We start from the raw sequence: 72,089 nt of genomic DNA on the forward strand, positions 1-72,089 counted from the left end.
GGACGCGCTCGCCGCCGCTAGTGGCGTGCATGTCGCTCCGGAGTTTGATGTGTAGGGTGCCTATAGCCTAATTCTAATATTGCGAAAACGATAGTGATTTTCAAATGTACTCTGGGCCACTCCCAATTGGTTCGGAATTGTTGAAGAGCGTCATTTTGTTTTGTAAATATTTGTTTTCGTACTTCTGTTTTTGATAACAAATGCAGAAAATTTCCGTTGCTGCTGCTTTTCACACCGCCCTATCTGTAAACTGTTGCATGATCGAGTTGCAGCTGTTGCATCAGCTTCTACTACCGCTGCGCCACAGTCGCCTGCAGCGCCGTATTTGTGTCGGCCCAAGCCGCCTTAGCGCTCTCCGTTGCTACTTCCCATTCGCCAGTGCACTTTTATTTCCTTGATAGAAGAAGATGGAGGAAAGAAAAAGTCTTTGAAGACACTAAGGCGAATGCGTAGCCGGTAAATGCATTTGTATATTAAAATAAAGAATTTTTATTTCGATGCTCCTTTGGGTCTTGCGCATGTCGGAATTGGAGCTCTGTATTTTTTCTCTTTGTTTTGTTGCCGCGCACGAGGAGAGGAGCACTTCGCGTACGTTCACACTCAGTGTCAGTAGTTTTCGTTCTAGGCCGCTTCGGATAATGATACGCGACAGACCTCACATTTTCGTTGCCTTTTTAATGTGTCTGTCTGGCCTCAAGCCATTGGAAGTCTCAGCGTATAACACCTGAGGCTAATTAATCCAGCCTATTTCGAGTCAAAATGCCCTTAATATTATCAACATCAGTTGTGGTTGGGTGATGATAATGATGATGATGATTTAATGAGTAGAAAACTTTGAGAGCACTGCAGCGCCGCTACTAGAGAAGCACGAATGCCTGCAGTCACAAGTGTAACAAAGCAGGTGCTTGTAGCTTTTTTATGACAACTTTATTTAATCATATCAACAATCTATGGCGCAGTACGTATTTATGATTGCATTCCTGCAGTGGGGTAGTTTAAGCATAGCAGGTCATCGAGAGTGAATGTCTCTACAATTTTCCTTTACGTTCTTGCTTTTCTGTGGGAGCTTGGTTCGAAGCGAACGATTTTATTGAAGCAAAATCGTTTTTCTCCGCATTATAAGCTTGTGGAAGGAAAAGTTAACCGGAAGTTAACATTATTGCAAAGGCGTAAATGATCCCGGATTGAGTAGCAAAAGACAACAAAGCATCCTGTTTTTTTTGGCCCTTAATCTCGTTGTTACCTTTCGCACTGTTTCAATAATGTTTTATCTCCTTATCCTGACTGCGAGGTTTCCAATTAGGTTCAACGTTTTTGCTAGTGTTATCGAGAAACTTCAATAGAAAACTACCGTCTCGGCTAGCACGTGCAGTTCCTCCTACTCATGAGCACTTTCAACCGGCGCTTTCATGGCTTGTATAGATGACCACGCTTGTGATGCGGACGCGAGTGAGTCAGAGCCGGTGGAACACAATGTACGGTCCATCATCCTTTGGCGCTGACACCATGGCGTAGTATGTCATGTTCATTCCATTCTGAAAGAAGTGAAAATGTGTAAAAACAACAAGAGAAAGAAACTGGAGGACGCTTAAGTTTCGCCTTTAGGATTTCAACGCGACTGCGTTTTCGGGCCCCGTTTGATGTCCTTAAGCCCCAATCATTTGAACACGATGGATGGATGTATAAGGCTTTGAATCGGGAGGCAGCTCGCGCCATCTGTTTCGGCAGCGTCGTAGGATCGAAAGATTTTTCCATTGAGCGCCGCATTGCAAGCAGGCAGAACGGAAATGTTCGTTGCTATTCGCTTATCTATTACTTTCGTAATTAGTGTCTTTTTAATGACACATCTTCATATTAGCTGAAGGCAATGCATACATTACGTCTATCTTTGTTCGTTGAGAAGAAATGTGGTTCTGTGGCGGAGTGGTTGTGTGTTCGTTTGTCTCAACCGTGTGTAACTCCGAGGAATTGCGCGAAAGTTATTCTTTCTTTCCTTGCTTCTGATTTTCGCGTTACGACCACCACACCGACACCAGCTTTTCTGCGTCGCCAGGTCCCTAACGCTACCGCGTTAATTTCCGCCATATACCTAAGAGGCCTCTCTTCTATAATATGTTGGTCCTGAAGTCGGTAGAGCTGTTACTGTCAGTGCCTTATAGTTCTTGGCTTGGTTTGATTTATAGGTTTTACCGCCCCAAAGCAACTCGGGCTATGAGAGACGCTGTAGTGGAGGACTCTCTAAATTTCGATCACCTTGGGTCCTTCAACGTACGTTGATATCGTACAGCCCACGGACGCCCAGCTTTTCGCCGCCACGCGAAAAGCGGCCGCCGAGGCCGGGATTCAATCCCGTACCCTGGAACACAGTAGTAGAGCCCTCTAAACCCTGCGCCACCCCTTCAGGGCATTTATAGATCTTGTCTAGCATGATTAATTCAATTCCTTTTTACTGTACGAAATGCACTGATATAGTTATTGTTTTTGTTTTGTAAAACTCAGTGCGGCAGGTCTTCGTTATGCAATGTTCACAATTCAGCCCCCGAAACTTATTTTTTCTGATTTTGCCGATAAAGCTTCGAAATAAGCGAGCATCTAATAGTGACATCTGGCAGCCCACAGTGAGAGAGAGGCAAAATTCCTAGTGCTCAGCGTTCCGCTGAAATAGTGAGAAGAGAATCCATTTGCAAATGCATGAGTGTGAAGCAGTTAAATGTGGTGACACCAAAAATGTAACAATGCGAACATAAATATGAAAACGGTTGAGGTCGGAATGCAGGGCGTTTTCGATGACTCCTTTCTTCCCCCCGGGTTGACTATTGAACAACAGCGAGAATGTTTTTTTCATAACTTGTCCGCTACTCCAAGCTGGTTGCAACACTTATTTTTTAACCTTATTTCTATGCTTCAAAACTCAGAAAATTGGTCTTCAGCTAAAGAGAACATTATATTGTCGTTTATTGCGTTTTAACACTTTTCCAATGAGGTGTACACAGATGCCATGAAAAGATGAAAATAACTCCCACGAAGGTAACTTAATGATATGAAGGCTTTAATGATATGACGCGACATTGGTAGTGGCTTTCATCTGCGGAACCACAATAATTTTATATGATTATCCTAGCCTAGATGACTTCCACCTTTTTCGGGCAGTGAAGTCGTGTCTTCTGAACGTTAATTTTCTACCCAGGGTGGCCGACTGTCCAGAGCGACCACCTGAAGTTACGCATTGTTCCCTAGTGAAAAAAACCGTATGAGTCACAATAACTTCATAGATATCTCATACTAAACTCATACAAATCTCATTAATTCTCATATATTTCTCATGATGAGGTTATTATGAGATTATATGAGATATGTATGAGATTAGTATGAGTTTAGTATGAGAATTTGTATAAGGTTATTGTGACTCATAGGGTTTTTTCACTAGGGTTACGCATCGTATGTTCCAGTTTTTGTAGGCGCGAGAACCAAAGCCATGAAATATTTCTAAGCGTCTAAACATGCTAACAAATGTTATACAAATGAACTTTTTAGCAATTTAGTGCAACCTCTAAAACAAATGAAGGATGGAAAGAATGCGCGCACAATTGTATGCAGACAATCCGATGTGTTCAGCCCCGCCATGAACAATGAGGACCCACAGCGGTATATATTCTGGAACCCCATCCAGGCTAGCACTATTTTTCGCAACAACTGGCTGCATTTATGTTGCATCAGCAGGCATTCTTAACAAAACTGCCGAACATGCGGACACGCGCGTTTCAAACACTCCAAGGCTCACGTGGGATCTAAATTGGTTTTGTGCGGGAAACCGCAATCGGGCTGGGTGTTGTTTCTGCACCAAGAGCTCACTTACTATTGCACGTGCCTTCAAATTCTGCACAAGGGACTGTTTTTGGTAGCCCGCCTTCCAGCCAGTTATGGCCGATGTGGGACCTAAAGCGGTTTAGCTAGGGCGACCTCATTTGGGCTTCACGAGGGGTTGCAAAAGTTGAACTCTCATTCATATTCCACCTTTCCTTAAGTAACCTACAAGAGAGCAAGTGAGGCAGCATGTGGGCATGCCCGTTTTTGCCTCACTACTGCTAATGTAGGCCCTACAGAGTTTTAATGTGGCCTCCTTTCTAATCTTTGCGGGCTTTCCCACGAAGAGTCCACGAAGAGGATCTTCCTTCAAATATCTGACAAGGGACCATTTCGAACGGGAGGGTGTTGCTGACCAAAGGTGAGATTATTCTTGTGGGTTATGCCGGCAGTTTCTCAGCCGTAGCGCCACTTAAGTAATAAACATTGTTCACAAGTCGGTCACACCTAATAGATTAATAGAAGCGTTGGCTCGACCTGCGAACTGAGGCGTACCCCATTTAGCCTTGTTCAGTGCTCCTTCATACCTATCATAACAGTAATGTCAAGTGTCGATAGTGGCTTCATCCCAAAATCGCTGACACTAACTAACGCTTGAAAATCCCGGCCACGTACCTGGCAGGCTTTAGTTAGCTGGTGTCATATGAGGCCAGAATCTCATTGTGCACCGGGTAGTTTGATGACAAGAAGCCGCACTATAAGACCTGTTTCGCCTGTAGAGCCAACTCGGGTAGCCCGTTAGAGCAGGGAGGGCGACATGGGAATCAAATTCAGACACTTTGGATCCCTACTCAGACGCGCTGCACACAATATAAGTTAAAGGCGCCAAAAAACAACACGCACACACACAAGAATAGAAGAATGGGACAGAGCGCCACTCACAACTGATTTATTGTGCAGGAAAAAGTACATATATAAGTACGATGGCCAGAGAGCTAATTGAAGCATTTCATATCGGAAAGAAAAGTAATTTGTGTGTCAATGACACGTCGATCAATCTGTACAATGCAGAGAAAGCGTTTCTTGAACATAGCTTATCTTATATGACATGATGCTGAATGTGTTCCTTGCGCATGTGCCGGCAGTGATATATATGTACTTTTTCCTGCACAATAAATCAGTTGTGAGTGACGCTCTGTCCAGTTCTTCTTTTCTTGAGCGTGTGCTTGTTGTTTTTTGGCGCCTTTAACTTATAATGAATAGACACCAACTAGCCCAACAAGAAGTTCTCTTGCGCTGCACACAGGCCACGCAGCCACATTTGCTTCGGCAATCGGAGCAAAATTGAATAAAAATACTGATGGCTTGACTATTTAATAAGAGCGTTAAAAGCTACTTTAACGGGGAGCCTCTCGTCAGCATGGGAGTCGGCGTGTGAGATAAAAATACATGGCATATCTCTGGCAGGTGACAGTAGGCACTGATTGGTAGGCGGGCTGTGGGGCGTCAAGAGACCATATGGCATGATTAACCTTTTATATTTTGACCTGGAATGAGAACCTTTAACGGCTGTTTGAGTGTCTAAGCGAAAAAGAAAGCGCAATTTTCTGGTGCCTACCTGTTGAGATTCCCCCAACGTGAGCTTGAATTTCTCCACCATCCTTGCACCGGTGTAGACGATTTCTAGGAGTGCCAGATGCTCGCCGATGCAGTTCCTCGGACCATCACCGAAAGGTTGGTATGCCATACTCGGTCTAGCCGCTACGTTGTCTGGCAAAAATCTGGGAGGATGAGGAAATTATGTAGTGCTCAGAGGCCTCGAACGTTTAGTTTCGAAAAACCATACCTCTTCTATCAGCAAAGAAGTTCAAAGTGAGGTTAAAGAATCGATGGTTGTCAAAGCGTAAGTACTCTGTGTCTGAAACGGTGCTTTGCCTCTTTAAACGCAAAAAGATATCAAAGTCAGACAGGAAGAGCAGGCAGGAGTTGAGGGGTGTTCAGCAAATAACTGTAGAATTTCTCTACTTAACACATATAGAAGACTGAAGCGTTAAATTCTGCGTAAGCAACCACAACAACGTGCACAAGGTACAGCGAATTGAGCTGATTACGAGTACCAAAAACCATTCCGTATGAAAATATGTTTATGGCAACTAACCCATTTAGGTGGTTTAAGAAAGGAATATCAAAGACGAAAATGACACCACCAAAAAGAGAAGCAATCTTTTTTAACCCGAGGCATAAACAACAAAGTCTACTCTAAATGTGCATAACGAATACAAATCGCTTCGGACCTTGGAGTGTTTGCTGCATTCTCAAAATGAGCAATAGGTTTCTGTTCTTCTGCGCCTAAAAAAGTTACGCCTTCCTGTATATTTGCATCCAGTTTGTAGTTACAAAACTCGTCTTCCATTTCAACTGTGGCTATTAAAGGTCAACTGAGCTGTCGCTGCCACTACACACGAAGGGACTGGATGTCAGAAACCCAAGTTCCTTCCTACTCTCATCGTTCATCTCATCCAAATGCTTGTTCTTGTAAACAATCATACTCTCGGCCAGTAGGCTTACAGCGGCATAACTTTGGATGCTCTAAAGCATGCACACTCACTGAATCTAATATGAAAGGGTACCGCTCCCTTATGTAGAGTGTTTCAGTGCGCCACCAATTGTGCCTCCGATCACCTATTTCGGCGATGTACGAGAGTCTGCCTGAACACATTGGACATCTTTTTTGAGATGGGAATCCACCAGGACACTTGCATCGCGGGTCACGCACGCTGATTTTAGCTCGTGTAGGCACGCTCGTTTGACATGGCTACAACGGCGCTCAATATGTACATCGGTTGGTGTTCCACATATTGTGGTAGGCTACAGCGTCCAGCGAATGAATCTGTGCAGCCAAAAACGAAATGCTGCAGCATTCGCATTTTGCCTAACGACGCTAAATGTGATGTCAGTTTTTTTATTTCAGCGTCAGGCAAAGTTCTCCTCGATATTAATACTTGGGACCTGACGCCATACAGGTCGTTTTCTAGACAAGCCTTGGACTTCGGTTAGCTTGAACATCAAAAAGAGCATTGCTAGTATACAAGCACCATTCAGATGAATATCTGCCGCTACAACCAGCAATTTTCGTAGTTGTAAAGGATACCAGTCCTAGATCAGGATGTTTTGACACTATATGAAACAAAAACGTTGAATGAATCATTTGTACCAAGATACCATTAGGTAGACTTACCCATGACTTTAAAAGAAAGCCCTATACGACTTCATAGTTTATTTAGTTTTGATTTTACATACCCTCAATCACCGAGGCTGAGTGTATTTAGTATATATATATATATATATATATATATATATATATATATATATATATATATATATATATGAAGGAAAGAAGCCAACAGTCGGCGAGGCCAAGGAAAGCATTGGGGATAATGTTTTTATGTCTTTTTATTATTATTTTTTTAAATTTTTACTTGGATAATCACAGAAATGAGTAATGCAATCACTTAGGGGAAAGATAATTAAACACAAAGTAGAAGAAAAAACAACGTGCCGATGGTGGGGACCGAACCCACGACCTCCGAATATCGCGTCCGGTGCTCTTCCAACTGAGCTACATCGGCCGCTGTCCCCCCTGCTACTTGTTTGGGTATTTATGTTGTCTGTATACGAACCTTGAGATGAAGCCATAGGTAGCGTAAGAGGGTTCTAGCACAGCTTTCGCCCTCGCTCTTGATCACGTTCTACGTGACGCTGGCGGTAACACAGGACGTTCCACGTCCGCCGCTATAGTTGAGGGCGGCGCTGGTGAACACTCTCAAGGTTCGTATACAGACAACATAAATACCCAAACAAGTAGCAGGGGGGACAGCGGCCGATGTAGCTCAGTTGGAAGAGCACCGGACGCGATATTCGGAGGTCGTGGGTTCGGTACCCACCATCGGCACGTTGTTTTTTCTTCTACTTTGTGTTTAATTATCTTTCCCCTAAGTGATTGCATTACTCATTTCTGTGATTATCCAAGTAAAAATTAAAAAAATAATAATAAAAAGACATAAAAACATAATCCCCAATGCTTTCCTTGGCCTCGCCGACTGTTGGCTTCTTTCCTTCATGTATTATAACGAGCACCCTCATTTCCCCTTCATTTATCTGCTTGTAGCTTACGGGGGTCTCGGTTCTGGCAGTCTTGAAGCCATAGGTAGCGTAAGAGGGTTCTAGCACAGCTTTCGCCCTCGCTCTTGATCACGTTCTACGTGACGCTGGCGGTAACACAGGACGTTCCACGTCCGCCGCTATAGTTGAGGGCGGCGCTGGTGAACACTCTCAAGGTTCGTATACAGACAACATAAATACCCAAACAAGTAGCAGGGGGGACAGCGGCCGATGTAGCTCAGTTGGAAGAGCACCGGACGCGATATTCGGAGGTCGTGGGTTCGGTCCCCACCATCGGCACGTTGTTTTTTCTTCTACTTTGTGTTTAATTATCTTTCCCCTAAGTGATTGCATTACTCATTTCTGTGATTATCCAAGTAAAAATTAAAAAAATAATAATAAAAAGACATAAAAACATAATCCCCAATGCTTTCCTTGGCCTCGCCGACTGTTGGCTTCTTTCCTTCATGTATTATAACGAGCACCCTCATTTCCCCTTCATTTATCTGCTTGTAGCTTACGGGGGTCTCGGTTCTGGCAGTCTTGAAGCCATAGGTAGCGTAAGAGGGTTCTAGCACAGCTTTCGCCCTCGCTCTTGATCACGTTCTACGTGACGCTGGCGGTAACACAGGACGTTCCACGTCCGCCGCTATAGTTGAGGGCGGCGCTGGTGAACACTCTCAAGGTTCGTATACAGACAACATAAATACCCAAACAAGTAGCAGGGGGGACAGCGGCCGATGTAGCTCTGTTGGAAGAGCACTGGACGCGATATTCGGAGGTCGTGGGTTCGGTCCCCACCATCGGCACGTTGTTTTTTCTTCTACTTTGTGTTTAATTATCTTTCCCCTAAGTGATTGCATTACTCATTTCTGTGATTATCCAAGTAAAAATTTAAAAAAATAATAATAAAAAGACATAAAAACATAATCCCCAATGCTTTCCTTGGCCTCGCCGACTGTTGGCTTCTTTCCTTCATGTATTATAACGAGCACCCTCATTTCCCCTTCATTTATCTGCTTGTAGCTTACGGGGGTCTCGGTTCTGGCAGTCTTGAAGCCATAGGTAGCGTAAGAGGGTTCTAGCACAGCTTTCGCCCTCGCTCTTGATCACGTTCTACGTGACGCTGGCGGTAACACAGGACGTTCCACGTCCGCCGCTATAGTTGAGGGCGGCGCTGGTGAACACTCTCAAGGTTCGTATACAGACAACATAAATACCCAAACAAGTAGCAGGGGGGACAGCGGCCGATGTAGCTCAGTTGGAAGAGCACCGGACGCGATATTCGGAGGTCGTGGGTTCGGTCCCCACCATCGGCACGTTGTTTTTTCTTCTACTTTGTGTTAATTATCTTTCCCCTAAGTGATTGCATTACTCATTTCTGTGATTATCCAAGTAAAAATTTAAAAAAATAATAATAAAAAGACATAAAAACATAATCCCCAATGCTTTCCTTGGCTTCGCCGACTGTTGGCTTCTTTCCTTCATGTATTATAACGAGCACCCTCATTTCCCCTTCATTTATCTGCTTGTAGCTTACGGGGGTCTCGGTTCTGGCAGTCTTGAAGCCATAGGTAGCGTAAGAGGGTTCTAGCACAGCTTTCGCCCTCGCTCTTGATCACGTTCTACGTGACGCTGGCGGTAACACAGGACGTTCCACGTCCGCCGCTATAGTTGAGGGCGGCGCTGGTGAACACTCTCAAGGTTCGTATACAGACAACATAAATACCCAAACAAGTAGCAGGGGGGACAGCGGCCGATGTAGCTCAGTTGGAAGAGCACCGGACGCGATATTCGGAGGTCGTGGGTTCGGTCCCCACCATCGGCACGTTGTTTTTTCTTCTACTTTGTGTTTAATTATCTTTCCCCTAAGTGATTGCATTACTCATTTCTGTGATTATCCAAGTAAAAATTTAAAAAAATAATAATAAAAAGACATAAAAACATAATCCCCAATGCTTTCCTTGGCCTCGCCGACTGTTGGCTTCTTTCCTTCATGTATTATAACGAGCACCCTCATTTCCCCTTCATTTATCTGCTTGTAGCTTACGGGGGTCTCGGTTCTGGCAGTCTTGAAGCCATAGGTAGCGTAAGAGGGTTCTAGCACAGCTTTCGCCCTCGCTCTTGATCACGTTCTACGTGACGCTGGCGGTAACACAGGACGTTCCACGTCCGCCGCTATAGTTGAGGGCGGCGCTGGTGAACACTCTCAAGGTTCGTATACAGACAACATAAATACCCAAACAAGTAGCAGGGGGGACAGCGGCCGATGTAGCTCAGTTGGAAGAGCACCGGACGCGATATTCGGAGGTCGTGGGTTCGGTCCCCACCATCGGCACGTTGTTTTTTCTTCTACTTTATGTTTAATTATCTTTCCCCTAAGTGATTGCATTACTCATTTCTGTGATTATCCAAGTAAAAATTTAAAAAAATAATAATAAAAAGACATAAAAACATAATCCCCAATGCTTTCCTTGGCCTCGCCGACTGTTGGCTTCTTTCCTTCATGTATTATAACGAGCACCCTCATTTCCCCTTCATATATATATATATATATATATATATATATATATATATATATATATATATATATATATATATATATATATATATATATATATATATATATATATATGTACGTACGTGCGTGTGCGTGCGTGGCACTTATAATGTTTGTTTGGTTTGGTTTGTGGGGTTTAACATCCCAAAGCGACTCAGGCTATGAGAGAAGCCGTAGTGGAGTACTCCGGAAATTTCGACCACCTGGGGATCTTTGACGTGCACTGACATCGCACAGCACACGGGCGCTTTGATTTGCGCCTCCAGCAAAAAGCGGCCGCCGAGGTCGGGATTCGATCCCGCGCCCTTTGGGAACAGCAGTCGAGCGCCGTAACCACTGCGCCACTCCGGCGGGGTATATATGTCTATGTCTGTGTGTCTGTCCATGTCTGTGTGTCTGTCTGTGTGTGTGTGCGCGTGCGCGTGCGTGCGTGTGTGCGTGCGTGCGTGCGTGTGTGCGTGTGCGTGTGTGTGTGTGTGTGTGTGTGTTTGCGGCACTTATAATTTTTGCCAGACTCATAGTCTTCCGTATATCATATTATCAAAATCGCAGCTAAAACAGCAACAACGTTGTGATTTCAAGAGTATTGCAAGGCGTGGGAAGGCACGTTTCTCAATCGAAGTCGGAAGAGCTCGGTGTTTTGCCGAAACTGTGTGGAGTATAATTTAAATTTTCTTGGCATGCACTAAGGAACTCGGGGAGTATAATCGGCGTAATCCTCGAGTAGCTTCCCTACCCATGGGGAGATAAAATAAGTTCTAAAAGAGGATAATTCAGAAGTAAACAAACGTTCGGTATCTCTTCTTCTATCCCTGGGACGTTGCTACAAACACGTCTGTCGTAAATAAACACATTTCCTTTTGCAAGGTTTGCTTATGTGTGAAAATTTCGGCCTGATAATTTTTAAGAGCAGTTACCAGTCTGGATCGAATCTTTCAGGCTCAGGCCAGATGCGAGGGTCCATGTGGATCTGGGTGGTGGGGGCCATTATCGTCATTCCGGCCTTGTACTTGATGCCGCCGTACTCAAAGTCATTGGCCGCACTCCGGGTTGTGAACCTTTGCGGACAAACACAGGAGATTAGAAAAAATATATGCCAGCATTTCCTCCTTCCGTATGATAAAGCGTAGATGCGAGTTTGATTGAAACTCACGTGACTGCGGGCGGGAACATGCGCAGTGTTTCATTGACGACTCTGCCAAGATACTTCAAACCTTGGGTCACAGCCGTGTAGTCAAGTACGCCCTGAAATTTCCAATCCAGAATCACTAAGCCGTTTAGATGAAACGTCGAGGAGTAGTCAGCCTTACATTTACAGTGAAAATGAGTCAGTCTGAATTGTCTTACGTAATAAGAAGAGGGCTTTATTATAAAAAGAAATTCTCAATTTAACTCCTCTAATCGTCCTGTGTTGCAGAAAATCTTCGTTTTCGACCGTGAGCGAAAAATACGTTGAAGAAACAAAATTAAGGCATAGGTCGAAATTGTCCAGATTGAGACAAATTTCTTAGTAAGATTATCGTAACAAAACGAAAGGAAGTGTCCTGAAAAAAAAAATTTGGTAATTAGGGCAAGGGGGAAGACCCGAACCCAAAATCTTGAATATGCGGGACGGGCAAGCCGTCCACTCTCTGCTTCAAGCTGAATAAAAGTATAAGTACTTGGTGAACGCCATGCACGAACGGGACCCATTGCTACAATAGCGTTGCACCCTAAAGGCGAAGCGAAAACATTCCCAATGTGTTGTGTTATATTCCCCAGGAGTTACCCTAGTGAAGAACACCATATGAGTCACAATAACCTCATACAGATTTCTCATAATAAACTCATACAAATCTCATTATTCTCATATATTTCTCATACTAAACTCATACAAATCTCATTATTCTCATATGTTTCTCATATTATGAATGAGTTTATTATGAGATTATATGAGATTGGTATGAGATTAGTATGAGTTTTGTATGAGAATTTGTATGAGGTTATTGTGACTCAAAGGGTTTTTTCACTAGGGTAGAGACACATACACTCAGATTTTCGTGTTATCCAGATGACAAAAAGTTTTTATATAAGTTGACGAGATTTGTTTCAGTTCAGTGGGCTCAAAGGAATGGGCTCAAAGCCTTTCTTGTTGCCGCATGCAAGTTCCTTGCAGCCTTTCTATGCTTACAGCTCTCTTCTCCCCTTTCCTTTGTACCACCTCTCGATCCCTTTTCTTCAGTGCTGTGCACGTGTGACTGACTCCTTCTCCTGGTTAACATCCCCTTCATTTCTTCTGTAAGGAGAGTCGCTCAGTGTAGAGTAAAATGTATTCTTTTATCCGCGTTCGCTTCCGTACAATTACTTTGGAAAAATCTAGCTTTTCTGTTAAAGTTAAATGTTTTTTTTGCTGGGGAGGGGGGGGGAGAACCATTCCTGCTCCAGAAGGCATACTGACCATTCTCGAGCAGCTGCCCTTGTAGCGTAGTCCAGTTAGAAGGGTTACAAATACTTTTATTTTTTTTTATGTCGGCTCAATACCACAGCCAAAAAGAAAATCATAACAGACATTCTAAAAGCAACAATCACCCTTAAAAAAGCCTGCTATTACATTACTAAAACACTTGAGAGTAGCCAACTCGTATAACACAGAACTCCATAATGGTGGCTGAAAGCTTCACGAACGTATATTGATGCCAGTGGGAAAAAGACAATGAAGAGAAGCAGGTCTCACGCTCGGACCGGACGTCCCTGGACTACGCTAACACCGGCTCTCTGTGTTACAACTAAAAACTGCGTAACTAAAAAGGATGTTTACCCTCTGCCCAGAATCGACGACGCTTTAGATCGCCTATGCAACACCAAGTATTTTTCTTCCTTGGACCTCAAATCTGGGTATGTACTGGCAAATCGAGGAAGACGAGATGGGCCGCGAGAAGACTTTATTTATCACTCCAGACGGGTTGTACGAGTTTCAGGTCATGCCGTTCGGCCTTTGCTCCGCGCCATCAATCTTTCAAAAGCTTATGGACACCGTCCTTGATGAACTGAAATGGCAGACGTGTCTCGTATACCTGGGTGATGTGATCGTCTTCGCCCCAAGTTTTGCAGAACACATTAGTCGCCTCGAGGTGGTACGGCAAGCTATAAATACTTCCGGCCTTACTTATGTATTTATTTATGGCGCTGAGTTTGCCACACGGCATAAAAGGTGGTGGTAGAGTCACAGAAATGTGTAGAGTGCAGCCATGTACAAGAAGTCACATAAACGGCGTGCATAAATGTTGTTTGTTATCCATAAGTGGAAATGAGAGTCATTACTCGGTGAAAGTCCAGCTTTTTGTAAAAGAATCTTTCGTATATGCGAAGTTCCTGGACATGTCCATATTAGATGCCGGACAGTGGTGTTGCAAGCGGGTTCTTCGCAGTGTGGGCATTTGTCGGGGACTGGAATAGTAGTACTTGGCCACTGGTGTCGAACGGCGGGCGTAAGGGCCACTCCGACTATCAGCTGTCTGAGAGATACCTCCATCACTCTTGTTAGATTGGGGGAAGGGAGCACGTACACGGGGGAATTAGAGCACGTGTACGCTGCCTGAGGGATGCTGATGATGTCAAATGGGTCAGGAGTGGATCCGGTGGCAAGGAATCATGAATAGGTTGCGACACATCGGCTGCATGAGGAAGCACGTCTGCTGTTATGGTATTCAAATTTTCGTTGTCTTCAACCCAGTGAATGGACTTTCCTTAAATGTTTTACGGCTTCTTTAGAGTGAGTCATTATGCGTACTTGTTTAAACGTAGGGTCGGCAGGTAACGCTTCTATGGCGTTTAAGATAGCTTGCAGTTCGAAGGCAAGAGTTGATTTGGCGTCGGTAAGGTAACTTCGATTGGTGTTCAGGTGAGGGTGGGTTGAGCTTATAAAAGCAACTGAACCACCTGTTAGGGTTACTGCTGCATCTGTGTGAATAATACAATCATCATGTGTTGCGCAAGACGTTATTGGAAATGAGGATGAGAGCTGCGATTTCTTGGTGAGTAGAGGCTTATTAGAAGTAAGGTGGTAGTAGTCCCATGGAAGTGGCTGGTTCTCTAATTCAAGACGAAAGGAAGCTTTTCTAGCTCTGTTTGTCTGTCTTTGGGCAGTTAATTCTGGCAACGTGTTAAGGTGGGCGTACTCCTGGAGTAGACGGATAGGAGTTGAACGAGGCAGTCCCGTAATGACTCGCATGGCCTCGTGATTGAGTGCCTCGAGTGTGGACCATTGCCGTTTTGTCATTTTCTGAAACTCCGCCTGGCATAGAAGCCGCGGCTGAAAGACAGCACGAACAAGTCGGCGAGCGGTATCTGATCGGGCACCACCAGAACTATTTGCTATTCTTCGAATTAGTCCCAGTGTGTTCATGGCACTTTTGCGTACATCTGATAGCCAAACTGAGCCTTTTCCTGAAGAATGTACATGGAGGCCCAACATCTTGGTATGTTCCACTTCAAGGAGGGGTGTATTGTCAGTTGTCAACGCGAATGGATTAGCTCTGAAACTTCTGCGGCCGGCCTTATTGCCCACATGGACATAGCATGTTTTGGTGAGGTTGAGGGATAGGCCTGTGTTGTGGGGAAATTTTTGAAGGATATTTATGGCATTTTGCAGATAGTCTTGCGGCACCTGCACTGAGCGATTTGTAGACCACATAGTAATGTCATCTCTGTAGGCTAGCACTTTAATATTAGGAATTGAGGCAAGTTCATGTATGAGAGAAATAAATACAATAATAAACAAAGTTGGACTAAAACTGAGCCCTGCGGTACTCCACGATTAGAAATGAAATGTCCTGTTGGTTTTCCATTTACACGGACAGCAAACGTTCGGTGGGAGAGGAACGCGTCAATTGCACGAAAAGCTGTAAGGGCATTCCAAGTGATGGCATAGTATTGATGATCGCTGTGTGGAGGATGTTGTCGTAGGCTTTCGTGATATCTGTTGTCACGACTATGCGGAAGAGACGACTGTGAGATGAACAATATATTACTTCATTTGCAAAAAGTTGAAGGCCATCTTCAGATTCGTAACCAGGCCGAAAGCCGATCTGTGAAGACGAATATTTCTGATGATGGTCAAGCCACCAGGATATTCGAATGGCAAGTAGCTTTTCGTACAGTTTACAGATAGTTGGGGTAAGAGAAATCGGGCGTAGAGCACCAAGGGTTTCCGGGCTTTGGTATGGGAACTACTACAGAATGTTTCCAATCTGGTGGAATTTCACTGGAAATCGAGATTTCATTGAAAATTCTCAGAAGTGAGGTCAATGATTCACCTTCTAGATTGCGGAATAGTGTATAAGGCACACCATCATGACCGGGTGTGGTGTTTGGGCGGATGTCTTCAATCGCAGCGATCAGCTCAGCCATGGTGAAAGGGTTTGTGATCTTATCTTCTAGGAGATGGTTGGTGAGACTGAGTGGAACCGGTGCAGGTTGGCAGTCGATTATAATTGGGGAAGAACTGAAGAGCCGCTTGCTTGGCAAATTCTTGCGGTGAAAGACGCAGGGCTGTTCGAATACTCTCGGCGTAGTCTTTAACTAAGGATTTTCGTTCCATTGCATGAAACACACGCCATAGGTGGCGGTTTCCGATCGGAGTACTTATGTGAGAACACCAGTCTGTCCAACGTTTGTGTAGAAGGTGCTTAGAATACCGACGGGCTATAGCAGTTAGTTTATGAAGTTCTGCTATGGCAATATTATTGGACGGATGCTGACTGACGTATACGCCATTTGCTTGCGCCGTGCCCAGAGGTTAAGGAGGTGAAGGGCAGGGTTTGGTTGGTATTCATTGATGGTTGAAGACACGGTGTGCTGATTTAGAACGTGCATGAAAGTAGAAAGTGCCGAATCAGGAGTTATAGAGATGAGGCGAGCATCTGTACGTAGAGTATCCCAAGAAGTAACGTGAATTTTGCGGCGAATTTTACGTAGTGTGCTTGAGGTAAAATCGATTAGAATGGGGGAGTGGTCGCTGCCCCAGGTGTCTGGTTCGCAATTCCAGTGAGGATTAACAGGGCCCAGCCACTACGTAAGGTCCGGAGTCGACGCCGGTGCACACGGGCGGGTACATTTTGACAAACTGTTGAGAAGTGTAAACGACTGGTCAAAAAATGTGTCGTAAATTTGACGTCCACGCTTATAGTCTTGTATATATCCCCAGGCTGTGAGCGGTCCATTGAAATCTCCTCCAACAAGTTTGGATACACCTGTGTATGGGTATGAAAACGACGATGAAGATGAAATTGGGCCGTCGCCCTGTCTCTACCGATTGGTAATTTTTGTTCTTTTTGAGCTGTGTTCACTTCTCCGCCTATAATGTCAGCTGTTAACGCTGCCCGAAGATCCCAGGAGCTTCAGAACGCCTCAAGGCGACCCCTCCAGCGCACCCATCACAAAGCCAACGTTCACTTCGTGAGGCGCGCAGGCCTATCTCAACTTGGCCAATAGACATGAACAATAACCATGACATGGAAAGATCGCATGCAGTTTTCACCACCTCTACTGCCTCGCCTAACCTTCCACCTCAAAGATGTCCCTTAAGCAACTCAGAACCTACTTCATCACTACTAATGTCGCTGCGTCCAGCTTCAGGGGATCAACTGACTTCAGCTTCCGACAGCTTGCCTACTCCTGTGACCATTCCTATGCGGTATCTTTCCGATTCAACAGAACTAGCTAGCTGCAAAGAAGGTAAAACCCTCTTCAGACGATCATAATACGTCAAGAACCCCATCGAAATATGGGCTCCCTGACGCAGACTGCTCCTTCCGAGTACATATTAAGCCTACATTTCAATATGACATAACGTCAATTTCTTCAAGGTCAGTGCAACAGCTTATTGACCGCGCACTGGGTACAACAGGCTACTGATGATTTATTCACCACCGTCCCTCTAATTCAATCACAGTGCAAGTAGCCTCCCTTGGCGATGCTGAGAAATCCTGTCATATTGATAAAATATATATCAGTGACTCTCAATATGTACCTGTGCACGCATACCTAGCACCTGGACCCGGCTTGCAAAGATGTGTCATTTATAACCTGGATCCTAAAGCACCTCCAGATGAGGTTATGGGGGATCTTTTATCAGACACGCACTCTGTGCTAAATGCCCGCCAACTAGGTAACCGAGGCACATTTCTTCCACTTTTGAAGGGTCCTTTAGAACTCCCTACCCATTTGTTCACAACGGGCTGGTCGTTCATCCGAAGCCTTTCCGCCCTGCCCCAGTGTTTTGCTACCGATGCCTACGACAAGGCCACATCAAAAAAGTATGCCCTGCATCCGAGGACAATTTACCAAAACAATCAGCGAACGGCCTCCCCTCCTTCAAGTGTCCGTTTTGGAAAACAAACGATCACGACATTACGTATCCCAAGTGCCCTCGCAAGAAACGTCGTGTAGTACATAAGCCTACTTATGATGCAGTCAAGATTTCAAACCGTTTTGCTGCTCTATGAAACCACACAGAGGAGGATGCTACCGACCTGACGCCAACATATTTACCTCCGCCCTCTCAAATCCGCCCATCTTATGCATCTGTTTCGAAGCATAGTTCCAGTACTCTTCGTCAAACAGAAGATGAATTTCCACCAATTAGTTCCCTTACTATGACTAACGATATTTCTGTCATAGATGAAGAGATTGCCAAAGTTCGCCAACAACTTGATCCCCTTTGCAAACGTCGGTTAATCTTAGTGCAACGTTCGCATCAATCGCCTGTTGAGCCTACACGTCAAGTACATCATTGCTCTAATGAGTACAGTCATTTTGAGTCAAAATATGCCCAACCTCAAAAATCTGCAGCTACAACTAAAATGACATCACTGATTACACGGCTGCAGCAACTGCCTGAAATGATAGCATCTGTTCTGCCAACTAATGGCCACTAACCGTTAATCCTTTGTAATGCAATGGAACTGTAGGGGTCTCACTAACAAACTAACTGAATTGAAGCTCCGTATTCAAGAAGGAAAACTTAATGCCTGGGCTTTCCTTTTACAAGAGCATAACACTATTCCACCTCTATCTGGTTACTGCATATATCACTGCCCCTCAATACCCGACCGCCGCAGTGGTCTTGCTCCCGGTAAAGCGGCAATATATGTTCATTCATCCACTCCTCATTCTCCAATAGACCTATCCCGTTGGTGCAATACCCATGAAGAAGTGACAGCCATTATTACTAAGCCTCAACGTACTCCAGTTATATTAGCATCATTTTACGCACGACCGATATTTACTGTGCTCAACTTTGGATGGCTCACTTTCCGGCCTTACTTTAAAGCCGACAAAGGTCACGTCACGTACGAAGAATTGAAGTTTTTAGACCACGTCATCAACAAGGGCTCCCTCCCGATCCGGAGAAAACTTGCCATCGCGAATTTCCCGCGCTCCACGAGACCAGAAGGAACTTCAGCGCTTCCTCGGGTTATGTGCATACTACCGCCGCTTTGTGCCAAACTTCTCCAAAACTGTCGCGTGCCGTACGTATCTCACCAAGGCAGACGCATACAGTTCCAATGGGAAACACCACAGCAACTGGCATTTCAGGATCTTCAACGCCGAATTCAGTCAACACCCGTTCTGGGACACTTTAATGAATTCGCTGATACGGAGGCGCCCACCGATGCGAGTAATTTTGGTTTGGGTGCTATCCTATGTTCAGGTCCAAAAGGGTCAACAACGTGTACTTGCCTATGCAAGTTGTTCATTGTCAAAGATTGAGAGCAACTATTCAGCCACTGAAAAAGAGTGCTTCACCATCGTGTGGGCTATTATGAAGGTCAGGCCATAACGTTACGAGAGACCTTTGAAAAAGTAGTGACGGATGATCACGCACTTTGCTGGTTAGCCTGTATCAAGGATCCATCAGGGTGCCTTGCACGACGGAGTCTGCGCCTACAAGAATATAGCATCACAGTGACCTACACATCCGGTCGTACACAGTTGGACGCAGATTCTTTCCTAGGCTCCCGTAGAGCCTGCCCCAACTGACACAGGCAGGCCCCAACTGACGCAAGCGAAGAGGACGCCGTCGTCAACGCAGTAAGCTGTACAGACTTCGGCGCGCAACAGCGCACCGATCCTGGTCTTCAGGCAGTAATTAATTATCTGCAAAGTGCTAGCGGTAGCGTTACAGCAGTCTACCGGAGGGCATTATCCGGTCTCTGCCTACGCGACGGCGTGCTTTTTAACAATTTTGCCCCCAACAGTAGCCATTACTTGCTTGTTGTGCCTATTAATCTACGCAACGAAAATTTGCATGCCTGTCACGACCAGCCAGCTTCCGGCCACCTTGCGATCACTAGAACGCAAGCCGGAACTCGAGAAAAATGCTACTGGCCTCGCCTGGGACATGGCGTTATGAATTACGTTCACACTTGCCGTGACTGTCAGCGCCGAAGGATTCCTCCTGTCAAGCCAGCCGGCTTCTTAAAACCTATAGAGCCCCCTTATAAGCCGGTCCAACAAATTGGGATTTATTTGCTCGGACCATTCCCCACCTCAAGCTCCGGACAAAAGAGGATAATAGTCGCCACCGATTACCTGACACGTTACGCGGAGAGAGCGGCTGTTCCGAGTGAAACCTCTATTGAAGTTCAAAAAGTATTTGTACTGCAAATGGTCCTTCGCCACTGTGTTCCTCGGGCTGTGATCACGGACCGAGGTGCTGCCTTTTCTGCTGAGATTATGCAGCATATTCTCGACTTAATTCACACAGGTCACACCAAACAAACCCTCTCCAAACGAACGGATTAAGCGAACGTTTAAACATAACGCTTGCCGACATGATTTCAATGTATGTGGACGTTCGACACAAAACATGGGACGCGGTCCTACCTTACTTAACGTTCGCTTATAATACAGCTATTAAAGAAACGATCAATATGATGCCGTTTAGGGTAGTTTATGATCGCCAAGTCACCACAAAACGTGACGCCATGATGCCCCATGTCGACGACCATACCAATGACGACGTTGCGTACTGCAACGTGCCAAAAAAGCCCGCCAGCTCGCTAAGCGGCGCAGCCGTGACCAGCAGGGGGAGGATGCGTGACACAGAAGCCCGCGGCACCGCAAGGTTGAATATCAGACGGCTGATCTTGTCTGGGTTTGGTCTGCGATTCGACGACGCGGACTTGGCGAAAAGCTTTTGCACCGAGTTCTGCACCGAGTTGGCGCTCTTAACTGCGAAGTTGTTGCTCACGAGGCCCCCAATCAAGTCGTGCCGCACTCCTAAGATGGTCCACGTTGTTCGTCCCACGCCTTTTCACGCGAGGACGACCTCCCTGTGAGTTCGTGAATTTCCTCGAGCGTCGTGTCGATGCTTCCTTTCCGGGGGAGCTAATGACGTGCGAAGAGGACAATAAAGTAAAGCAGAAGACGATGAAGTTCCCGTATTGTGCTCGAACCGGACGTCCGTGGACGTTCCGAACACCGACTCTGTGTTACCGGCTCTGTGGCCTTCACACGTCCTTTTGCGAACGTTATAATATGACTGACTCAATTAAATCTTGCGTATCGCTGTGCAGCCATTGATGTTGACATTTGATCTGTAGGTGTTACAAATACTGTGCCTTTCCTTTACGGTATATAATAATAATAATAATAATAATAATAATAATAATAATAATAATAATAATAATAATAATAATAATAATAATAATATATTTCGTTCACAGGAAAGGAAAGGTGCAGTATCTGTCATATTTGTTTGTGCCCACCTGAACCGCTCCGCAAACGAGGGAGGAAGGTAGGAGTAAAAGCGGCGAGAGAGAGAGCGAGAGAGGGGCGCCGTGATGGAGGGTTCCGGAGTAATATCGACCACCTAGGGATCTTTAACGTGCAATGACAACGCAGAGCGCATGGACGCATCTTCGTTTCGCCTTCTTCAAAACGCAGCCGCCGGCAGACGGACCAGTGGCGAACGGCGGCGGCTATGCGTTTCGGCTAAAGCGTGCGAGAGAATTGGCGCCAGGAGCGAGCGCAGCTAGAACAACACGTTGCCTGCGGATCTGGTTACGAGGGACAACGGCGACGCCGACGGCGATGACGCCAAATGCATGGGCGCCAATGTGGAAAGAGAGAAAGAGGAATTATAGTTGAGGGCTACAGAGTAATTTCGACCACCTGGGGATCTTTGACGTGCGCTGACATCGCACAGCACACGGACGCCACTTCGTTTCGCCTCCATCGAAACGCAGCCGCCGTGGTCGGGCTCGCTATTTGAAACACTATTTTTGAGGATATTCTTTTCGTATTCTTGGCATTCGTTCTAGCCCGCTCGAAACAGCCTGTACTACACATTGCGTTGGAACTTACATATCGTTCCTTGACAGACTTCACTTCCTCCCGCACCTTCTCTTGAACATCCTGATGCTTGGCAAGGATGTAGGTGAGGTAACTGAGTCCCGAAGCTGTAGTTGCAAACCTGGAATGTAACATGCATGTACAGTATGAAAACGTACACATTTTTGTTGCTCAAGGGGAAGATTAACTGCTAAGAGAATGGCGATATATATCTACTGCTTCATGTGCTTTGCGATGTTACTTTGTGCCCATAACAAGCAAAGCAAAGCACAAATGCTAGATTTGATGCTTCTTTTCTATGCACTGAACGCATTGTATTTCTATGCACAGAATTTAGAGTTAGGATGAAATGGTGTCCTATCGTTTTGGCTTTCTTGTTTGCGGCTATTGAAAGGGCTAAAGTATTTTAGTGAATTTATTGAGTGTCCACTCAAGCGCAGCCATGCATACTGCTAACGAGAACAGCTCTCGGGTTGGAACCTTGGACTAGGGTCAATTTTACAAACTATTTGTCTATTTGAAAGCTGTATAGTTTTTTTTTAGACGCGTGACTACGTTTGGGTGGACGCTAATGAAATATTGCTCGTTTGTTACAAATTTACCTAGCAGAGAAGTTTTCTTTCGGATAGAACCTATCTATAAATTCCTATCTTGAAAATCGGCTAGGGTTTCAGGTTAATGTGCGTCGAAAGGTACAGCTAGTTAAATGCGCAACCTACTGTGGATAAAATACCGTCGAAAGCTTACCCGCCAATAAAGAGGGTGGTCGTATTTACGCCGATTTCCGTAGGACTCATTCTCTTGCAAGGCTTCGCGTAGTCTGTGCAGAAAATGAGACAAATTGCTATAATGCGCCGATCTCATGCCATTCGTGCGATGCTTGTATAACAAACCGTGAGTTCCGAGGCAGACAATTTTTGATAGTTGCCTTCATCAAGAGCGCGGTAGAGAAGCGAACAGTGCAGTGAATTACTGGCGATTCCAATGTAAGCCTTCGCACTAAGCATTAAATATTGTTACGTATATTTTTGATGGAAATCTGAGGCAGGAAGCCTCCGGAAATGACGGCATACCTTACTCGACAATGAAATCAATTTAGTCTGAAAATCTTTAAGCAATAACGCAGTGCTGGATACGCTGAGGTCGGTGAAATCATGGATATTCCTGAGCTTCGGAGACGCTTTCAAAGGAATGAACTAATGGTATCAAGACAAGAAATCTATTCATCTCTTTTTAATTTCATTCAGATGTGGGCTCCACGACAGATTTCTGTCGATGACATCTTCTAGGAAGCGATTGCTTTGTATAGGGGATGACTTTTCTGTTTATATATATGGTATATTGTGACATTTATTTTCGTGTGAAGGCCACAAGAGAGCATTTCTCACTTGAAATGTTAAGGCCCTGAAAATGTAGGTAACGCGTCACGACTCATGCTGCCCTTTGAAGTCTCGCACGGACTTGGGGACGAGTCACACTTGACGCCCAAGTGCAGATGTCATCGGCATAGATGGACAACTGAGCAGATTGTGGCGGCAAATCGATCAGGCCGATGAGAGCGAGGTTGAACAGGGTTGGGCTCAACACCCCACCCTATGGGACTCCGCTTGAGCACCGGTGTAAAGAGGTTGATCTGTACTGAGCCTGGATAAATAGCGACTTCTCTGATAAATAATCGCGTATCCAGCAGAACATACGGCCTCCAGTTTCAGCGGTTTGCAATGCTTCCATAATAGTCTGGTGTATTACGTTGTCGTAGGCGTCCTTAGTGTCCAAAAACAACGCCGCACTCAATCTTTTTAATTTTTTTTTGCACCTGTACGGATGTAACCAGGTCAACCACGTTGTCGTAGACGAACGGCCACGTCGAAAACCGGACACAAATCCTGGATAAACTTGGTATCTCTCCAAGTACCACTCAATGCGCGTGAGCAGCATTCGTTCCATAACTTTGCCGACACAGCTGGCAAGTGCTATCGGACGATATGATGAAAGCTCGAGGGGTGATTTCTCGGGTTTCAGCAGTGGAATGCACCTGCTGATCTTCCAGTCATTGGGAACTGTGCCATCGCATCATGACTTGTTGTAAAGGTCCAAAAGAGCCCGCCGAACCTCCTGGCCGAGGTTGGTAAGCATGGCGTTCGTCACATCGTCGGGCCCAGCAATGACGACCGCATGCAACAAGCTAGCGGGGTGTCCAGTTCTTCTAAAAAAAAATAACAGATTCATATGGGAATTCCTCGGCGGGGGAACATCACAACAGTACTCCGCTGCTGGTGGGTTTGGGAGGCCAGTCATCTTAGCATAGAAGTCTTCAGATACATCAATCTCGCTGCGTCGCATGGGGCAGCGCGAGGGATTTGAACTGGTAGCACTGTTGAGGACATGTTCGGAGGCCGCGAATCACATTCGAAACTTGTGACAAGGACTTCCGTGGGTCCAGTGTTGCGAAAGTAGTCCGCCAGATTTGTGTCTCAAGTGTTTGAATTCTGCGCTGGATCTTCTTTTGTATGCGTCTGGCATACCGAAGGTCTAGGTGCGACTTCGTTCGACGGTATCTACGCTCTGCTCGACGCCGTAGAGATCGCAGTCGCTGTAATTCAGTATAAAAATAGATGTAGTTTGCCACAGTGTTGAAGAAGCTGGTTGCTCTTTCCTTAACCTCCTTATATTTTCCTTCGATACCCGTGTGAAATCCTTCAACGGGAGCATCTTCCATAATTTCCTTGAAAACTTTCCAGTCAATGTAGCGCATACGTGGTGCTGAGGAAGATGTAACATTGCCAGTAATGGTAAGGTAGGTCGGGATGTGGTCGCTGCCATGGGTTTCAATTGAGTAGAATGTGGGGCATGAGCAAAGCATGCTCTACAGTCTCGGCTTCAACCCATTCTGAGCAGGGAAAAAAGGCCTCCGTGACCAAGAAAGGTAATCCAAGGGCAGGGAATTAATGCTCTTGAATGCGAGCGCCAGTTAAGGCGCGGGTGTAAGCACAAGCTGCTTCACGACGCGGCGAGCGGCTCGGAGCAGGGAGCACCGCACATACACGTCTGCTGTCCGTTAAGGATGAGGAGTGACTGTTGCAAGGGGAGGGATGCCGAAGTTCAGGACGCGCGAGCGACACATGACTGCTCAGTTCGGAGTAACACACGCTTCGAAAACGCTGCCCGGTGACGACTGCGACGTCTGCAACTTTGACACGCCCCCCTCTCTTGATGTGGGCGTCGCCACCTTCTCTTTCTCCTCAGCAAGTTAACGAGAAGAGGAACAGAGAGAGAGAGGCTCCTGCTGCAGCTGTGCGGCCGCACCGCCTCCTCGACGCTGAGCCGGGTGACGCGCCCGTCACAAACTTCTCTTCCACTTCAAGTTCACGAAGACAGAGAGAGAGGGAGCGAGTGAGCGGCTTCGGACAGACATGGGCATAATCCGTGATTGCGGCTAGTAGGGCTACGCACTAAAAAGAAACATCAGCGCTGTTTTGTCGTTTCTTTCTTTATCCATCTCTCAAGAGTGCGCTGTTTCTTCCTCAAGACTTTACAGCCAGTTTGCAGCGGCTTCGGTTTGGTGCCTCAAGAAAACTAGGACCTGCTTCACTGCATGGCACGAGAAAAAGAAGGTTGTTTCCACCTTTAGTTTTTTGGTGTAGCTGAAGAACGGCGCTGTATAGATATATTTTTTTTTTACATAGCGTTCCCGGGTCATTGATCGTCAAAATCTATAATCTAAATTTTCTTTGTTAGAAATGCATCTGTAGATATCGCATCTTTTCTATCTGATTTTGGTGATCTCGCCATAAAAATGACAATTTTTGATTCTTTTGTGAGATCATTACTTAAGTATTTCCTCTGTAGCTTAAGTTTTTGGTAAGAGCATCCAATTATGTGCAATGTCTTGTGCTGCAACGTGTGCTGCAGTACTATTTGTAATGGCAAAATATTTTCCGAGACCTAAAAGGCCATTTTCTCACGGTAACGAAAGAGTTAAAATAGAAAAAAAGGACGCAAGACGGGTAACAGTGGTTCACTGAATCGAGCTCGTGCGAAGTGCGCAAGGGCGACAGAGCACCAAAACCGGACCTGGAAGCACAGTTAGCGGCGAACCCAAATTCAGTGCTTAATGTTTGTTTGATATGCACATACGTTCCACCAGTGACGAAGGACGAGGTCAAGAAAGCACTAGAAACTATGAAAAGGGGGAAATCACCTGGAGAGGATCAGATAACTACAGATTTGCTGTAGGACGGGGGGGATATCGTGCTAGAAAAACTGGCCACCCTGTATACGCAGTGCCTGGTGTCATCGACGGTACCGGAACCATGGAAGAACGCAAACGTTATCCTCATTCATAAGAAAGGGGACTCTAAGAACCTTAAAAATTACAGACCAATCAGCTTACTGTCTGTTACGTATAGGGTATTTACTAAGGTAATCGCTAATAGAATCAGGACAACCTTAGACTGCAATCAAGCAAAGGATCAAGCAGGGTTTCGGAAACGGTACTCTACTATCGATCATAGCCATATCATCAATCAGGTGATAGAAAAATACTCGGAATATAACCAGCCCTTGTACATAGCATTCATTGATTACGAAAAAGCATTCGACTCAGTTGAAACCTCGGCGGTGATGCAGGCATTGCGAAATCAGGGGGTAGACGAGCCGTACGTGAAAGTGCTGGAAGATATATATAGTGGCTGCACAGCAACCATAGTTCTGCATAAAGAAAGTAACAAAATTCCCATAAAGAAAGGTGTTAGGCAAGGAGAGACAATCTCCCCAGTACTATTCACAGCTTGTTTAGAGGAAGTATTCAGAGACTTGGAATGGGAGCAGTTAGGGATAAGGGTAGATGGAGAATACCTCAGTAATCTGCGATTTGCTGATGACATTGCCTTGCTAAGCAACTCGGGGGATGAACTGCAAATAATGGTTGATGACCTAGACAGAAAAAGTAGAAAGGTAGGCTTGAAAATCAATATGCAGAAGACTAAGGTAATGTTCAACAGCCTCGGGAAGGAACAGCAGTTTACATTAGGTAGCGAAATACTGGAAGTAGTAGGCGAATATGTCTACTTAGGACAGGTAGTAACCGCAGATCCGGACCATGAAAAGGAAATAACAAGAAGAATAAGATTGGGATGGAGCGCATTTGGCAAGCACTCGCAGATTATGACTAGCAGGTTACCGGTATCGCTCAAGAGGAAAGTATACAACAGTTGCATCTTGCCTGACTCACCTATGGGGCTGAAACGTGGAGGCTAACCAAGAGAGTTCTACTTAAGTTGAGGACAACCCAGAGGGCTATGGAACGAAAAATGGTAGGGCAGAAAGTTAGGTGGGCGGATGAGATTAAGAAGTTCGCAGGGGTCAAGTGGATGCAGCTAGCACAGTACCGGGTTAAATGGAGAAATATGGGAGAGGCCTTCGCCCTGCAGTGGGTATAATCAGGCTGATGATGATGATGATGATGATGATGATATGCACATATTCAGAACATGGTCAATTTGATGCTTTTTGTCCCCTCAATATCGTACGTACTCCTTCGGAACCTCACTCCTGTGACATAGGCAGTTGCCTGGAAGATAGCTATATTAACAAACAGAGGGATACCTCAGTAATTTGGGATTCGCTGATGGCATTGCATTCCTAAATAACTCAGGGGAATAGTATCGAAAGATGAATTTTGACCTAGAGAGGCAAAATCAGGACCCTGGATTATTTAGTATACAGGAACGTAAAGTACTATTCAACAGCCAGGGAAGGAATCATCGGTTTAAAGTAGGTAGCGGGGTGCGGTAAATGCTAAAAAATTGTGTCTACTTATAAGTAGTGACCGAAGATCCTGTTGGACATACATCGTTTAAATATTTAGAAGAGTGTCTTTACTCAATGCCGAGCGCATACTAAAAAAAGAAAAAGGCATAAGCGTCGCGACATGAGCTCTACTTGAGGACTGGCGCAGTCAATGATAGCATGATGCTGGGACAGGAAATCCCAGCCGAGAATGACGTCATGAGAACATGTGGGGAGAACGACGAATTCGATGATGTACAAGGCTGCAGCAATGACGACGCGAGCAGTGCAGATAGCTGTCGGCTGTATACTATGAGCGGATGCGGTACGAAGCAATAGTCCCTCGAGAGGCGTAGTCACCTTTCGGATGGAGCGGCAGAGTTTTTGGCTGATAACTGATACAGAGGCACCGGTGTCGACGAGCGCAAGAGTATGAACACGTTCAACGATGACAGCAATAACACTCGCGGGATTAAGACGAGGACTTTGAATTTCTGTCGAATACGCAGTTCGTGCCTCGCGAACTGCGGCGTTTAGTTTTCCGGCTGGGTAACGGGTCGTCGGCGCATTGGCGAAATGGAGCGGCGACGTGGTGATGGCGAACGACGAGGCAGGAAGTCCGGAGGATCAAGGGGTGCGGTTGGAGGACCCGATGGGACTGGGGGGCCAAATAAGGTGGCGCAGGCCGTGCAGCAAAGGCCATATTTATTCGGCGCCGGCAGTAGCGTGTAGTGTGTCCAGGGATGCCGCAGTGGTAGCAAATAGGCCTGTTGTCTGCAGTGCGCCATGGAGATGGTGTCTGACGAAAGGGGGGAGCAAAAGCTGTTGGTGCGGACCGCATGGGGGGCGAAGCATAGGCATATGCTGGCTCAGGAGGTGAACTTGAAGTGACTTCGGCATACGTGCGACGCAATACTTGAGGAGGAGCCGGCGCGAATGCTGGAGCGTAGCTCAGTGGCGCAACGCCGGACGATGAAACTGTGGGCTTGAGTAACGGCATTGAGGGTGCGACCGGAGCTGATTGAGGAACAGGATTAGGGAGGACTTCAGATACATGCTGCTGGATTGCATGGCGAAGCTTCGGAACAAGGCCAGTTGTTGACGACTCCTTAACCTATGGCTGCAGGGACAGTTGTCGCGCGACCTCCTGACGTACAAAAGCCTTGATGTCTTCAGAGAGGCTAGATGACTCCCTCTCCGCGGCTAATCCAGCGAGTGATGCATGAGGCCGGCGAATCAAAGCACGCTCCTTGCGGAGTTCGTCGTAGCTTTGACAGAGGTCGTAGATTTCCTTGACCGTATTGGGGCCTTTGGCGATAAGCATGTTGAAAGCGCCGGCATCAATTCCTGTGAGGACATGACGTATCTTAACGGCCTCGGTCATGGTCGGGTCAACGCGGCGACACAAATCAACAATGTCCTCAATATAACTGGTGAACGTTTCACCGGGCAGCTGTAGTCGCGATCGAAGACGCTGTTCCGCGAGGAATTTTCGGACGGCGGGGCGGCCAAAGACATCAGAAAATTTCGTCTTGAAATTCGGCCAGGTGGCAAAGTCCGACTCGTGGTTTCGAAACCACAGATTAGCGACGTCGCTCAAGTAAAAGATTACATTGTTGAGCTTACGGTTGTCGTCCGAGTTATTGTGACGGCTGACCCGTTCGTAAGTGGTCAGCCAATCGTCGACGTCGTCATCGCTGCTTCCACTGAAGGTAGCCGGGTCCCGTTGACGAAGCGCACCTGTGCAGGTGACGGGCGGAGGCAGGTGCAATGAAGTCGGCTCCGTCATTGGGGTAGTCAATGTTCTGCTGCGAAGTTCCAGGGCGAGATGGGTACTGGGAACCTCAGATTGACCTCCACCAAGTGAAATGTGGATTTAATTAATGGTTGGTTGGAACGTCTAGCGCTGGCAGTACTTTGGGCACAGCAGGGTCGAATTACCAGCCGCAGGGCACAGCTTCAGCGCGAGCGAGATGGGCGCCGGAGACAAGTGATGGCGATGCCGCAGCGTTTTCTGTTCTTTGTCTTCTTTACACTGTACCCACCCCATTGTCCTGATACCATAAAAACGTTTAGCCTTTCTCATCGCAGAGTTGAAAAACGTCCTTCTCATAGTCGTGCATCCACTCCTTTTGCGGCGCGAAGTTTCGTTAAGGCCGAAAAAAAAGAAACTGATGTCAGTGGCTCGTCAACGAGCGATAACATAGGGACGCCGCTATCACACCGCTGTCCTTAAATGAAGGAAACATCGGCGGGACAGGCCGCCATTGGAAACTGACCCTGGTAGCGTTTCACGCTAGAATCCTAGCTAGTCAAGCTAGTTTAGCAGTGCTGTAAAGGAACTAGAGGGTATGAAATGGGATATAATAGGGCTTAGTGAGGTTAGGAGGCCGAATGAGGCATATACTGTACTGAAGGATGGGCATGTACTGTGTTATCGAGGTTTACCAGATAGGCGACAACTAGGAGCAGATTTCTTGGTCAATAAGCATATAGCGGGCAATATAGATGAATTTTATAGTAATAATGAGAGGGCGGTAGACATCGTAATTAGTCTTAATAAGCGGTATAAACTGAAGGTTGTACAGGCCTATGCACCTACATGTAGTTATGGTGACCAGACAGTTGAAAGCTCCTACGAAGATGTAGAATCGGCAATGCGAAAAGTAAAGACGCAGTATGCTGTACTAATGGGCGACGTCAATGCCAAGGTAGGGAAAAAGCAGGCAGGAGACCACGCAGTAGGTGACTATGGCATTGATTCTAGGAATAGCCGGGGGAGTTAATAGTTTAATTTGCAGAGCGCAATAACTTAAGAATCATGAATACCTTCTTCAGCAAACGGAACAACCGCAAATAGACATGGAAAAGTCCTAACGGGGAGACTAAAAATGAAATTGACTTCATAATGTGTTCAACCCCTGCCATTATGCAAGATGTAGAGGTAATCGGGAATGTGCGATGCAGTGACCACAGGATGGTAAGGTTCCGAATTAGCCTAAATCTGAAAAAGGAACGCAGCAGATTAGTAAGAAAGAAACCCATCAACGAATTAGCGGTAAGGGGGAGGGCAGCAGAGTTCAGGATCTCGCTACAGAATAGATATTCAGCTCTAACCAAGGATGACGACATTACGTACCCTAGAAGCAATGGATAGTAATTTCAGAGATAACATTACTGAGTGCGCGGTAGAAGTAGGCGGTAGGATAGTCAGAGAGGATACCGCTAAGCTGTCGAAGGTGACGATGATTTTGATCAAGAAACACCAGAGTATGAAAGCTTCTAATCCAACAGACCAGATATAATTGGCCGAGATATCAAAGCTGATCAATAAGCGCAAGGTGGCCGATATAAGGAAGTATAAAATGGAGAAAATTGAGCATATATATATATATATATATATATATATATATATATATATATATAGGATAAGTAAATAGACGTACTTGGTTGCTAGAGGTTACATAAAAGTGAAAAATTGCTTCATACTGTTTCCAAGTTTATTTGTAGTCGACGTTTCGGCAGGAGCCCTGCCTTTCTCAAGTCTTGAGAAAGGCAGGGCTCCTGCCGAAACGTCGACTACAAATAAACTTGGAAACAGTATGAAGCAATTTTTCACTTTTATATATATATATATATATATATATATATATATATATATATATATATATATATATAAATTCAGATGATCGACAGTTTAGCATTTTCCGCATCCACACAGCAATATATATATATATATATATATATATATATATATATATATATATATATATTGCTGTGTGGATGCGCAAAATGCGAACCTGTCGGTCATCTGAATTTATTTATATCTATATAATTATAGTCTTACTGATTGGTTTCCGATTGAGAAAGGAGTGAGGCAAGGCTACATACTGTCGCCCTGCCTACTTAACCTGTATGCAGAGTGCATCATGAGGAAGGCCGGTCTGGACGAGTCTTCAGCTGGAGTGAAGATTGCTGGAAAACGTATCAACAACCTTAGATGTGCGGATGATACCACTTTAATGGCAGAAAGTGAAGTGGAAGTTAAGAGACTTCTGAAGAGTGAGAAGTTTGGGCTTAAACTGAACATTAAAAAGACAAAGATCATGGCGTCTTGCCCTATCAAGTCCTGGAGCATCAAGGGACAAGAAGTGGAAGCTGTGACAGATTTTCTCTTCTTGGGCTCCAAGATTACCCCGGAAGGAGACTGCAGCCATGAAATTAGGAGACGCCTGCTTCTGGGAAAGAGAGCCATGGGTAGCCTTGACCGCCTAGTAAAGAGAAGAGACATTAGTCTGCCAACCAAGATCCGTATAACTCGTGCTATGGTCTTTCCAGTTGTGATGCATGGATGCGAGAGTTGGACTGCAATGAAGGCTGACCGCCGAAGAATTGACGCGTTTGAATTGTGGTGTTGGCGGAGACTCTTGAGAGTTCCTTGGACTGCCCGAAGATGAAATCAGTCAATATGGTCGACCATAAACCCTGACTGCTCATTGGAGGGTCGTATTCTAAAGTTAAAGCTCAGCAACTTTGGTCATCTGATGAGTAGAGAGGAGTCGCTGGAGAAAGATTTGACATTGAGAAAGGTAGAAGGTCGCCGGAGAAGGGGTAGGTAGCGAACGCGGTGGTTAGATGGCATCCTCGAGGCGCTGCAGATGAAGTTACGTGATGTTAGGAAGATAGTGAGAGACCGGAAAGCATGGCGTGATATGGTCCATAGGGTCACGAAGAGTCGGACACGTCTCAACGACTGAACTGAACTGATAGAATTATAATGAAGCGGTTTATATGGTTCGCACAGCAATATATTTATCCTACGTAGCAGCTACGAAAGCCAGCGTTCGCAGCGACAGTTTGAGCTTCGTCCGCTTTGTTGTCTTCACTTCTGTATGGTTGTTGGCGCGCGACGTCTCAGATTTTCTTTTCTTTTTCCTTTTAACAGGTCATGCATCTCTCTTACAATACTCCCCCTTGTGAAAGGTACCATCCTGGCGGATTAAGCCGAGGTCACGATGACACGGTCATAGTACGGTTTGAGGCGGTCAAGGTGGACAATTTCACGTCCTTTTCGGCGGTGATCGGTTGTGGTGTGAGGGGCTCTATAAGGTGATTAACCGGAGAAGTTTGCTTAAGCACACGATAGGGTCCCTGGTATCGACTCAGAAACTTGGGCGACTGGCCTAAAGTAGAAGAGTACATCCATAGCCACACAAACGAGTCTGGACGATAAGCAGGCGGCAGACATGAGGATCCTGCGTGGTTGTTTTTCTGATGGTACTGATTTCGAGCTGTGATTTGACTGCGATCTGACGGCACTCTTGGGCATAGGCAGCGGCTTGAGAAATTTCGGAGGCGTCAGGACGGTAGGGTAGGATGGTGTCCATTGTGCAAGAAGGTTCCCGGCTGTACAGAAGGAAATAAAGCGAGAAACCGGTTGCCGCTTGCGTAGCAGAGTAGTAGGCTTAGGTCATGAATGGTAACACACGGTCCCTATTTGAGTTGGTGGATGAAACATACATAGCCATCATGTCTCCTAGGGTCCGATTAAATCGCTCGACCATTTCATTTGTCTGGGGATGGTAGGAAGACGTCGTACGATGAACAACACTGTACGCCTGAAGAAGGGCTTCTACGACATCAGACAAAAATATGCGGTCACGGTCACTAAGTAATTCCTGGGGTGCACCGTGACGCAGTATAAGGTTATCAAGAATGAAACCAGCAACTTCACGAGCAGTTGCAGCAGGTGAAGCTGCAGTTTCAGCATATCCGGTGAGGTGGTCGATGGGAACAATGATCCATCTGTTGCCGGCGGAAGAGCAGGGAAGAGGCCCGTAAATATCGATTCCAACACGTGCAAATGGCTGAAGGGGACCCGGGAGAGGCTGCAGGGAAGCTGGAGGGCGTGGTGGGTTCTTGTGAATACATTATATATATATATATATATATATATATATATATATATACATACATATATATAAAAATAAACACAAAGTAGAAGGAAAAACAACGTGCCGATGGTGGGATTTATCTTTCCCCTAAACACATTACATTACTAATTTATGTGATTATCAAGTAAAAATAAAAAAAAAGACAAAGTACGATCCCCAATGCTTTCCTTGGCCTCGCCGACTGTTGTTTTCTTTCCTTCATGTATTGTAACGAGCATCCTCATTTCCCCTTCATTTATCTGCTTGTAGCTTACGGGGGTTTCGGTTCTGGCAGTATTGAAGCCACAGGTAGCGTAATAGGGTTCTAGCACAGCTTTCGCTCTCGCTCTTGATCACGTTCTACGTGACGCTGGCGGCAACACAGGACGTTCCACGTCCACCGCTATAGTTGAGGGTGGCGCTGGTGAACACTCTCAAGGTTCGTATACAGACAACATTAATACCCAAGAAGGTAGCAGAGGGGACAGCGGCCGATGTAGCTCAGTTGGAAGAGCACCGGACGCGATATTCGGAGGTCGTGGGTTCGGTTCCCACCATCGGCACGTTGTTTTTCCTTCTACTTTGTGTTTATTTATTTCCCCTAAACACATTACATTACTAATTTATGTGATTATTGAGTAAAAATAAAAAATAAGAAAATAAAAAGACAAAGTACAATCCCCAATGCTTTCCTTGGCCTCGCCGACTGTTGGCTTCTTTCCTTCATACATACATACATACATACATACATACATACATACATACATACATACATACATACATACATACATACATACATACATACATACATACATACATACATACATACATACATACATACATACATACATACATACATACATACATACATACATACATACATACATACATACATACATACATACATACATACATACATATATAGGAGGAGGGAGGAGGAGGAAACAACTTTATTTAACGCTTTACATTAAGCGTTAAGAATGTCCTGGGCCAGGGTCACCAAGGCCAACTGATCTTGCAGCTGGTCAGAGGCTAACCAAGCCCGCCACGTTGAGGGAGGAGGGTGTGGAAAGTGAGGAGATTGGAGGGCGACAGGGCATGAAAAGATGCAATGCTCCAATTTGCATAGTGTTCTGGGCAATTTGGGGATGCAGGGGAATGTATGATTCTGTATAGAAAAGATCGGGCAGGAGTAAGCAGTGCATTTAGTTGTATGCGTCTAAGAATGCGGATTTACGTGGTAGTGAGAGTGAGTGCTATGGTCTTTCCAGTTGTGATGTATGGATGCGAGAGTTGGACTGTGAAAAAGGCTGACCACCGAAGAATTGACGCGTTTGAATTGTGGTGCTGGCGAAGACTCTTGAGAGTTCCTTGGACTGCCAGAAGATCAAATCAGTCGATATTGTCGACCATAAACCCTGACTGCTCATTGGAGGGTCAGATTCTAAAGTTAAAGCTCAGCTACTTTGGTCATCTGATGAGAAGAGAGGAGTCGCTGGAGAAAGATTTGATGTTGGGAAAGGTTGAGGGTCGCCGGAGAAGGGGCAGGCAGCGAACGCGATGGTTAGATGGCATTCTCGAGGCATTGCAGATGAAGCTATGTGATGTTAAGAAGATAGTGAGAGACCGGAAAGCGTGGCGTGACATGGTCCATAGGGTCACGAAGAGTCGGACACGACTGAACGCCTGAACTGGAACTGGGAGAAATTTATCAGGAAGAGGAAATGTACGGAGAGTTTCTGTAATGTTGTCGTAGTGAACGTTGATTTCTTTTTTGTAGTGAAGAGTAGTGTCCCACGTTGGTGGATAAGGCCAGGGAATCCCAGGCGCCCGGTGTTGAAGTTCGCGGGCGAGGCGATGCACTACCTCATTGCCTGGGATTCCAGCGTGACCAGGAATCCACCTCAGTGTTACAGTGTGGGGACGTAGTTTGGTAAGAGCTCTGTGTAGATCATCGTGTAGTTCTTCAGGAATGCGACCCGTGTGAATGGCGCGTATAGCTTGTATTGAATCAGTGTATATGGCATATCCTGAAGGGTTAGGGGGTGCTTGTGCGAGGTCTTGAATACTGGTAGGGTCTCGAGAGTCGCTGTAGGAGGAGGATCTATGTAAGGACCGAGGGTATGCGTCCCTACATCGCTACAGCTCTGAATTGAGTAAGCAGCCGCTACGACGTTAGTTCGTGATGCATCTGTGTAGATGATCGTGGAATCTGTTGGGTGAACATGGTTGAAAACGCGAGCGGAACGTCTGCCTGTGTTAGTGTCGGGTGCAACGTTTTTTTGGAATGGGGATTATTCTGAGGTTATCCGGGAGCGAAGAAGGAAGGGTAATTATAGGGAGGTCTATAGGTTTGAGTGCAACCTGCTGTAGTATCCAATGTCCTTGTTTGGTGCTAGAAAGACGTGCCATTCACCGGTTGCGATGTTGTTGTATGAGGTCTCTCAGGGGCAAGAACAGCCCCGTAGAGTATAGGCGCTCCGTGGACGTACGTACAGGGAAGTTAAGGGCGGCCTTGTACAATATGTGAAGCGCAACCTGAATCTGATGTCTTTGGCGACAAGTTAGTGTAAGGTAAGGAATCGTATATAAAATTTTGCTAAGTGCTAATGCGTGGACAAGCTGCCTGACTTGACCCTCGCGTAGCCCGGCGTGCTTATTGACTATGCGGCGAACTAGACGCGTAAGCTGATTGCAAACTTTAACGGTTGTAGATACATTGGCCTGATTGGTTGACTCATGGATATGAAGTCCGAGGATCCGGCAGGATGATACACGAGGGACGGGGTGACCTGCCATTGTGAGATTGATCAGCTGGTTATGTTGGCGTTGATAGCGAGTTTTTGCAATCAGCAGCAATTCGGATTTTTCAGGTGCGGGAGATAGCCCTACTTTATCAAGGTAACTAACGCCTGCATCGATACCTTGCTGTAGGGTCTCCTCTACTGCTCCAGGAGACCCAGAAGGGCACCAAAGAGTAAGGTCGTCTGCATAGAATGTGTGTTTTAGGTTTGGGATAGACGCTAAAATACCAGACAGAGGAGCCATTCCAAGGTTAAAAAGGGTGGGTGACAGAATAGCGCCCTGAGGAGTACCACGTGTGAGGGGGAAATGATCAGATATCGAATCGGGGAGACGGAACTTGGCCGTACGGTCGCGGAGAAATGCTGTGAGGTAGCCATACATCTTTGGACCACAGCCAGAGAGGCAAGGCTGTTTAATAGAGGATCGTGGGCAAGGTTATCAAAGGCTTTTCGCACATCAAGGGCCACTATGGCTTGGATCTGGGAAGTGGGCGGAGGGTCAAATTCGCGCATAAGGAGAAAAAATAGGTCCTGAGTAGACACACCTTTTCGGAAGCCAATTTGTTGAGCGGGAAAGAAATCTATGGATTCAAGATGAGTCTTGAGCCGATTGAGCACCATCCGCTCCATGGTTTTTCCCAGGCATTATGTTAAAGAAACTGGTATATATATATATATATATATATATATATATATATATATATATATATATATATATATATATATATATATATATATATATATATATATATATATATATATATATATATTTACTCTGTGCGTGCCCGTCTGTTAAAGGCCCACTGTTCAGGAAAAGACCTTTTAGGCAAAGGAGCCCAGTGCTTCGACCAGGTACCGGAGATAGTCTGTACAAAATGCTACAGCCATACGCGCGCCGCAAAACAGCAAAAATACAAATAAAAAATCTCTCACCCTCCCCGTCGGGAAACCAGCTTCCCCGTTCTCTACGAGCCGCAAGGCTGACGTCGGTTTAGAAAACGACATCCATTGGTCCGTCTCGTTGACTGACAGGTGAACGATGGGCGTACACCATTAATTGTGCCCACCGTTCGCTGCGCGCTTTTTCCTCGCCACGGCCGGACTGAATGCAGCGGCGCGCGCTCCCACGCGCGATTTGTTTTTTTTTTTCTTTTTTTTTTCCGCGTACGCAGAGCACCACGCCCCACCTCACGCCAAACGCGGAGAAGGAAGGCGAATTTGTCTTGCGGAGGCTAGACGACCGGACAGGAGTGTGAAAAACCTTTGCGAGGGAACGGGAGGAGCGAAACACGATAGAATCGGGTGATTGCGGTGGCTGTAACTGCGTTATTATTTACTCTTTTCAAAAACATTTTGCGGCCTTTCGTGCTGGGGCGAAGTCTCACAGTGACCGGGAAGAAAATATTTTTTACCGGAAAGTGTACAGTGGGCCTTTAAATAGCGCTATAATAAATCCTGGGCGGATTGAAGGACACACGTCGACGAACACGCCGCCTACGAGCGTATACTGTTTCCAAACATGGAGCCTTTTTGATGACTGAGTTAAAAACAACACGTACCGTCGATCAATTCGGTCACTTGGGGCAGTGCGTCCTCCTCGCATTCGACGTCAAGCATCGCCTGCAGCAGGTCTGGCTTCTTTGCCTAAGGGCAAAAAAGGAAACAGTAGCCAGTGAGTAATTGGCAGCCTGATGTTTACGTGTTAAATAAAATTACGTTGCAGCTAAACGGCCAACGTACGCGAAATCTGTACTGAGTTTCAAAATTTCCGCTAAACGTGGAAGAAAAACATGGACACAGAATATAACGAGTGATAGGACGTCACATTAAGGTGAGATTGGTAGTCCCAGACGTGTATGTAATGACAAGTGCTGTGTAAACGTCGTGTCGTAAAATTAGGCCTGTCATATGAGTCATTATAGTTTAGTCATGAGTCTTAGTCACTTGTCAGCAGTCACATCGGAGAGCGAATGATTATGGAATCCATGACTTGTGTAAGTCAAACTCATGATCGTGACTAGTTTCTAGCTATGATTCTCAAAAGTGCCGAGTCATGAAATTCTAGGAGCTGCTAAAGAGAAGCCAACGCACATGCTTTCACATTTCTCCCATTCTGATGTTTGCAATGCTCTCCAAGTTGTTTTTTTCCAAGTTTGGCCTGATGTTACGAAATAGGTTCGCGTCGAGGAATGCTTAACATAGCAGTGACGTTGTCCCGGCACTGTGCAGAGGTTGTTTCGCATGTTGGATGAGTACACTAGCGATTACATAATTTACAACCAACATTAACCTCCAGTAGATTGATAGAGAATGCCTCCTTACCTCCGGGTGTTTCATGCGGAGCGCGACAACCTTGGTCGTCTGCTTACAGAATATGGCAAATGTGAACGAGCCCCACATCTCGTTCAGCCAAAGGACGGGTGCTGCGATCCTAGGCATTTTCGTGGTGGACTCTGAAAAGCATAACAATAATGTATCCTCTTTTATATTGCTTTTTTTTTTCAAAAAGGCTGGCGTTAAGATACTGTCGTGTTAGCCCAGGCAGGGGGGGGGGGGGGGGCGCCGTTGCACCCGCGCCGGAACGCTGCCAGAGAAAGCAGTCCAGACACCGAGCTCCCAAGCGACGAAATGAACCCCCGTTTATTCTCGCACTCCGCTTTTATACACTTGCGCCACACTTGCGCCACAGATACACTAGCGCCACTATCGCAGTCGCAGCTGCCAGCCAAGCCAAGCCAAACCAAAACAGATGATAACAGCACATCCCCCTTTTCAAGCACTATTAACTTTACATGCATACACTTCAAAATAACATTGGAACACACCGAAGAAAACACGACAGAACACAGTCACTCCAGCATCAGTCGTCCACGCCCAGCCTTATGGGTTTGCGAACAACTCTTCCAAATCTGGTCGTAGTTACAATTATAGCTTGAGAATTGCCACCGTCAGTCTCCGTCTGAGTTAGAGGCACCAAAGCTTCCGGAGCTTCGTCAAATTGGTTGTCTACTCCAGTTACCAATCCGGCCCTGCTGGGCTGTTCCTGACTATCCGGAAATTCGTAGTTCCCGCTATCTACCCGGTCTTTTGGGAGACGGTTAAGCATTCTCCTGTTTCGACGGACTTCAACCCCGTTTTCCGTTTGAACACGGTATGAACGCGGCTGTGGTGCTGCTCCGAGCACTGTACCTTTGGTACGGAGATCAGTCACCCACACCACATCACCTGCTTCCAGCTTTGGGAGATTTTTAGACCGGTGACGTCGGTCGAAGTGGCGGCTTTGCTCCTTCTGACTTTACGGTCCTTGGCTGCCGCTTCTTGCAGACAGCATTGTCCCGGATTGCGGTGCGAAGGCAGCATTGGGACTCTCGTCCTAAGCCTTCTACCCATCAGTATCTCCGCTGGGCTGACATTCAGAACACCAGGTGTGGCCCTATAAGCCAGCAAGGCTAAGTAAGGGTCGTCCGATTTTAGAATGAGATTCTTAACCGTCTTTACCATACGTTCGACTTCCCCGTTTCCCTGGGGGTGCCTCGGACTCGAGGTGACATGACGGAAGCCATACAGTTTTGCAAATTTCTCGAACTCGGCACTGACAAATTGGGGACCATTGTCGGTCACCACACACTCGGGAATGCCATGTCTCGCAAAAATGCTTTTCATTCGGCTTATCACGGTAGCAGACTTTGTTGACGGAAGAATGGCAATCTCTGGGTATCGCGAAAGATAGTCTACTACGACAAGATATTGCCGTCCCTGAATTTGAAACAGATCGACCCCTACTCTCTCCCAAGGAAAAGAGAGCGTTGGCGATGCAATCATCGGTTCGATCTGTTCTGGCGCATGCCTCGCGCAAACGCTGCACTGTTTCACGAATGACGCTATCTCAGTGCTAAGTCCCGGCCACCAGACAGAACCTTTAGCCACACTGCGGCATCGCGAGATGCCTTGGTGACCGTCATGCAGTTTGCTTAGCGCTTCCTTGCGAAGGGTCTGAGGAATGATAAGCCTCATACCTTTGAGCAGAAACCCGTTCACCAAAGTAATGCATGCACGTTCCTGCCAGTATGGCAGAAGATAACAGGGAACATTTTGTTTCCTGGGCCACCCTTTTTTGCACACTGTGCGCAAGCTTCGACACACTTCGTCTTTTGCTTGACCTTCTTTTACTCTTTTCAAGAAATCGTCGCCTGTTTCTAAACCCAGTAAACAAGCTTTCGAGTAAGCGGTTACCTCTGAGACAGTTAAACAGCTTTCCACTTTCGTACGAGTTAACGGCGAACGTGAAAGAGTATCAGCAGTGGTTAGCGATTTGCCTGGTACATATAATACAGAAAAACTGTATCGCATCAGGCGCAGACGAAAACGTTGAATTCTTGGGGGCATAGCGTCGATTGCCATGTGACCCAACAGCGACACCAAGGGCTTGTGGTCAGTTTCAAAAACAACTTCCAGACCACGTATATACTCATCAAACCTTTCCGCTGCCCACGTCAACGCCAGCGCCTCCTTTTCGATCTGGGAGTACCGTTGCTCGGTTTTGGTGAGCGAACGAGAAGCGAATGCAACTGGTCTACGTTGCCCGTCTTTTTGCTTTTGAAACAAAACTGCTCCCAGACCGAAAGACGATGCGTCAGCTGAAAGAGTGGTTTGTAGCGAAGCGTCGTACAAAGCCATGCATTGCGCTGAACAAATGAGCTCTTTGAGTTCTTGGAACGCTTTTTCCTGATTGCTGTCCCAGACCCAGTCCCTATCCTTGTGCAAAAGAACACGCATGGGAGCAGTCACTTGGGCTAAATGTGGCAGGAAGCGGCCCAAATGATTCGCCATGCCCAAAATGCTTCTAAGCTCAGTAACGTTTCTGGGTGCTCTCAAATCTTTTATAGCACTGACCTTCGCTGGATCAGGATGAATACCTTCCTCACTCAAAATGTGACCCAAAAAACGCACTTGCCTAACCCCGAATAAGCATTTCTCTTTGTTTAATGTCACATTTTCCCTTGCTAGGCGTGTGACCACGTTACTTAAACGCTCATCGTGTTGAGCTTTGCTTTCGCCAAACACTAGGACATCGTCCATGAAATTAACGACCCCCGGCAGGCCACCTAGTATCTCAGACATTCTCTTTTGGAAGTATTCCGGAGCGGAGGTAATTCCAAAGGGTAGTCGCGTGAAACAGTATCTACCGAAGGGTGTTAAGAACGTGGTTAGCTCTTCCGAGTCTTTACTGAGTCGCACCTGGTGGAAGCCTGAGTTGGCATCGAGCTTTGAAAACCATTTCGCTCCCGACAGTGACCCTAGAGCTTGATTCACAGTTGGTAACGTAAATCGCTCTCGAACTACGCATTTGTTCAATTTAGTGAGGTCTACGCAAACTCTCAGGTCTCCTGAGGGCTTCACTACAGGAACTATTCCGGCGCACCATTCGGTGGGCCCATCCACTTTCCTGATTATGCCCAAACGCTCCATTTTATCTATTTCGCGCTTCAGGGATTCCCTCAGGGGAATTGGTACCCTGCGTGGAGCGCTTATGGCATGCGGCATAGCGCCAGCTTGTAGCCTGATGGTGTACTGCCCTGGCATCGTACCTAGACAGCGGAACATTTCTGGAAAACGTGTCTCGTACTGCAGGTTTCCCGACTCGACCGCGTCTGCAAATTTCACGATACCTAAGACCTCAAGTGCAGGTAATCCTAGAAGGACGTCGCGTAACGGACTGACAACGTAGCATGTTTGATACACAGTTTTCTCTTTCCATGCGATCTCTGCTACGAATTTGCCTAGTACGTTAAGCTTACTGCCTCCTGCACCTTGCAAGATTTCATCGGTTTTTACCAGTCGGGACGGTAATCCCGGAAACGTTGCTGGTAATACTGACACTTCAGCACCTGAGTCAACCTTTGCAAAAATGGGCACAGAATTAATGCGCACCTGAACAAATCGCGCTTTTCTGCATGCATCTATTGATCCCACGAAAGTCTCTCCAGTTTCCTGGTTGACCGCTGAGACGCGTAGCTCTCCAGTTTCCTGGTTGACCGCTGAGACGCGTACCTTTCGTTGAGCGGAAGCCGTTGCTTTCTTCAAGCAGGCCTTTGCGAAATGTCCCTTCTTGCCACAGTGAAGACACTTGGCACCTCTGGCTGGGCACATTGTCCTGGGGTGGGCGTCGCCACTGCAGAAAGGACACCGCACCTCCGGCGTTCGTTGCCCATGCAGACGTCCCTTGTGCCTCTGTTGAACCACCGCGTCCACATTGGGGTCCTGGTCACGAATTTCCGATGACTGATGGCTGTGCTGTCCTCGTAGAGTACTTTGCTGCTGTTGGACGCTTTCCTTTAAGCGAGCCTTCGACAGCGCCGAAGCCAGCGTTAGCTGAAAATCCATTTGCAAAGCTTCCGAGAGCTCTGCGTCGCGGAGCCCGACAACCAGTCTGTCTCGGATCATTCGTTCTTTTAGTTCACCGTAGTCGCAACGTTCCGCCAAGCCGTGTAGCGCAGTGACGAACTGGTCTACCGACTCTCCTGGCATTTGTACGCGTCTGTGAAAACAGGCGTTTTCGTACACGATGTTCCTCTCTTTTACGAAGTACCCGTCGAACTTTTTCTTTACGGTTTCATAGTTCTTGGCGTCTTCGTCAGATAGTGAAAACGTCTTGAATATGTCACGAGCTTGCCTCCCCATTGTGTACAACAGCGTTCGTACCTGAGCCTCCCCGGAGCATTCGTTGAGTCCCGTTGCATATCGGAAGTCGTCGAAATGTTCGATCCACGCCGGCCACTCTGACGTGCGGTCAAAGTCCAGCGGTGGCGGTTGCTGCAGTCCATGCAGCCGTATTGAAGGCGTCTTCGACATCGTGGATGGAAGGTGCCTGGCTCAGTGCGAAGATTCTTGACCATCTGACATCATGTCGTAGACGGCCACTTCTGACACCATGTCGTGTTAGCCCAGGCAGGGGGGGGGGGGGTGCCGTTGCACCCGCGCCGGAACGCTGCCAGAGAAAGCAGTCCAGACACCGAGCTCCCAAGCGACGAAATGAACCCCCGTTTATTCTCGCACTCCGCTTTTATACACTTGCGCCACACTTGCGCCACAGATACACTAGCGCCACTATCGCAGTCGCAGCTGCCAGCCAAGCCAAGCCAAACCAAAACAGATGATAACAGCACAGATACCGTCATGAAAAACGCTTGACGAATGTGCGAAAAAACGCATCCACGGGCTTGTTTGTTTCCCTCCCTCACCGCAGCTGAGAAATCACAAGTACCCGCTAAAGCTTTCAGTTGCTGGACTCAAACGTGGTTCGCGATAGGACAATGCTTCGATTCCGGTGGTCTTGCGCTCTATCTTTCTGACCGTCCTTTCGCAAGTGTATCTCTCTCCCTAGCCGTGCTTCTGACTGCCTGCTATCGGGTCCGGGGGCCCGCCACAGCTTGTTTGCTGAAACGTGGAGGCTAACCAAGAGGGTTCTACTCTAAGTTGAGGACAACTAAGAGGGCCATAGAACGAAAAATGGTAGGGGTAACATTGAGAGATAGGAAGCGTGCAGAGTGGGTCAGAGAAATAACTCAAGTTACTGACATTCTAGTGGAAATTAAGAAGAAATGGGCAAGGGCAGGACATGTAGTGCGAATAGAGGATAACCGATGGTCGCTTAGGGTAACAAACTGGATTACAAGGGAAGGAAAGCGTAGCAGGGGGCGGCAGAAAGTTAGGTGGGCGGATGAGGTTAAGAAGTTCCTGGGGTCAAGTGGATGCAGCTAGCACAGAACCGAATTAATCGGAGAAATATGGGAGAGGCCTTCGCCCTGCAGTGGGTATAGTCAGGCTGATGATGATGATGATGAGTTGACTTTCTGTCTTCGATGACACGAATAACGAGTCGATTTTGATCGCTTTGCTTTTTTGCCGCATGACTATGCAACATGGAAATTTGCAAAGTATAAAAGTATTGCAAACATGCAAAGTATGCAACATGCAAATTTTTAAAATCTTTATCTCATTTAAGTATAACATATTTGGTTGCTTATCGCGAATGAGTGGCTGTTCCACTGTTCTGTTCTCCATTATGCTTTCATGTTACTCCATTCTCATGTGATACACAACGTTTTTTTTTCACTTGCCCATAACGTGTACTTGCTTCGGAATTCTGGCTTCCGAATTAAATGCATGCGTCTTCCTCAATTCCTGTAAAGAATTTGATAAGGTTAACCAGTCTCTTCTACTGCATAATGTTCATTGTTTTCGTTGTCATAACATTAACTCGCCTGTATTTCACTGGATTTGTGCCTTTTTTTCTAGACGCATACAATTTGTCACTGCTAAAGGCACTGAGTCCCCCCTTGCATCCGTGAAATCTGGGGGACCTCAAGGATCAGTTCTAAGCCTTGTCTAGTTCCTTCATAAACGACTTACCTAGTGCAAATAAATCCCAGTTCTGCACGTTTACATATGATTTCTTAATATACCGCAAAATAGCCACCGATAATAAAAACACCAAAACTGGTCTGGTTCAAACTGACCTGGATAATATGATCAACGCGTGCCGTACATTGGGAATGCTGCTTAACATTAATGAATGCAAATAAAAGCGTGTTTCCCGCTCTAGCACTTCATGTCGTATGTACAGGGTCGTCCACTATTAGGATGAATGCACGCGAGTGCGAGGCCGCTCTATTCAGAGCGCTAGTGGGTCCGACCCGACTGCGGATCGAATAAAAATGACAGCCCACGCGAAGCACCATCTTCAAGTCCCTCCTGTACCTGAACCACTCTGCCTCGATGCGCGGCCGTGTTGCACGTAACGACACTTCGAAGCGAGCAACCATGAGCCCCTCGGTGACATCGCTGTGACCCATGCGGGATAAAGACGTGAATGGATGGCTAATTGCCGCCCCGGCAAGGTTACTTGCCGCCCAAACCGCAGGTGAATACCGCCGCCGCTGTCATCGCTACGTCGGCGCAAAAACACGACAGCGGCGGGGGCACGACAGGTCCACGGTAGCTCGACAGTCACAAGAAATTGTACTCTTATATCTACCAACCTGTCGAACGTACAGTTGTGCGAAATAAGACAGCCACTAGTGAACGTATAAAGTAGGGGACTACTTGACGCATCACAAAGACGAAAAAACGCGTTCCAGTTGTACGTCAACACTCACATCTCGTCTCATGAGAGTCCAAAAACAGACGTTCGGAAAAAATTGGGGGGGGGGGGGGAGTGGAAGGGCTTCTTAACACCGGCACTGCTTGAACGATTTGGGATCGGTTGGAGAGATAGTTCTGCAGAAGTGTTAAATGTGGTTCAGGAATTCCTAAGCATGAAAATTTGCGCTGAAGGATGCAGTGGTTAACGGTATCAAAAGCATTGGCTAGACCTTTAAATACTTTTCCAACGATAAGAACATTGTCAATGGGATCCTTAATCGGGGACCACAGCCTAGAAAGCAGCTTATATATTCGGCACGAGATAGACTGCCACAATTGATAATCTTTTTTTTTTCATTGATCAAGGTGTTTAGAATTTGGCTGAATTGGGAACAGAAGGCAGAGTACGAAGAGGTGGGCGAACAAGAATTGGAAGTGATTATTGTATCATGATTTTTGATGGGCATAAATTTATGATCAAATTTTAACCAAGCAGACGCGCATTGTGGAAGGTTAAAGGCAACATAAGCACGACGCATGTATAGTAATGATATTTTGACAAATATGGCATAGCCGCCTTCATGGCAAATATCAAGACTGGAAAATTCTGATTCATCACCTTGCAAACTGTACAAACTTTCTTCATCATGCAGGTGACAGCCATGTTTCTGACAAAGATACGACCGAAAATAGTGGTTAAGAATGGAAAGAAAATTGTAAAGGTAATCAGGATGCTTAAGAAGACTGCGGATATTACAGTGTGTCAGTAATATTAATAAGATTTTTCTTTTAACAGTGCTTGTGTTGGAACAAATGAATAACCGTCAAGGAAAGCGATGGTTATGCAGCTTGAAGAAGATCAAGACAAAGACGGAACGGTCTACGTGATGACCACGAGGTCACTCTCACTTCCTATCCAAGAAACATGACTGGTCTCTGTCTTCCTGGCCTTTAGAACGCAGTTATAAACCAAAACAAATTTACATCTATTGGCTTTTTTAGCTCAAAGGCCTTGAGAGACAAGAGTCTCTTTCCAGGTGTCAGGAGTACAAAGAAAGCTGATGTCAAGGCTTTTCGTTCACACATTTGTAGATTAAGGTACAGCTGGGGGCGTTATAGCTGTGACAACGAATAAATAAACGAAGTTGGATACGCGCTGATAAAAATTTTAAGTGCACTTTCTTTTACTCTTTTATTTCTTTTATTTGCTTATTTTCCTTCAAATATTCTCATAGTGCAAGAGACGTTATTGATAGGAGTGGTTAAAAAATGGACTAAACAAAACAGGCCGCTGATTATGCCGTTCTAAGAGTGGACAATTGTTCCATGTTTTATACGTAATCGATATTTTGTTTGAAGTGAGGTAAGGTTGATTACTGGAGATATTACGGTAGATATAGAGCTCCGCCTTATTAAAGCCGCGCGAACTCACCTGCGTGGCCTATGGGGACAGCTTATCGGGATCGAAAGGTCCTGGAAGGCTGGATTCCAATCCCATCCTCCCATAGACGAAGCCCGAGTTGGCGGCTCCTGCCATGTTTCATGCTCTCTTGACATCGCACTACCTAATGCTTAACAGTGCCCGGCCATGTCGTTTGCCAGCTACCACTTGCCAAAGGCATGTCAGTGATTTTACGCTGTCAGCTTCGGTGCCGCATTTTACGGAGAACGGGGCCGTTTGTCCCCTGAGTCAAAACGAATTGTCGGCCAATCCTTTATTCGTGCATTCTATTTGGTCACAGTGAGCAATTTTTTTAACATGCCTGGGCTGGGCTTTTTTCCATGTTTTGCAGGCCGGGTCTGGCCCACCTGAACACTAATTGAGCGGATCGTGGCTAGGTTGGACTCGAAGACGCCGGGCTTAAGCCCCATGCTGAGGCCCGTGAAGTGCTCTAACAGAATGTTTGGCAGGCGTGTGAGATTGGAATGTTCGTGGAATTTCGGCGGCCACGTTTGTCAAGAGATCACGTTAAGTGGAGATACTAAAGTTGCATTTGCGCTCTAGTGGCCCTACTGAGGCGCATACTGCTGCTACTTATCTCTGTGCCTGCTTACTGCCTGTCTTCTAGTGAATTAAGCAAACAAAAGGCCGCGTGGAATTGAACGTATCGCAGAGAAGTGCGTAGTCAGGGAGCGAAACGTAATGCGGTGTCACCCGGATGTCCGCCTAGCTACTGTCCCCGAATTTCGAGTGTACATATCCGAAAAAGTTCGCGGCATACGTCACTCACGAGCAAACATGTGGAAGGGTCCCGTCATGAGCCCGGGCAGCACACTTTGCGCGGTTTTCAGGAACGGGTGTGCCAGGTCACGCTGGAACCAGCAGTCAAATCCGAATGCTGACCTCCCCACACAGTCCATGGTAAGCCCTTGAAAAAGCAGCAGCATCGGGTACTCGTTGCCCGCGTCAGCCTTCTCGCCCAATATCTCGATGAGCATGTCGACCACTTCAGTTAAGCATGGCACCACCTGCATGATGGAGGTACACAGAATTGATGATCGAAATTATTACGTAACGTGAAAACTAGAGAAGGTGTCTGTGTTATGAGTATGGTGATTGCGAACTGCCCAGGCTGTGATTTTATGCAGCAAAATAATACGCAGTCATTTAGTAAACACTGGAGTGAATAAAACATGAGCAATAATGTGCCCCAGACTTATAACAGATCACTTCCCTTGAGAGGGTTGCCGTTTCTTTACCCTGTAGTAGTCATGGGAGCAGCGATATTGTTAGAAAAGACGTAACTCATAAAAACGAACATTTCTTAAATTCCGGTTCTTGTGCACAAACGAAATTCCGCAAGGGCTGGTAATACGTTGACACGTTTTTCATACAGTGTCCATTTTTTTTTGACAGCTTTCATACTTCGCTTCTGAACATAACAGTATGGCGGCATCTTTACATCAGGGACGCTGCATTGAACCTGCCTAAATTTACTTGCTCTCAATAGCGCAACGTTTATATTATTCCTGATGCGAGGTCCCCCAGACAGTCTTAGTTTGGGACCTCTATACTGTACAAACTTTTTTATGCGCTTGTTATTGATTTGTATTTCATTTTAATACACTTTCAAACCTTCAACGTGGAACAGCTTCTTAAGAGCGTTACTGGCCCAATGACGAAGGATGCAAGAACAGCAAAGCATGTGAAGTGGGAAAGGTACGTCACGTGATCCTGGGCAAGCTCCCAGCATTTCTGTAAAGGTGACGACCGTGCAGAGCTCGTCTCCTTTGACACCCTTCTTTTCCTAACCACTTTAATATTAAACACGAGGGCTGGATTCGGCGATCGATGTCCTCAGATCTCGTCTCTAAAGGCTGCTGCTGCTGTGATGGGACGAGGAAGGAGAGGTTTTCAGAAGGGGAGCTGAGAAATCAATGCTACGCATTTGTAAGTACTGATTATACCCGAAAGAGGCACATAGAAGTCAGTGAGAACGTTGTGGCACTCATACGGTCCTGTTGCTTAAAACTGTTCGTGTGTGGAGTTCCTGGAAGGAAAGATGCCGTTTACCCAGAAAGGACTAATGCTCTATTCACACGTGAGGGCTTGGAAATTGCCCACAAGAAGAAGCGTAGTTCAGCCTCCTCAATGCTGTTTCGGTGGCTAGGACTCTAAGGTACCCAGAGCACTTCCGCACGTCCTTGTGCGACGTAGACTCTAGGATCTACGTCTCCGGAACTCAGTCAAGGCACCTGTCGGACCGCTTAGCACGAGGAGGGTACCAGTGTAATACCGGATAAAGAAATTCAATTGAAAATTTGTTGCCATGGAACGCAGGCTCAGAGGGAGCCGCTCATCGGCCGAGGTAGCCTAGCAACGCCAATCCCAGGGAAGTTAACACCTTGTATTCTTCCTCTTCAGGTTTTTAATTTCACTTATGGCATATCTTCTAGGCCTATGAGCCTAGCGGGGAGAAGGTGCCTTGCCATTTCAGTCGACTCACTCGAAGCTGACTAAAAAAGTTACAGCTATCTAGTGCATGGAAAAAGCCACCAAGAAAGTCGTGGGTTCAGAAAATGGAAGTTATCTTTGTTAGCCAGACAGAAAAGCTTGGCAACGCGGATTACTCCTGGAACTTGCTGGTAGTATGTTGCCAAGCAGGCAAAAGAGCAGGGGCCGAATTACGGACTCCGCTCACAAGTTTGTGAGCGTGACGTCAAAATTACGAAGCTGTGACGCAGCCTTGAGACGTCAATCGTGACGAGTATGCGAAATCGTCCAATTACCAGCGACTTTTAGCGTGGCTCCGCCCTAGTAGTCCCGAATCCTCGACAAACGTTGATGCCACAGTGTGGCACAAAACTGAGCAGGGACCGTCTCCTAACTTTTTCTAACACGACGCAACTAATACGCAATAAATAAAGCAAACAATGGTTTATTTTGGCAAGATACTATTTTTAGTATTGATTAACATTGAGCTCAAGTTGAAGCGCTCTAAGTTGTGTAGTTATACTTGCTATTAGGTAACTTTTGTTGCCGCGAGGGTGCGCCGGCGGCGTCATGGCGTGCACATGGCGGCCTGCAAGCAAACAGCTGATTCCCCGAGAAGGTGCTGCTTTTTTTAGTGTCGTCGGTAATCGAAGTACCGTGCAAGTGCCGTGAGCATGCTGAAAATCTAATAGAATGCATTCGAAGTCCAGGGCCTGCAGCGATAAAATTTCATGGAGCGCTTGACACGGAAATGGACAAAGACAACTTGCGAAGGTGTTTTCGGTCGGCGCCTACTAGTATCGATGAGAAAAGTGCTTAAAGTGCAACGTGCAGGCTTCGTGGTTCTATTTGTTTCTCTTTAGGAAATGCAAGACGACTGTGAAGCATGTAGTGTAGGCCAAAATGAAGCTCTGTCCTTGCATTATCATCTGTTTGTATGTAGCTGGATAGTTTAGGAAAGAACATGATCATGGGAATGCTTCCACCCCTGCCGTGACTGAACCCGAAGCCTTCATTCACTGCAGTGCCACCGTGACAGGGCTTTCGATGTAGCTTTCGTTGTAGTGTGCTCTGTATTTTTTTTTCTTTGTTCTCATGACTGAGTTGCTTTGTTTTTGAGCGATACCTTCTGCCCACACACCATTTGCTTGATGCATATGTGATGTTTTTCTGCGTACGCTACAATCACTGTGAGCACTAAAACTCGCAATATTATGCATTCAATTTGTCAGCTTTACACTGTTTAGCATTAAGCAAATGCTTTCTATGCGTCCTAACAGTATATGCAGGCCTGTAGTCCTGGAAGGTTCACTAATGGAGACTACCTTATGCAAACATTGTACATAGCACTACTTGTGTCATGTTTCTGCACTGTTAAGAGCCATACTTTGTTTGCTGCTTCTGAAATGTGCCAAACCTATGACAACTACTATGCAAGCCTGTAATCATTAAGCAACTATTATTTTGTGTCATGCCTCTGAGTCGCAGTTTTATGCACAATACTTTCATTTCTTGTTTCTGAAGTGTGTCAGACCTGCGATGAGTACAGTGCCAGCTTACAGGCTCTAAAAAATTATTCGTGTATGTCTTCTCTGTGTAGCACAATCGCGCAGCACGTGCAAATAACTGCCTGTGCTATTGCAGGCAGTTGGTTTCGCTGCTGCATATTCAAGCTTGTGAAACGCTGCAGGAAAATAAAGGGGCACAGTTGATACACGTGCTTCTAAAAAACTTCTGTGAGACTTTCCCATTCCGATAGGCATCACAATTGCTGCCTCGTTGTGAAACACTTTAATTATGTACTCAAACACAGGCACACACACAAACACCAACATGCACGGTTGCAAGCAACAGTGAATGGGGGGGGGGGGGTACGAAGACAAATTTGACTTGACAGATGAGGTTCGAGAAGATTCATCATTATCACAAAGGTTTCTGGCACATACATGAAACGAGAAGGCGCTGCACTTGGCTGCCTGCGATGAGTTGGTCAGCTACGTGTGGTATATCATAGCCGATTGTTGTGCTGGCATTGACGCCGCAGCTGTTGCCGCACCATGGGCAGCTGTGCCAGCCAGCTCTGGTGGCAGGTTCTGTGGAACAGGCTAACATGATTCTGTATGGCTTTTCCCTAGAGGTATGCATGGCAATAGTGATCCCACTTCCAAGTAGCCGGTACACAGATGTGACCCTTTCTTGTCCAAGCCAGCAGCACCCTCCTCATCTGCAGGCAGGAAGACATCCAAAGAAGTTATGCAACACGGCACATGTTACACGCTCTGGCTGGTAGAGGAGCGTCTAGTATTTTTGCAAGCACTGGAAGCGGCTCTTCAGCACGCCTACGCAGTTATCCACCATTAACCTTGTGGAGGTGTATGCCTTGTTCTATAGCCGTTATGGAGAGTCCGGACCGGGATGTCATGACACTGGCAGCCATGTCTCCAACATGTGCCCCTTTCACCAGCATACCGAAAATGGCACGCTGTTAAGCACATTCTTCGTCGTTGTCGACCTCAACAGCCTCATAAACTTTAACAGCCTTGCTGACACAATGGAAGAGTCGCATCAAGTAGCTCATTGCCAGGTCTTGCTGACGATGACATTCATGGGAGTGCAGACAATGAATGATTGAAAGTTTCAGCAACACTTCTGTAAGGACAGCCTTGCACTTCATATCGGTATAAATGGTGCCCCATTCCTACTCAATACAGGCATCAAACACACGCATTCCCATATTCGTTTCTTACGTAGGCATTTCAAAAATGTACGACGTGTCTTACGTTTCAGCTTTTATAAAAGCCCAAGAACGGCAATACATGTGAGGCATGTGGAGCCTACCGTAACTTATCTTGCAAAGAGCAGCACGGCTCACTGTCGTGAATTCGACGCCTCGCAGAAGGCCTTCCTCGGCCTTTGTGATGCCTGTGTGCAGCCGAGAAGGCCGCCAGAAGAAAGCATCATGCCAAGATACCACGTAGGGAGGTTCATGGCCCAAATCATGTCGGCATCTCATATCTGAAAACAGGGACATCACAAGGCTACTCGTAGACGCCCGATGGGCCGTCGACAAACCCGACGACTCCCGGTATGCTGCCGTGACGAAGGAAGCCTTTCTTCGCCGCCGCCTTGCTGCATGCCGCAAACGCTTTCGAAGTGTCGGCTGCGCGAGGCCGATGTTCGCCTCGTTGCCAGTAGCGGTTTGGAAGCCACTAGGAGCTCGGAAAAAGCGCAGTGCACACATTATCTGCCGCCACACAGACAGCGCACTCGGCCGCACACACCTATCTCAGTTCGTCGCGTCGCACAGTCACTGTCCTATATCCTTCTCGAGTAGCAACATGCGTCGAAACATCTCGCCCGGCACGTCAAACAGTCTTCGTACACCGTCCTTTGCCCGATGATCGCGTCGGGGCGCCGCCGCTACCGCCTCACGAGAACGCCGGCCGCCGCATAGACCGCCGCCATTTTTCCTTTGTGAGCGCGCTCACAAACGAGTTGTGAGCGGCTCGCGTCGCTCACATCCACCGCTCACAATTGGCCCGTAGTCGACGTCAGCACTTCAAGTGTGTTCATGACGTAAACAGCAGACGTCGATGATGTAAAGGACGGCCACTCCCACCGTTTTGCCGCTGGCCAATAGGAAGATTGTGAGTGTGAGTGTGATTGTGAGTGTGAGCCGTCTGTAATACGGCCCCAGCCCTATTTGGGTTAGGCCTGAAGCAAGATGAGCTAAGGAAAAGAAACAGATTGGACCGGTAGTAGCAATACTCTATATTCGCAACGTTTACCGTTGCCTAATATCAGTTGGTCAGAAAGGGCATGTGATTGTTATCTCAATGTTCCTAACAAACTGAAACGTTCTTGCAGTGGAATGAATGCCAACCCGACCGAAAAAGAACAGAGGTGGTGCACGACAAAGCAACAAACCGCCTTTGTGGAATATTCCGAAGGGCTTGTTTATTCAGTACTAGTGGCATGTTGGAAAGAATAGAAAGAAAATACTAGCAGGTGCATGAACAAATGACTACTAGAGCACTAAACGATTCTCGAGGAAGCATGTAGAAATGTAGGGATTAATTATAGAGACTCCTCCTCTATGACCTTTTCCCCTGAACATAGCACGAAGAGCAGTTGGTCCGTGAAATTATCGATTCAGCATCGAGAGAGAAGCTGCGCTACCATTGTATCAGCATGCTGTCTGTTGCGTTGATAAAGAAGGCGCCGGAATTGTTAAAATTTTTATTCAGCTTTATGATTACATATATCCTTGCGGTAATTTAGACTGCATACCGATATTCCTGTAACATGCTTGTTGTAGTGGTGGTGCAGGCGTTAAAAGAAGCCGTGTTACTAGAAAGGAAAGTCAGCGCTTCTCTCTTTCATGTCCCGTAGTTCTGCGCTGTTCTGTCACAAGTGAATAACCGCTATGCCCAAGCTGCTTTCAAGGATAAAGTTTGCCTCGTGCGCTGTAAAGGCCATAAGCACGTTTAAGGAAGCTAATTGACATCCTGGGGAATGCCATGCCTAGTATAGACAGATGACATTTTTCGAAGCATATGCGGACCCACGTACTCTCATTGCGGCGCCCTCACCTGCTTCAACTTGTTTGTCGTGAATGCGGTGGAGATACAGCGGCGCGTACGCTTCCACTGGAGTCCGCGTGCATGGAGAATACTGTGGCCTAGAAAGGTGTGCATCTCGTCCGTCCTCATTGTGGTCTGCAGAACAGAAAAGGACAAAGGGCAGTCGCATTTTTGGGCAGGCTGGGCCAGGCTGAAATCAAGCTATCGCCTATAATTTACACTTAGAAAACTCATTATTGGAAATTCGATGTGTGTACTAAGACAAGCAGCACGCATAAGAGAGCCGACTTAAACGCCATTCTAATTGATATGAACAGGAAGGGAGAGAGAGTAAACTTTAATTGCTCAACGGAATAGCGTGGGTGGTTTCCTCAGTCCAGGATACCATTGCCTTGGGCTGCCTCCAGAGCCCTGGTGAGCAGAATGCGCTGCTCAGAGAGACCCGTGTGGGCCAGCTCTGCCTCCCACTCCACTTGACTGAACTGGAGTACACGAACTTGTGTGGAGCCAGCACTGAGCGCAACGCATAATGAAATGCCTTTTCAGGTTTCCAAGTGTGATTTTGCATAGTGAATTCGCATAGGGCAGAATGAATAGCGGAGAAATAGCACAGTGGATTTCTGATGTAGAAAATGTAACGTTTTGCAGCTGATAATGACGGTGAATATGACGAGGAAGAATGCCGTAACAAGTCAGTACGTGCCCAGAAAGTGCCACTCAAGGCACAGCTTAGCAAAAAACCTTGCTCAGTGAGAGCAACAAAACTTGAAGAAAGGCGATGCTGCAGTATTGCAGGAGGTTAATGCAGTAAGTGCTCACATAGGATAGGAGCACCACGACGAAAAAAAAAATCTTATAAATATATATACGTAAAACCAATGTGAAAGTCTCGTTTGGAGCTCACATGAAATGAAAATACAGAAACCGGCAATTTCATTTTGGAAAAGTAAGAATAAACGTATTTTATGCGTTGTTGTACGAGTGGGTGGGAAACGCACAGCTATCGCCTAATGGTTCCTTCTGGAGACAGCATCCTCAAATTAAGCGGGGGAGAAGTATAGTACTTGAAACGCTAGAAGTTAGCACCGATAAAAGCCGCAGGCGCGAGTAGATAAAACAAGCCTTCTCAGAACTCGGAGATGAAACTTGATTCGAGGGGTGGCGTTCGAGGGAGCAGAACAACCAAGCAGACGAAAATAGCTCGAACAGCACAGCATGATTCTGCCCCCCCCCCCCCCCCACGCACGTTCTCTCTCTTGGTTTCCGCTTTGATTCGCAGTGACGCTGCTGCGCTGGGCAGTAGATGGTCACGCGCTACTGTTGTTCACGTACGGCAAAAAAGAGCCTTAACAGGATTAAGTCGGTAGCGGTGCCTACTGAGTTGGCGTTTTTACATGCGTTTTGATTACGCGGGAAGCATTGTCTATTAATAACGCTCGGCGCCCTTTTGCTGTGTCGCATCTACTCCATATCCGCTTTGTTCTGTCCTGCCATGAAAAAGTGCCGACCTCATTTTTTTTCGCAATAAATCATTGGCCGCTTGCTAACCTCTACCGCATGCTTTGCCGGGCAGCGGCATGCCGCGCTGTATCGTTGCAAGGACATTTTGTGAACCTTAGAACAAACCGATGATTTTATACTGACGATGAATTGGTGACATGTCTGGTGAGACCATAGCTCGCCGAACTGTTGTCTAGAATGTTCATCACAAAACAATGTCTAATGTGGAGAAAAGGCCTCTCCCCTCTATTCCCAACCAACGGTATACAGCTCTGGCCTTGGTGATCTTATTATGCCCTCATATTTGGACATTGCTTTCTCCCCAAAAAATATCTGCGGCCCAATGCTAAATATAAATATATGGGATGGGCGCCTGTATGAATCGAGTCAATTGCCCTTAGCGATCCTCCGTTATGTGGTATTTCGCATCACTGTCCTGCAAGTGCCCATTCCCTCTCCGTATTTATGTCTAGAACGCCATAAAATGTCTTACAATTCTGCTTTCCTGATGTTTTTGGAAGTTACATCTATCATTTTCCTTTCAAAACTTCACTGTGGCCAGCGCCATTCCAGTTCAGATTGTCTTGTCTGTGCGCTTCCCTCCTGAGACGCGGTGGTGCGAAGTGCGCATGTGCAAAGAACGGTTAAAAGCGTTGCGTCGACGAGGTAGCGGTGCCAGTTGGGTCGGAGCCACCAATAATGCGCGTATAATCGGAGCTTGCCACGGTGTCGGCAACGGAACACAGCTCTTGTCGTTAGCCTCAATATTTAAGCCCCATAAACCGTACCACTGAGATACAATTGTATTGCCCTTCCCCTTGAAGAGTACTGGTAAACGGCCTGTAATCGTCTTAGTGTGAAATGCGGTCCACCCAATTCTTATTCTTCTAGCTACTTCGCCTTTGTTCTACTCTGATATGCGGTCACCACCTGCCCCAACAAGATATGTTCATTGGCAACTGTTTACTGCGTAGGAAAAATCGCTGTTCCCTCTGGAATTGTTTCTTACATACTTTTTAGATCCACCATTTTGCATTACCTATCAGAGTCTCACACATCTTTTGAAGTGTTCTGTGTTTGCAAGGTGTTTGCAACTGAATCAGCATAGCGCAGAATGCTGAGGTTATATTCGTCAAGCAAGTCGAAATTATTCTCTCTCGAGACTACTCCCTGTAAAATAAATTCTCTATTTAGCGTGCCCTTGTGAGTTAGCAAAGTAATACCATCAGCAAATCGCAGAAAACTATCTTATGCCCATCAAAAAAGTCTCCGTTATTCTAAAAACTTCAAGCGGGCACGAAACTATATAGCTGTAAGAAATGAACAATGATGAGTCTCCTGCAACCAACGAAATGAAAAGGCTTGTTGAAAAGAGAAGGGACAAACATGAAAGCAGATATAAAAAAAGGATTTCGAGTTTAGTATAAAGAAAGTCAGACTGATATTCAAAGATTTTCATTTAAACTTTGCGGCATATTATAAATGTTACCATCAACGTAAATAATACGGTGAGAAAAGGCAACTCAATTTGTCGGACGTCTGCACTGGTGATGAAGCAGTCAATGAAGCTTACCCCTCGGTCTGTGAACTTTCGAAAATTCGTCATGAAGACGTAGGTGAGGAAGTCTAGGTCCTTAACAACGAGGGTTGGTACATCACCATTGTAGAAACTGCAGAGAGCCAAAAGGGCTGCATTTGTTAGCTGACACCAAGCACGAGTTGGAAGACAACGACAGTCAGTGAGGGCTGCTAAAGAGAATGAAAGTAGGCCAAAAGCTGTACGCACCCGAACAAGTCTCCATACTTATCGCACCATTCAGTCAGGGCCTTAACCGGACCCTGTAGAGAAGAAAATACAACAATGGACTAAATATCGGTGCACTTACTCCCACACAGAATGTGAGTTGTAATAAGTTATGTACTTGCGCCAAGAAGAGTGGACAAAGCGAACAAACGCGCATCACAAGCATAGTGTGCAACGTCCAATTCATTAGATATGTGCCAAAGCGCTCAAAACAAATTATTGACAGAATATCGATGCAGCACCAAAATTTAGTGCCACATAAAATGGTGCCACATATTAGAACAAACCGTTCTGAATGCTTGTCGAGACCCGTTTTCATTTCAGTGTCAGTGAGAAATGGTTGCGCTCAGGGATGACAACATAATTGAATAATTGAAGATAATTGATAATTTGGTGAATGACTAAAGTAAATATTGCAAGGTGATACGTAGAAAGTTCTCAGAAAAAAAAGGTCATTAACCGGATACAACCCTAAGCTTGCTTATCAAAAATGAATCAGGCGCTTCTACTGACTCTTACTAAATAAATGAATTGTTTTGCGAACACATATCGCTTACTAAGATACTTTGTTGGGTGAGTTGGTAAACATCCATTGTTAATTTAAACAGCGCGAACAGGAAGAGACATGACAAGATGCAAGGAAGCCACAGTACAAGCGCTTGTACTTCCTTGTATCTCGTCATGTGTCTTCCTGTTCGCGCTGTTTAAATTAACAATACATATCGTACTGTGCGCGTCCACTGACGACTAAACGCTGCGACCATAGTAAGGGCACACCTTTCTGTGGTACTCCGCCAGGTTTCCCCACAACAAGTTTGGCTTGGGTCCAGGAACGCCGAGTTCTTTAAAATAGTCGAACGTCTTCTGGCGCCACCTACAAAGTGCATATAGGTTAATGAAAAGAGTAACCGCAAAAAAGCCCCGCTTTGAGGCGGTGAATTTAATTGTTTCCTCGAAAGAACGGAGGCTCGTTGCATTGCAATATGACTCCATCCCCACTCTAATCCAAGCAACAGTAGTTTTAAACTGCTTTAACTTTAAGCAGGAACGAACAAGGAAATAAAAGTTCATAGGGCACTTGTTTATCTACTCATATCATGGAGCTGTAAAGAAAGAATCCTGTCTGCGTACGTAACCTGTAAGCAACAACGTATGGTGTTAATGAAGACGTAATACTTCTCACAAACAGCGTTTAATGCCGGTACTATATATTCGGTATAGAATCAGAGCCCTCAAACAGGTTTGGACAGCTTCGCATAGGAAACTAAGCAAATATTGGACGGCATATCGTAATGACTTGCACAGTTTCGTGTGGGTCCAACATAGAACGCCCTCTTCCCGGCTACTAACCAGAAATCGCCAGTGAAACCCACAGGACATGTTTATTCAATTAGTCACCGCCGTTCCTCGTACTGAATGTACCTTAACATAGTCTGCGCCGAAATAGGAAGAAAATGTCATGACGATAGCACTTCCTTTGTTCTGTTCAGTTCCATTTATTTCAGTTGGCAGGGGAGAAAGGTAACAAATAGGCGCGCCCGGGATTTGACAAAGCTCTCATCCTCTTTAATGCTTCGAAACGGCGATAGCAGATAGGAGTAAAAACAAAAACAGCAAAATAATAAAATAAAGAATATATACATTATTTTCATCATAGATCACAAGCATAGTATCTCTACTTACACGCAGGCAAAAAAGGCATATTGATGTAGTCTCATCGATACATTCTATTTATTTATACTACTCATTGATTTTAAGGAAAATTTTCCTAATATTGCCATATGAAAAAGCAAGAATGGATAGATTAGAGAAAACGTGTCTGCTTGGGAATTACGAAAATGCACATCTTACTGCTTGAAGTCTGAAATTTATGCAAGGACAAGACACATACCAGTACTCATGTTGTCTGGTCAGTTAAATGTGATGTTATTGTGTACTTGAGCGAGGTAGATAAAGTTCAAACACATGGTACTTAAGGACATCCTTGCATCCGCAATGCGGTATTTTAAATATAAATAACTTGTAGGTGCTAAATAGCACCTGCTATAGCTCCCACTGCATTCTTTTTGCAATTTTAAAACCCTCTGAATATCAGTTTGCATCGTTGTACCCCAAATCAATTGAGGATTGTGGAGTAGGTGTGGCCGCCATTACGCCACGACGGAGCACTTTGGGATACGCCGGTACGGCTGTTTTTGAAGAGTGACACGCACGCAGCCACGGACCGACGTAGAGAGACCTTTATTCAGTGCGCGGCGTCTAAATAGGCACAGAGCAGCTAACACAGCGCCCCTTGAGGCGAGTACATTTTGGTTTCGAACCCGAAACCGAAACCGAAACCCACCTCACAACATCATCCCCTGTGTTTTTTTTTTTAAATGATCGACTGGAAGAAGCAACCTTATACAGTAATTAACGGAAGAGATGTACAATAGTATTTGTTTTTCAGCAGGTCGGGGAAGTAACAACATTATACCTTTAATAATGATATTCCTCAGACACTGCAATTACGCACTCTCCCCCTTTGTGGAACGAAACCACGAAATAGAGCACTAAAAAAAAATTATCATGTGACAACGCAGCGAGCTGGCCGCCCACAACATATTTGAACATCGGTACAGCACATAGAAATGCAACTTGAACACATGACAATCATGGAACAAAATTCCTTAGGTAGCGCGGATTATGACGTCGCCTTTTTGACTGCCGTGGCAGCATCTGGGGCGGATACAGCGGCTTGAAATCTGAGATTTCCAGCTCACTGAAGCGTCCCTCAGACGATTTTGAAAAAGAAACACAAGATTCAGAAGAATCCGCAGCGCCATTTCAGCCACGGAACAGCTGGAACGCAGGGGCATGTCAAGAAGGGTGGTGGAGAAATCGCCACGTTCATTTTGATAAAGCAGCAGGTGGAACCAGGGGTTCGGGACAGCCGTGCAGAAGACGCCGCCGTAGCGTCGATGGGTCAGGCACACGACGTTGCAGTCGCGTCGAAAAGCAACCAATGCCAAAATGGTGCTTGAAGGTAGGACAGCAGTAGTAGTAGGCGTAGTGGAGAAGTGGATAAAATCTCCTCACTTGCGCATAGGAACCGATGTAAGTAAACTGTACTTGTCCTCGTTCTGTAAGTGGATCCCCGTCGCCAAAAATGTGTTGTCAGCGAGGTCGCCATGAATGTCATGCCTGAGCACGTTGGGGCACGCCGGGAAGGCGGCCTTAGAAGGGTGACACACACGTAATCACGGACCGAGGTTGAGATATCTTTATTGCTGTTGTCGTTGTGACTGTAGGAAGAAGGAAAAGAAAATATACGGGCCTGCTACTGGCTCTGTAGCTGAGGCACCTACCCTGCCTCGTGCGGACAGAAGAGAAAACAGAGAAGAAAATTACAGGGAGCGAAAGACGCGCGACGCAACAGCTGTCGTCCGCCATCGAAGCGGTGGCGGGTGCAATGACGGCCAACAACAGATAAAAATTATCTGAAGGATTGTGTGGGCAGGTCCACACCATGTGGTGCAGGGCTGTTTTCTCCCCGCAATATTTGCATTTGGGGTCGCAGAACCCGGGGTGTATTGTGTTTAAACGGGCTGGTGTGTTATATGTACCTGTATGCAAGCGTCGCCATCTAACTTTCTCCGCCTTGGAGAGCCCCTTGGCTGGGGGTGGATATTTTCTGCGTGAGAGTCTGCAGTGCTGTAACTTCTCCGCGTACGTCGCCAGAGGGCCGGGATAGGGGAGTGTGCAGTGCCAACAATTGAGGGGTGGGAGGCTGCCCTATCCAGCTCTGGACTAGAGACACAACGGGCCCTCGTGACGCGCGCCCGTATAGCAGCGGCAGCCGCTGGAGAGCCGGAATAGGGACCCCCCACCCCCCTACACATCTCCCTCCCTTATCTCTACACAATAATGGTTTTCACTCACTCCACAGATAAAAATCTGGTGGCAAGCTAGCCCCTGCCTTCAGGGACTGGGGTTAGCCAATCCCAGCCCCGTAGAGCCAAGAGCAGCCACCCTTTAATCAGTGCGCAGCGCCTAAATAGGCACGGATGGATGGATGGAATATAGGAGCGTCCCCTTTGGAACGGGGTGGTAGCAGTAGCTATCAAGCTCATTTTCCTCCTTATATCCTAATTATTGTTTTCGTTAACTATACCATCATTCTATTTATTGAATTTTTGTTTCTACATTATTAACATTATGTAACTTTTCTGCTTTTAAGCCACCAATCTTCCAGTCGTTTTTTGCTAGCTTCCACCGCCGGTTTATTCACCCGGCCACTGGTATCTCTAAACCCCTGAGCTTCAGAAAGAGTGACTGCGCCTGGATCGACTTCCGGATAGATACCATTACATTATCCCGGCATTTCTTCGCCCTTTGGCCTCAAGCGATTGCTCGTGATTTCCAATGTATGCCAATCCTTCGTTTACCCATACCCCGAGATATTTATATCCTGCTACTCTGGGTATTTCATGGCCTTGTACTTTAAGACCCTGATCAGTTGAGCCATTGAAAATCATCAGACCAGACTTAACTGCGCTAAAACTGAAGCCTAGAGTGTCCCCTTCTTCTCCGCAATACTTAACTAGAGTTTACAATTCTTCCAGACTCTCAGCTAGTAGCACAATATCATTGCATACATCAAACCGGGGAGGCGCTGGTCTACCGCCTTTCCACCTAATCTATATGACAGGTTAAACCCTAGGTTACTTTCTTGTATCTTCTGTTCCAGGTTTATCATATAAAGCATGAACAGCATCGGTGATAGAGGACAACCTTGTCTTAATCCTTTGCATACCTTGACAGCTTCCGTACTTCTTATTACTTCCTATGCAATTTCTGCTTTGTTATCCCGGTACATTTCCTGTAGGAACTCTGTTATCTCATAACCGATACCTTCTTCTTTTAATAAGTTCCACAGGAGTTCCCTGTTTACATTGTCGTATGCGCCGTTTATGTCCAGAAAGGCCATATACAAAGGTCTATTTTCCACTTTAGATATTTCGATGCATTGGGTAAGCACGAACAGGCTATCATCTAAGTGCCTACCACTTTTAAAGCCGTTCTGAAGTTCTCCGAGTATCTTGTTACTTTCTACCCATGCTTGCACCTTTAATTTCACCGCCTGCATGGCCAACCTGTACATAACAGATGTTATGGTAATCGGCCTGTAGGATTTTATGTGTATCCTTTCTCCTTTGCCTTTATAAATCAAATTCATTTTACTCTGCCGCCAGCTGTCCGGAATTTGCTTATTCGTTATGATTGTTTCCAAAGCTTTTAACAACGTTTCCTTACTTCTTGGACCAAGTTCATGATCAGAATTCCATCTATTCCTGTAGATGTGTTTTTAGGAATATTTTTTCTGCCTTTTTCCAGTTTAGATTGGTCGGTTCTAAGCTGATTTGAATTCTGCTATTTTGTGTTGCTTCCCATCTCACCCACCCGCTAACACAGTGCCCCGTGAGGCGAGTACAGTTTCATTTCGAAACCGAAACCGAAACTTAGGACAAAAACAACATTTAACATGATTTTCGAGGAGAGCATGGTAAGTTGTAAGCTTATTCGTAGAAGGTACTATGCTCTTCAACCTTCTGAGTATGACAACAAAGGGATGTGGTTCTCACACAGCATAAATTTTTTAAGTGAACGTGAACTGTTTTTACAGCATTTAGTTATTTTTATTGCTCTACCAGCCGAGATTAAATCTGTGTGTACGACCCATTTTACGTTTTTGTTTGCGTGCGCTTAATAGTAAAGAACAATTTTTTAAGAATGCGGGTTAGGTTTACCCAGCATGCTGTTGGCCTTTTCGACTAAATCTATCGCGTTGATGCCTGAGAGAAATAAAGCTATATGTCTTCAGTGTAAATCCCATATTCTGATTAGTAGTCAATTTGAACTAAATCATCGCATATACATTGAACAATAAGGGGCAAAATACATTCAGGAGGTACACCATGCTTGCTTTTATTATAAGTTGAACGATGATTACCCGTGGAAACATACAAATATCACTCCGGTGAATGGGTGGTGATTAGAGATAGTGTCTCGATTCGGGCGCTGTCTGCAGAAAGTTTAAGAGTGTAATGATTAATCTTTCAAATGCTTTGGAGAAATCTATGTATACTCAAAATTTTATTTGTTTACATTCTATGCCATTTAGGATTGTTTCTTTTTATTTTTCGCCCTCAAATACTAGAGGATTATATACTTACGCATCCTTTGTCTTAACTACGACCACAAGGGACGACCAGGGATTCGAAAAATCTCGCACGATACAGCGTTGCAGCATTTCGTCTACTTAATTTTCGATAACAGAGAGCTCAATATGGTACAGAATATACGGGCGCTGATGGAGAGAAGGGTGTGTACCAGTGTCGTAGCGGACGGTCATCGCCTGGCTAAAGGAAGCTTGCGAGATGTGGAAAAAGGAGTTGAATAGGCTCAGAAAATGAAGAGCGTTATCAACATAATGATGGAAGAGGCCTCGCTGTAGCGAATCGGAAGTCACAGGAATTACACGAAGCTTTGAGTGGGCAATTGGATAATGGGATGACAGCATCCAGATTGAAAAGCATGTCCGCGGGTCCCCCCCGATGCGGTTGATTAACTACCCTCAAAACAAAGTAGCAGGAGACGAGAAATGGTTGAAGCGAAAAACGCGAAAGACGCGAAAAAATAATCGGTCATCTATAAAATCAGTGAAGAAAACAAAGCTGCTGAGAACAGGGGTAATCTACAAAGTTATCTCTATTACCCGTGTTTTCGAAACTCTTAAATAAAATAATTGAAAGTAATCTCTATTACTCCTGTTTTCGAAGGGCTTAAATAAAATAATATTGGTGCACATAGAAAAGGTTTCCTTCAACCATAATCTATTACAAGATTATCAGCATGGCATTCGTCCAGACAGATACACCGAAACAGCCCTTCTAGAAGAAACAGCTCAGAATAATAAAAAAAATTGAATGCAAGACGCTTAGGTCTGGCATTGTTATACATTATAACAAGACCTTAGACGTTATAAACGGCAAAAGTTTGTTGAAAAAAAACCTATTACTTTGTTGTACACGGAGTATCTTCGACACTGCTTGATGTTTACGTGACTGATCATATGGAGTGTGTCAATATTGGGGATCATACCTCGTCCTTTAAATGCATTTCTTTTATGGTTGCAGGACGTATTTTGGGACATTATTTTTCAATGTACATGTGTATGATATCGTTTCTTTGTGTGTTTATTTGTGTCGATGACACCAGCACGTATGTTTATAGCCCTGACATACTAGGGATTCGCAAAGGTGGAAACTGAACTTACGACGCTAATCAATTGGTCCTATGCCAGCGGTGTTCAAATCAGTACAAATAAATCTAAGGCCATATAATCTGTAAACTAATGGGCGAACAGGCTGCTATATATCGCCTTTTAACACTCAGTGCAGCTGCTATTTAAATTAAACGCTACAATCGCACCTTGGGAGTGGTAGTTTCAGCTGACATGACATAGACACACAACGTTGATTCATTGCGCATATTGCTATAATCGGCTGCGAGATCACTTGCCAGGTGTCACTATTTTCACGTGATGAGCTCAAATAGTACAGACGATCAACGGGGAAGAGACAAGGACAGGCGCTACACTAACAACTGCTTTACTCTTCTTGGCAACAACGCATATATACCTTACACTAACTTGTCGCCAAAGACATCAGATTGAGGTTGCGCTTCACATATTGTACAAGGCCGCCCTTAACATCCCTGTACATACGTCCACGGAGCGCCTATACTCTACGGGGCTGTTCTTGCCCCTGGGAGACCTCATGCAGCAACATCGCGACCGGCAAATGGCACGTCTTTCTAGCACCAAACAAGGACATTTTATACTACAGCAGGTTGCACTCAAACCTATAGACCTCCCTATAATTACCCTTCCTTCTTCGCTCCCGGATAACCTCAGAATAATCCCCATTCCAAAAAACGTTGCACCCGGCACCAACACAGGCAGACGTTACGCTCGCGTTTCCAACCATGTTCACCCGACAGATTCCACGATCATCTACACAGATGCATCACGAACTAACGTCGGAGCGGCTGCTTACTCAATTCAGAGCTGTAGCGATGTAGTGACGCATATCCTCGGTCCTTACATAGATCCTCCTCCTACAGCGACTCTCGAGACCCTACCAATAGTTACCAGTATTCAAGACCTCGCACAAGCACCCCCTAACCCTTCAGGATATACCATATACACTGATTCAATACAAGCTATACGCGCCATTCACACGGGTCGCATTCCTGAAGAACTACACGATGATCTACACAGAGCTCTTACCAAACTACGTCCCCACACTGTAACACTGAGGTGGATTCCTGGTCACGCTGTAATCCCAAGCAATGAGGTAGTGCATCGCCTCGCCCGCGAACTTCAACACCGGGCGCCTGGGATTCCCTGGCCTTATCCACCAACGTGGGACACTACTCTTCACTACAAAAAAGAAATCAACGTTCACTACGACAACATCAGAGAAACTCTCCGTACACTTCCTCTTCCTGATAAATCTCTCACTACCACGCAAATCCGCATTCTTAGACGCATACAACTAAATACACTGCTTACTCCTGCCCGATCTTTTCTATATAGAATCATACATTCCCCTGCATGCCCAAATTGCCCAGAACACTATGCAAACTTGGAGCATTGCATCTTTTCATGCCCTGTCGCCCTCCAATCTCCTCACTTTCCCCACCCTCCTCCCCCAACGTGGCGGGCTTGGTTAGCCTCTGACCAGCTGCAAGATCAGTTGGTCTTGGTGACCCTGGCCCAGGACATTCTTAACGCTTAATGTAATGCGTTAAATAAAGTTGTTTCCTCCTCCTCCTAGAATCAGGCCACCCTTGTGCAAGCAAACATTGAAAACGACATGTCATCCCGTCTAGCGTAACATCGTTGCGACCACAAGAACTTATGTTAGGCATAGTTCTTTGCGGCGCGTAGCCGGACAAGGACAAAGACGGAGGAACATGTAAGACCCACAGGTGCGTTTTACACGTTCCTCCGTTTTTGTCCTTGTCCGGCCACGCGCTGCAAAAACTATGGAAAACCAACTAGCCCGACAGCTTGTCCTCTTCAAGTTTATATTAGGCTTAGTACAGAGAAATGGAAGTGTCGCTAATGCAGTCTTCAGCTTTTGTTCTTCTTATGAAATGCTTCTAGTACCAACCATGTTCGTTTTTGCTTTTGCTAGGAATTGATGTCTTATCATATCACTGGGCACATTTGCAAGCAAGAATACGAGACACGAGATGAACACCTTTATCATACTTGTTCCTAACATTTAGCGCATGCTCTCTGGGTCACTCATACAATAATACAGAGGCCAGTCTGCCCGACGTAAGCCTTCGAACATGAAAGTGGACAATATACACCACTCTGATGGCGCATGGAATGTGGGTAGTCCCGTGCCTGATTTGGCAACCACGCCTTCCAACACCGCACGTGTGGGAGCAAAGTTTAGATAGCTTGTTTGGAGCTGAGAACGTCAGAGGAACGGAATGCCTGTTTTCTCGTTTCTTGAGGTGATGTTAAACATAATGAAGATAAGGCACCCCCACTGGCCTGAACGTTTCGAGTTCGGCCGCCAACCTCTGGCCTGTTGTTCTAGTTTCTCGCTTTTGAATCAGGGCTTCGGCAACAGCTGTTAAGAGCGACAAATGGAAACCTACTACCAAAAGCCGACGCATCTGATTGAGAAAAGGTGCCTGTATTTTATGCACACACAGGTTTCTGAGGGCCAATTTCATGCACGAATAGCTATAGTCCCCTTTTTACTATTTTTGAACGCGCAGACTTAACGGAAGGATTTCATTTTATGCTTATTGTTAGTATTCCTAACAAACATGCCATCCAATAACCTAGAGCTTAAGGCCTAAAACGTTAATATTGTTTTAAATTATTTTGAGCTACACGGACAAGGGCTACTTTGTAGTCAGGAGTTACCTCATAGGAGTGTTTTGCAGTTTTTAGACCATATACATTGCTGATGAGCCGTACTATTCGACAGAATTGTTTCGCAAGTATAAAATAATAAAAGTAAGTAAAGGTCTCACTTTCGCTGAATGCATTTTTTTCTGCAAACAATACCTTTCGAATATTTTTAAATATTCCAAAAATAAAAAAAGTGAAGCTCACACTTGCAGTTATGACAGGTGGCTTGTACCATACTATAATTAATTTAAACAGCGCGAACAAGAAGACACAGGACAAGATAAAAGGAAGCCACAGTACAAGCGCTGACTCACAACTATGCCTAAGCCGTTACTCCAAGGCCCAGATAAAAACAAATATGACGAAAACAAAACAATCACGTGAAACAACCCCTGGGTTCACCTGCTGCACTAAAAGTCTCTCAAAAAAGAGATCTCTTTGCTTGAAAGAGCAAGAGAAGTCTTGCTCACACACTTATTGTCCGTTGAAATAAAATATGATTGAACTATATCTCTCGTCAGGTTTTCTTTGTGGCGATACAAAATCCTAACCTGGTCAAACATAGGAGTACACTTCTTCTTTTCCTTCTTCATTGTTTCACATGAACGGCAATGTGAGACCAGAAATGTTTTGTTCTTGCCACTTTCCAAGTTGTTCCGGTGTTCCAGTAGTCTCTTGTTAATACAGCGTCCTGTTTGTCCGATATAACAGGCTCCACAAGAGAGTGGAAGCCTGTACACAACACCTGTCTTGCATCCAACAAATGGGTCTCTATGTTTTACATCACATTCTTGCTTCTTCGATTCTCTTTCCCTTTGAATAGCCGGGCAAATCCTCTTCATTTTGAGCCGGGCGGTCAGTGCGACGTCAACATCATACCTCTTGCCTACATATTTGAGGCCATGTGAAATTCTGTGCACATGCGGTACCACCGCAACCTTCCTCTTCTCACCCATGCTGGGCAGGCATTTCTGTCTGAGCGCTCCTTTAAGGATCTTCAGTACCCGGCAACTGGCCTCATTAATAACCGACTCCCGATAACCGGCCTTTGCAATTCTGTTCAATTGTCTTTAAAAACCCTTGCTCATGCCATGCTAGCAAGATTTCTTGGCAAGACGGAATGTATTGGCCAAAATAAGTGTGCAGGCGCCATTAGGCAGGTCATGGATGGCACGGCAACGTTAATTGGCGGTAGCAAACAATGTGAGAGGGTAACAACATAATTGTGGCATCGGTGACAGAAAAGGCAGGCGGACGAGAACAGCACTGACGTTTGCGTCACGAGTGACGAGGAAGTTTCGCGCAGAACGAGGACACGGCTCATGGAGCAGGGAATCGGACGGTACATCACTAGGTTCAGTGAGCTCTAATTGAGGACGAGCGCAATTAAGGATTGATGAAGCTGGGATAGAAAATTGCAGCCGAGGATGGCGTCGTGACGACCCGTGGAGAGGGCGACAAATGTGAACTACAAGGCTCCGTTAATGACGTCTCGAGCTGCGCAGAAAGCTGTTCGCTGTATATCCTGAACGGATGCGGTATGAAGCAACAATCCGGCCTGAGCCATGGTGCCGTGCTGCGGGAGTGACGGATTGTTTGGCTTGTGACAGATACGGTGACACCAATGCCGACGAACGCAAGCATAGAAACACCTTCAACGATGACGGCAATAGCTATGGTGGGGAAAAGACGAGGACTTTGAATTTCCACTCAGTACGCAGTTCGTACCTCGCGAATTACGGTGGTTAGTGTTTCGGCTCGAAAGTGGGCCCGGTTGTCGGTGCATGAACATGGGCATGGGCACTACTTGGCATTATCATGACCTTCAATCTTTTCTACATAACTATCCGAAAATGATTTTGCGCATAATCGCTCCAAGTAACGCCAAGAGCTGTATCGGTTTACAGGGTGATGCCGTACATATCATTACTGACGAAAGAAGTGCTACAATGTTTTACAATATTTTGCATCAATGGTTGCATAAAAAGAACATTCTAAGACTCCCGCATACGCTGAAGCTGACTATAGGCATATGAACCTAAATGCGCTAACCATTGAAGGTGTCATTCACTAATTAAAAATCTGCAAATGTCCGAATGTCATGAAAAAGAGGCTGACAGCAACTGCTCACATACTTGCCTTTATTGGAGGAAAGTCATGGGGTGCGGCCGTGTGGTCGATGCTCCAGCTGTACCATATGCATTATTTATGGTATTTCTTCGGTACAGCTTACCTGCACTTGGAAATGTCAGGAAAACGAACTTAGGAATTCTACAGAGCGTTCAAGCTCAAGCTCTGCGAACCTGCCTGGGATTGCCGAAATGTGCCTCTACGGCTGCTACCATTTTGATTGCTCAGGAGCATCACATATCTACCTACCTAACAGTTGACGCCCTGAGGGCACATATCCGACACATCACCCGGGTTCCCTGTCATCATTTTGCCAGTCTTCCTATTACCAGGCCGCGTACATCGTTTACAGAGACCGTTGATGCGCATCGCGCTATTCTGCCGTCCCAGTTTACACCCGCATCTAGACCGTCCTCTCTACTGTGGAGACTGCATCAACCACACGTGCTTCTTTCAGTATCCGGCACCAGGAAGAAGGTCGAGCTATCGCCGACAGAACTAAAACAAATCACTCTTGAATACTTCCATGAGTACCATGCAAATCGTATGCACGTCTACACCGACGGTTCAGTGAATGCCATGAGTTCTTCAGGCTCTATGGTCATACCCGCAATTACTACAGAAATAAAAGTTAGGACGATTCACCGTACTTCTTCAACAGCCGCAGAACTAACCGCCCTACGTGTCGCTATTAGGCATATCAGTCAGCAAAGCCCTCAACGATGGTCTATTTTCACAGATCCAAAAGTAGCTCTGCAAGCCTTAAAAGCGGCTCTTCGCCATGGAGCCCATGAGCAACTCGCCACGGAAATACAACTTCATCACTATGCCATAAATGGAGGACATGACATAATCTACCAATGGCTTCCAGGACACAGCGGCATAGCGGGCAATCTCCGGGCGGACGAGGTCGCACGAACAGCCCACCAAGACGGCGATTTTGTGTTGATTCCATTTTCCAGGGCAGACGCAGCGGGCAGGCTTCGCGCACTTGCGCGGGAACACACGCTCTCCTTGCGGAATTCAGACCAGTTTGCGAACTGCCGCTTAAAATGCCTGGACCCTGACCTGAAGCTCCCGCTTCCACCTGGCCTACCCCGATGTGAAGAAACTTTGCTGTGCCGCCTGTGGGTTGGTGTAGCAATTACAAACTGTTATTCTTTTGTGATAGGTATGGCAAATAGCCCTGCATGCACAAACTGCGGGTGTGACGACACTATAGGTCACATTCTTTGTATGTGCCCCATATACAGCGAGGATAGACAGTGCCTGTGCCGTGCGCTGGAGTGTCTAGATGGACGCCCACTAACTGAAATTAAGATCCTAGGTCCCTGGCCACGGCGATCATCTGCGGTGAAGGCCTCCCAGGCACTGCTCCGCTTTATCAAAAGCACAGGACTGATCGAAAGGCTATGATTTTTTATGTTACGTGATATGACTGTGACGTGATGTGATGTGACTGTATTGTCATCACCCATCCTTCTCTCACCCACAACTTTTACACCCACCTACCCCTCTCCCCCAGTGCAGGGTAGCAAACCAGTTCCCTTACCACGGCGATCATCTGCGGTGAAGGCCTCCCAGGCACTGCTCCACCTTATGAAAAGCACAGGACTGATCGAAAGGCTATGATTTTTTATGTTACGTGATATGACTGTGACGTGATGCGATGTGACATGTCTGTGATGTGACTGTACTGTCATCACCCATCTTTCTCTCACCCACAACTTTTACACCCACATATCCCTCTCCCCCAGTGCAGGGTAGCAAACCAGTTCCCTTACCACGGCGATCATCTGCGGTGAAGGCCTCCCAGGCACTGCTCCGCTTTATGAAAAGCACAGGACTGATCGAAAGGCTATGATTTTTTATGTTACGTGATATGACTGTGACATGATGCGATGTGACATGTCTGTGATGTGACTGTACTGTCATCACTCATCCTTCTCTCACCCACAACTTTTACACCCACCTACCCCTCTCCCCCAGTGCAGGGTAACAAACCAGCTCCCTTACCGGCTAACCTCTCTGCCTTTCCTCCTCCTCCTCCTCCTCCTCCTCCTCCTCCTCCTCCTCCTCCTCCTCCTCCTCCTCCTCCTCCTCCAAATGTCCACTAGCTCTAGTTAAGGCAATTAATGCCAAGATTATGAAACTGACATAGCCTCAAGTAATTTTATCATCTATCAAATTATATATAGTCCCTATCTACAGGCGAACTTCCTTTCGATTGTCAAAGTCATCCCCGTGTTCGAATCTGGCGAAAAAAGTAATATCAGTAATTATCGGACCATTCTCTAAAAGGTATTGCATGTAATCGGTTGGAGCTTATCATAGCATCAAACGCTGCACAGCATTTTGAACAAAACTGCTTTTTGTTTTTCATTATCAACAGAGTTTCCGGAAAGAACTCTCTTGTGATACTCCTCGTGCAATTTACTCACGGAGTTATATCTAACATGAATGGTAACCAACCGACAGATTCTATTTACTTAAAATTTTGTCAGGCATTTGACGTGTAGAACACTGTTGTTTAACCTCGACGCTCTCCACTTTAAACATAGGGTCTTAATGCGATCATGAATTATAAATTTTTGTGATTTCATAGAAATGTCCCCGCATA

General features: G+C 46.0%; 1 pseudogene across 1 annotated transcript; it reads right to left on the reverse strand.

Moving 5' to 3' along the window:
• Positions 1 to 956: 956 nt before the first annotated feature.
• LOC146188139 (cytochrome P450 3A28-like) lies at positions 957 to 58,347 on the reverse strand (annotated as a pseudogene). The gene is made up of 13 exons (XR_014707719.1): positions 58,132 to 58,347; positions 57,337 to 57,389; positions 57,124 to 57,220; positions 54,060 to 54,185; positions 47,765 to 48,002; positions 38,712 to 38,842; positions 37,949 to 38,033; positions 22,610 to 22,682; positions 21,875 to 21,983; positions 11,679 to 11,770; positions 11,443 to 11,583; positions 5,423 to 5,585; positions 957 to 1,535 (listed from the first exon to the last, which is right to left on the reverse strand). The product of XR_014707719.1 is annotated as a cytochrome P450 3A28-like (transcript).
• Positions 58,348 to 72,089: the final 13,742 nt, after the last annotated feature.

The sequence above is a fragment of the Amblyomma maculatum genome, chromosome 5 (assembly GCF_055883805.1).
Source record: "Amblyomma maculatum isolate TAMU_Amacu chromosome 5, ASM5588380v1, whole genome shotgun sequence".
Taxonomy (NCBI): Eukaryota; Metazoa; Arthropoda; class Arachnida; order Ixodida; family Ixodidae; genus Amblyomma; species Amblyomma maculatum.